This window comes from Onychomys torridus, chromosome 4, assembly GCF_903995425.1.
Source record: "Onychomys torridus chromosome 4, mOncTor1.1, whole genome shotgun sequence".
Taxonomy (NCBI): domain Eukaryota; kingdom Metazoa; phylum Chordata; class Mammalia; order Rodentia; family Cricetidae; genus Onychomys; species Onychomys torridus.
The window spans coordinates 54950579-55022667 of NC_050446.1; the positions used below are offsets into that span (position 1 = coordinate 54950579).

The window sequence follows — 72089 nt, forward strand, 5'->3', positions numbered from 1 at the left end:
TTTTTAAATGATTTCCTAATCCAATTACATACACATCAGTTCACCTTGACATAATGTTAAAGGTGGTAAGCACTAACTGCAGGCTGGAGGAGAGTGAACTAGGAATGTTCTGGGTCACTAGCAAGTGCATCTCTCAAGAGGAAGACGCACTCAGCTCCCAAAAATCACCCGCGAGAAACCTACAGGTGACACCTGGCAGAACCCTATTGTAAAAACTGGAAATGCTTTATTTATTTTGTCCTCTGGTTATATATACAGTCACAATAATTATGGTAATTTGACACATAGAAAAACATTTGGTTTTTTTTTAAATAATCAATGATTCAATGAGCATTTTTGTTCCTTTTATTCACAAAACCTAAGACTTACCCCTCTGTTGAGACCCTTTTCTTTATGATTTACAGAGGACCTTGAGATGTATCAATTATAAAACATGTCAAAAGGAAAACATCTTTAAAATTTACAGATACAAACAGGCACTTTATACAAGAGTTCTCTCTATAAAACCATCAATGTAAAAAAGACATCAGAAGTGAGTGTAAGGCATGTTCAGTTGTCATTAGAATTATTTTTGTCTTGTTGGAGACTTTTCTCTCCTCCGGTCCTGATTTCTTGATCCTCTCGAATGTTCCGAGGATCTGGTAGACTTTTCCCATCGTCTCTCAGCACCATTCTGATGCCTGTCATCATCACTTTTATGCCCTGAATGTCTTCTTCTCCTTTCCCTGGACTTAGAGCGATCTTTTCTTCTGACTCTTTCACTGTCCTGATTTCGGGTTCTTTGCTTCTCAGTTTCAGAAAAAGACTCTCTTCTCTCCCGCCGCTTCTTCCTTGGCTCACCATGCTTGTCTCCCAGCTCTCTGTGCAGGTCTTGGTCTCGGCCATTCCCAACTCTACTGTAACTATTTTCTTGGGGAGGAAGGCTTCTGTCAGCCATGGACTTTGCTAGGGGGTCTCTCCAGTCAGCGTTTCGTGAGTTTTGCGTTCTGTCTCTCTCAGTCCTTGCTCTCTCAGTCCTCTCTTCCTGGTGCCTTTGTCCCTCCCTCCCTCCCTCACGCCTCCTGTCACGTGCCTGCTGGCCCCTGGCTGCTTTCTCTGCTTCTTCACTTCTTGTTTTCCCTCGTCTCTTTCTTCTTGCATCTTTAGCTGCATGCAAAAAATTACAGTTAGTTTTTATGTTAATCTAAATCCGTAATTTAACAATAACATTTACCAAATTGTTGGAGAACACTTATTTGTGTAAACTAGATGCTAAGCCAAAGTGAAACGCCTGAGGAAAGACTATTTTAAAAGAGGAATCATTTTTAAAATAGGTCACTATTAGTTATTAAGTAACTAAAGTTTCAAGTTCTCATAAGAGCTTTCAAATAAACTATAGCAAATGTAAAAAAGTCCATCTAGTGACTAGAAATAGTACGTTGCCACTTACATACTCTAACCCCAAATAGAGCTTGTCAGATGAAACTTAGCTGAGGGCAGCCCTGGTGCATAGACAAGACACATGGCCACCCACCCCAAAACCACTTCCTACAGGCAGGTGAGGGGCAACTTGGCTCAATTACAGAGCGAGTGTGTCTCCACAGAAAAGTCTCCCTCTGTGAACTGCACAGCTCTCTGGTTCTCTCACAGCCACTGGCCATACCAGCAAAGGCAGGGGTATGACAGATAGAGGTTCTATGAGGCCACTGAAGCTTGGCCTCTGACAAAAACTTCTAAAGAGACTTTGAACAATTCAGTTTTGCTGATATAATCCCAAATATAAAATATAGGAAAATAGCTGGGCAATGGTGGCACATGCCTTTAATCCCAGCACTTGGGAAGCAGAGGCAGGTGGATCTCTGAGTTTGAGGCTAGCCTGCTCTACAGAGTGAGATCCAGGACAGGCACCAAAACTACCCAGAGAAACCCTGTCTCAGAAAACAAAAACAAACAAATACACACCCCCACACACACCCCCACACACCCACACACACACACATCCACACACACACACACACACACACACACACACACACACACACACACATATGTAAATAACCATTTTAAGTTGAGTCTAGTCGCTTGTTAATTTGAGTTCATGAATCAAAAATACTGAGATGATGAAAGTTTCACAAATAATTATAACTACAGAAAGAAAACACAACAGGAAATCATTTCTTGCCCTGACTCTACCCAAGTGTCCATGTACCAACCCCTTTCTGCTAAGTTACTACCACTGGCACACACTGTACAAACCAGTCTGCCAGTGAGAACTTCCTTCTCGGGCTGCAGCTGCCCAAGCACCAGCCATCTGGCTCAGTGCTAAGCTCATGTCTCTGGCTCACTCAAAACACTGTCAGGGCTCTGCGAACATAACACCTCAGCCATGCAACAACATGCAAAGCCCCTTCGGCCATATCTGCTTCTCAGTTTTCTAATTTGGAGGCAGCAGTTCATACTGCTTGTATGCTATCTAATACTTTAATAATGAAACTGTTCTCTGCTGAAATTGTATGGTAAGGCAAATGAATTTTGAATCAGCAAACTTTCTTACTGCAAACTTCATGCTGAGCTATCCTGTCCTCAGAACGGACACAATGAAATGTCCTTTGTAACATTCCCAGCTGTTAAATGACTAGTGCTTGCACCATTTCAACCCAGGAATGAAGTTCCTGTGAGGAAGTGCACTACTGCCCTAAGAATACAGAACACGAAGAACCCCACAATTCTGGTTGTCCCACAGTACGTGAAATACTTTAAATGTAACAAGACAGGGAAACACAGCATAAATATCTGCTGTCCAACCTAAGACTGAAGAGAGGGCTGCTACCACTGAAATAGGCATTACAATAGAACACATTCGGACATGCACACAGTCTGCTACCCAGGTAGACCAAGACGCTCCAGTGCAGAAAAAGCAGAGCAGATCTTGGGTTAAACCGCACAGACCTTTTCAGAAAACAAGGACCAGGAGAAAACTGAAAAAGGATTTCAGTAAAGCATCTTCTTTTCCTAGTAGGATAAGGTACACACTGAGAGGGGCTGGAGATGCCTATTTGGAGGCACCGAAGATCTGCAACATTTGTGATGCTGTAATGAAAGAAGTACTCCAGGATAGGATGGAAAGAAAAGGTCCATAGTTACACTAATAATTATATTGTCTATATGAGAAGCTAACACTGGGGGAAGGTGGTGGAGGGTATATGTGGATTTTAGCTCCGAAGTTTGTAATTTTCCTGTAAGTATGAAATTAGTTCAAGATAAAACATCTGAGCATTGCAAACATGAAGAACTTGTTAAAAACCAAGAATCAAAAGAGCCCGGAATTCAAGGGAAGGTAGACACGCAGAGAAGTAAGCTATGTTGTACTGCCGCATCCTTCCTGGGAGGGTCTGCTGATCCAGGGTGGCCACTGAGGGACAAAACAAGACAGCAGAGCTCTGGCAGCCTTACAGGGCTAGCGACACAAGCGTGAATACTTGTTTGCAATATACATATACACATATTGCAACACATTAAACATAAACTATGTAGGGAGCAAGACAGCAGAGAGAGAATAAATACAGGGCAAAAAAAAAAAAAAAAAAAAAATCCTAAAAATAGGAATGTCAACTTAAAAGGGGGAAGAACAAAAATTGAGGAAGAGAGGTAATATCCAAATGGCCAATAATAAGGTTATGCTCAGCTTAATTAGGGATCAAGGAAATGCAAATTAAAATGAAAGATATAAGGCAATATTATCACATATTAACCAGGGTTAAAATTAAAAATACGGGCAATATGCACCTGGTAGGAGTGTAACTTGGAATAATGACTTCCAAAACTGGTGGTATTTACTAAAACCAAATATATACACATCCTACAGCAGTGATGCCATCTGTAGCTACATAACTGAAAAGAAATGTACATATAGGTGCTCTCAGGATGATGTTATGTCCCAACTGACATGTGACAAAATGCTTTTAATAACTAACCCCCCCCCCCATCACAAAAACCACAGGTCAGCACAGCATGCTCAGAATCCCTACATTAATCTGCATGTGGCCATCACAGAAGAATTACACATAGTAGCTCAGAAGAGAGAAAAATTCAAACTTCTAAGTACCATTTCTATTGACTCTATACAGCTTTTGTATCACTGTAAAAGCTGAAAAACCAAAAACACAGTGATGATCAGCCAGAGACTATCTGCATATGTGTGTGTGTGTGTGTGTGCAAATACACACACACAGTTACTAAGATATGTATCTAGGACATCAAAGACATGTATGAGCATGTACTGCAAACACTGTAGATGAACTATAAATGCAATATGGATAAATTCTGTGAATATAACAATGAAAGTATTAGATAAAGGAGTCCATAATTAATACCTATAAAGTTAAAGCTGGTACTGTGGCACAGGCCTCTTGGGAAGTGGAGGCAGAGGACCAGGTTCAAGGCTAGCCCGTCAGACAGTGAATTAACAGAATAAACTACATATGAGATTCCAAAAAGCAAACAAAGCAAAACATCCAACAGCAAACAAGGCAGGCAAAGGCTGGCCATGATGATGGATGGCTGAAAAACAGGCATGAGAGGCAAGGGCGGGGGGGGGGGGACGGGGGGACTGCAGTTCCAGGCCAGCCTGGGCTATGTAGTGAGGAGACCAAGTTTAGCTATGTTGTGAACTCTTGTTTCAACAAAAGATCAAGACTAATGATGCAATCACAAGTCAGAACAGCAGCTGCCATGAGGGGAGGAAGCTGGCAAGCACCAGAGGAACAAAGGAATTCTAAAGTGCCAGTACTTCTTGATCTGGGTAAGAGCTCTGGAGAGCAAAGCCCCAGATGAGCCAGACAATAAGATGATGTCAAGTAGTCACATAAAGCTTGACTACAACAAGAAACCTAAACACCTTGAAAATGAAGCATCAGGATGGCCCCTCTAAACTAAACATAGACATGAATGGCACTTCAGGCATCACTTGAATCACAGCTGTGTCTATGAAGAGACTTCTAAAACAGATGTAACAAACTGCAGACTACGTCATTTCCATTTGATCATCTCTATTAATGTGTTTTAAATAGATGGCCAAAATAAATAAGTAGCAATTGAGACTAGCCCTTATGAATGAACACGATGAGCTGCACTTATCCGACACGGGCAGAATGAATTCTGAGTGCGCCCCGCTACCTGAGGCAGAGCTCTGACTGCTGGACGATGAGGAGTCGCTGCCTTCACTGGAAGAGTCTGAGCTGCTCTCGCGGCTCTCAGAACCCGAGTCAGAGGACTCGGGCCCCGAGGAGGACGCTGAGGACGAAGAGGTCAGGGAGGGTTTCTTTTGCTCAGCTTCTGGTTTCTGAGCTACGATGACCTTGGGTGTATTTTTTAGATGCTCCCGAAGTTCATCCCTAACAGAAATACAAGGTGTTACACTGTGCCTCTAAAGTACTCGTCAGATAATTTTGTCAGGTGACGATAAAATTCTGCAAGTGATACTTACGTTAAACCTCCGAGACCTATAGACGTGAAAAAGTTGATGGCAAACCGGGTATTCCGTGGATTGTCTCGAGGTAATAGTCCTTCAAAGAATGGCTGCAGAGTTCTGAAAAGAAGAAAGGAATGGGGGAAAAAACAAGAAAAATGAAAAGTCCTATACCCACTTACCATATTTTCTATATATTAGATTAGGAAGGTTGTAAGAAGTGGTTCACACATTTACAGGTTAGGCTACCTAATATAGTCATTAACAATGAACAATTCATTGAAGTTCATTTCTTTATAAAAAATTCCTTTACAGTTTTGTGTGTGTGTGTGCGCACATGCACAGGTAAGAGAACACAGTATGTGGGAGTTGGTTCTCTCCTTCCACCATGTGGGTGTCAAGGATCCAACTCATTTCAGACTTGGTGTCCTTTACCCACTGAGTCATTTCATTGGCCCTAAGGCCTGATTTCTGTCATTACACAATATAGATTTAGAAGCATTTTATACAGACACTAGCATACACACAGAGGATACAGATGACATATACACAATTTTGTGTACATGGATATATGCATAAGTACATTTTGTGCACATGCACCAAAAAAAGTAAAGGCCTTAGCATAAGTATGCACATCTAACTTGTATAAAAGCTGAGAAAGAGTAGGAAGTAGGCAGTGAGTGTTTCCTAGAAAAGGGTAAATTACAGATAGACTCATTAAGCATTTGTTGGATCAACAAGAGGGTCACTGCTTCTGTAGTCACAGTGGTTAACGAAGTATGAAAAGCGAGACACTATTCCAAATTTGGTGACACTGAGGGGGCTAGTGCAGCTTCCTAAGGAGAGTGAGCCTGATAAAGTACATGTGTTTGAAACAGTGAAGAAGGCCTAGGTCAGAGAAGCCTGGAGACCCCAATTCCGGTCAGTGTTTAAGAGAGGCAGAGAAATGAAACACTGGAATAACATGCCATTAGTAGAATGGAATAGAAGCCAATCGTCCCGAGAACTAGAACCTGACTAAACAGGTACTAACTAAGAAAGGTGAAGCAGGGGTTATGCAACGGTCCTGGAACCAAAACCTGAAAGGTGCATGCTGTCCCCTTTCTTGAAACATTCAGCATTCTGGTGCTACCCCAAGTCCCAGAGGGTTTTCCACTGAGGACATTACCATGGGGGTACTCCCACAGACAGGAAGACTAAAGTTAAACTGTTAATAGTCAACTTACTCGTCTTTTAACCTCGCATTCAGTTTAGGAAGACCCATGTATTCACATAGTTCCTGGAAAAATATTTTAACAAAAATTCTACTAGATGATGTAGTGGTCTCTTCACTAAGTTTTATGCATTCAAGAACCTAGAAATTAAAAGACAGAATAAAAATTATTTTTGTTTTAAAAGACAAGGACGAGTGACTGACCAGTTTAAGCTCTCTCAAAATGACTAGGACTTTTCATCCTCCAGCAGCGTCTCTGAGTACCTTCCCTATCGACATGTACTGTTTCTTGGCCAAGGGTAAGACTGCTTCTCTACATTAACTTTCCAATGTGAAGATAGTACAGAAATAGTTGTGTGCTTTTTCTTGAGGAAGGTGCTTTTTATAGCAGAGAAGATACCCTGTCTTAGCATATAGCACCAAAGTAAAACTGCTCACAAACTTCCCTCAGTAGAACATGGTGTATACAAGAAAATAGGCAAATCTACTAAGAACATTAAGCTATAGTTTTGTTTAGCACAATACACTAGAACAAAGATGAAAAAATGATGGATGACATATCCTGAAAACTATGACAGCTTTTACAAACTAACTTGTAAATATAGATTTAAGAGATAAACAGAAAAAACAACCCTCTAGCTTTTATAGGTTATGTTCTGCAAGCCTATTTTGCCAAATGTTTAAAACTTGGCCTCTTTTTTAGAACAGGGAAAATGAAGCAAAGGGTTCTGTTTAGCTGCTTGGTTGGCTTAAATGTGCCCATTGAGTGTAGTCGGATAAACTTAGGACTTAAGTACTACAAACTTATCCAATACTCCTAAGGGGGAGCTTGTTCTAATATGAGTTTGTGGTATTTTACATGTCATCCTCTTCTTTCTTGGATGTGACTGTGTATTACAATAACTCTAGCAACCTTGCTTCACTTAGCATGTGAGACTCTTTATGGTGTATGGACAGTAGTTCTGAGGCACAAGTGCCACCAGAAAAGGGGATACATGTCTCTCCTTGATTACGTGAGTATGGGCAAATATGCATAAAGATGTCAAACATGAAAATACATAAAATTTTCCCTGAAAATATTGCTAGTCATCACTACTAAAAAGCAGCATGGTTTGGGCACGTATGATCCACAATAGTATTTCTTACACTTGTACATTAACTGACTTAGTCTTTTAATTCCATGCTACATGAACACTTTTCAAAGATAACAGCTGCAGTAATGTGCACTATATATTTCCTTTTAATTCCTATCTGCTGATAGGATGAGTGTAGCCATGTCATAATTAATGCATATTTGAAAATAACAGGGGACTAAGAATGAAGAGCAAATATTGATCCAATTACTTACACTCCATGGAAGTGAATCAGTATATAAAAGATGGGCAAACATCTTAGCCACGTTTCTTAATTTATTAGTTTCTAGACGATGGATGGTGTCATACTGTTCTTTAAATATACTTTCAAACGACTCCATATATTCTTTCTTCAGGATACAAAACCGCTACAGATAAGAAACCTGAAAGTCAATACCAGTGGAAACCGAACGCCCATACAATTAAACTGACTATCCTAAATTTACTAATCATTTATAAACACCTTCCAAAATCATCTATCACCCAATCTTTCTGCGCTAAATGATGTTCAAAAAGTTACAGCTGTAGTTTTTATTTGGATTTATAGACTAAAATAAAATTATACATTTAGTTGATCCTAAACACATATACTCTGTATTATATAAATCTGCCTTGTGAATAGTTTAGAAATATTTTAGAGACTGGAAAGACAGATTAGTGTGTTCTTGCAGAGGACCCAAGTTAAGTTCCCAGTTTCAGAGATCCATCACCTCTGGCCTCTGCAGGTACCTGCTCTCATGTGCACACACCTCAACATGTACACATACAGACACATAATTAAAAATGATGAAAGTAAACCTTTAAAAATTTTTACAACATGATTATTCTGTGCTAACTAAACAGGTTCCTGACTTTAGTAACAGCTTTGAGTTTTTGAAGACATTTAGTTGTTTTTTATTGGGAAATTGTTACAAAATATTTTTAATTTTAAAAAGTTGCAGAAAAATGATAGCAAATGTAATGTGTTAGGGAATGAAGTGAGAAAGCAAGCTGACAGGCTTGAGTAATCTGAAGGAAGAACACTGTGCTCTCAGGAAAAAAAAGTGTATTGTTTCAGTTAAGGGTAGACCAGGCCACAAAGCACAATCATTAATTCACTATATTATTGCTGGGAATTTTGGGGGGACTTTTATTAAATCCTGACATGAAAAGCAAGGCTGTAACTCACCCCAGCTAGCAATCCAAAAAATTTTTCATATGTCCTTTGCTGAGCACAGCAATCAAGAATCATGTTGCAGAGTTCTTTCTGTTTGGAAAGAAAAATTGTATTAATGACTCAGAACACAATGGAGCTGTTTTATAACAACTTATGACCACAACGGTGACTATATTTTCAAGCTAGAATTTTAAAAATCTTGAAAACTTCAAAATTATTTTTAAAACTCAATGTCAAGCTCATCTTTTTTTTTTTCCTCCAGAGCTGAGGACCAAACCCAGGGCCTTGTGCTTGCTAGGCAAGCACTCTACCACTGAGCTAAATCCCCAACCTTATCTTTTTTTAAAAGCCTTTAGTCTTACTGATATCATCTAAGCTATTTATGGTAATTTCATTACATATACAATTCTAAATTCATGAGTATGAATCATTTCAAAACAATCTAGTGCATAAAGGAGGTCACAAGGTTTGACTGGATATTGCGTCTTTAAAGACTTCTGTGTGGAATTCTTTTAAATTTAGATTCACCAACACAAATATCTAACAATTTAGCTATAAACTAAATTATTAAAGGAGATATTTAGATAGTATGGAAAAAGCTGAACAGGAGTGTCTGCAGAAGCATAAATGGACACTTCAGTTTCAACTTGGAAGGACCCTATGTAGACTGACCTACAGAGAGATGGACGCTCTATGTACTTCCTAATAGAAAAAAAAGAAAAAGAAAAAAAAGGCATGGACATACTGTTTGGCTCTCAGCAAACTCCATCTTCAGTAATTTGTGTGCACATTCTTCAAAATCTAAACTGAGGAGACAAGATGGTGACAATATGTTAAAAGCCTGCAGCAATAAATGACAGTGTTCTTTACAGTCCAAACATTACTGTTACTGTCTGAATGTAAATATGCAGAACAGCCCAGCACACAGAACAGCTCTGAACCTACAATGACAAAGCAGAGCAGACAACAGCACCAGAAACCTTCCACCACGCTATGTAGAAACCAGACACAGGCCACACACAACAGAATCTTAGCTTCTCAACAGGCAAATTCATCCAGACAAGGAACAAGGAAGGGACCAGAAGGATGGCTAGTGGAAAGGGAATTTTCATTCTGGAGGGTCGAAAATTGTTTGAAAATGTTTGGACAACTTTGCAAGTACTATAAAACAACTAATTACAGATAAAGGATGAATTTTATAGTAATCTCACACATGCACGTGCGCGCGCGCGCACACACACACACACACACACACACACACACACACACACACCCCTCAACTTTAAAGAAGCCATATACTAATAAATAAAAAGAATTACTGTGCCTTGATCTTTATCACTCTCTCCAACAATCAACCTGAAGTTAGTCAGATATTATTACATACAGTAATAATACAGGCCTCCCACTCACGAAATTGGATTGTGCTTCTAAATGTTTCTCACTGAAGCACAATAGTTGTAAATTCTCAAGTGTTAGCATCAACATTTCCTTTAAATTCGGGAAGAGAGTTGGGCGCGGTGGCTAATTCCTATAATCCCAGCACTCCTAATGGGAGGCAAGAAGGACTGCTATTGAGTTTGGGGCCAACCTAGGCTGGAATGAGATCCCGTCTCAAAGCAAACAAACAAGAACACCGTTGGAGGAGAAGTACCATGTGAGGAATTCATGAACTGTTCTGAACTGAGGCTCCATCAGTAAAGGACAGATGAACTCTAAAGAGAGGGAACCTGGTCCCAGGAACCAAAGAGTAACTGCCCATGCTCAAGATCATGAATGTCAGCCATTTCGTCTGAAGTCCAAAAACGAAAAGTATTAGAAATTTTATTCAAAAGTTTAGCTAAAATAATAGGTAGAATGTTACCAATGAAGAACATATTAAAGTTGAAAATGTTACCAGGTATTTGATTGTTTTCTTGTTTGCTTCAGAAAAGGCTGCATGTAGCCCAGGCTATAGAGGAAGACCTGAACTCCTGACTTGCCTGTCTTCACCCTCCAAATACTGGGAGTGCAGGTGTCTCCACATAGTATTTATAATCAACTAATTTTTTGTTTTGTTTTTCAAGACAGGGTTTCTCTGTGTAGTTTTGATGCCTGTCCTGGATCTCACCCTGTAGACCAGGCCTGCCTCTGCCTCCTGAGTGTTGGGATTAAAGGTGTGTGCTGCCGCCACCACCCAGCCCAACTTATCTTTTTAAGAAATGTATTTCAGTTGCCAGTCCACACTAAGTAAGTAAACTCTGTTTTTGGTAGGGTATTGTTATTGTGACTTGGATTCCTACATTTTAAGATTTGCAACATCTGATGCAATCCTCTTGTTTTGCAGAGGAGAAAAACAAGACTCTGAGACATACTCCTGGATAATATCCCAGTAATTAGGAATTAAACACAGAAACACTTAAGCTTTCTAGCTCAATGGGAAAGCTACAAAATAAACACTGCATTTAAAAAGCTTCTTGAAATGTGTATTCTGTATTTAAAGAAGCCAGGGGAAAAAATCCTAATTAAAACAGGTCAAATTTCTTCTGCTTCCAGTAAAGGACATTCTCCCACTGGAACTCCACCGACTTTTCCAGACACTACAAACCTGAACACATCTCTACAACATTATCCTTCTCTCACCAGTGCTGAGCTAGGATAAGGCAAAAGCTGCTGCAAAAGCCAACTCAATACACTTTACAAGTTATCTTACTTTATACCCAAACACAGGGTTCCCTGTTTATAAAAAATAAGTATAAAAGCAGTAAATGATGCAAAGTAACTTATAAGAAGCAAAAGCACATTTTACACTGTTTAAACAGATGAATTTATAATATCCTTAATATATGAGAACTAGAACTAGCAAATTCAACAAGAGGTTGATTCAGGACTAATGCTAATATATTTGAACCTTAGTAGATGGTCCAAACCTTCCCTAATAACCACCCAATGCAATGTAATAATTCTGAATGAGTGTTGCAATTCATCTGTATTTCTAGTTTCTATTACTTATTAGGGTCTCATAAGCACAACTGGACAACCATCCAACATAGTACAAGGCAAGAAAGATAGAAAAAAGCAAAATAAAAAAAGAAATCTTCAGCTTGGCAGTGGTGGCACAACGCCTTTAATCCCAGCACTCAGGAGGCAGAGGCAGTCGGATCTCTGTGAGTTTGAGGCCAGGCTGGACTACAGAGTGAGTTCCAGGGAAGGCTCAAAGCTACACAGAGAAACTCTGTCTCAAAAAAAAAAAAAAAAAAAAAAAAAAAAGTGAAAGAAAGAAATCTTCTAGATAGCAGGTAACAGGCTATAAATACTACTACACAGTGAGTGCCTAGAATGGGCACATTTCAGTAGTACAGCAATACCAATGAGTATTAATAAACATATGATGTGTGTTATTAAATTAATAAGGAAATACTTGGCAGAGATGGGGAGAACTTGATAATTAAATGCATGTCAAATAAGCAATAAGGAAATTTTACTATTTTTATTTGAGTATCAGGGAAAAGTTGTCTGAGTTTCTTTTGTTTGCATTCTTTTTAAGTATATGGTGATTTTGAAGTTGTGTTAGTTATAAATATTACATGAACTAACACTGCTCAGTATTTTAGGTATCTTAGGTGGCTAAATACAATTATTTCCAGTTTTAAAACAATAATAATTGAAGTAGGGTTATAAAAATGCATTACTAAATTACTGTCTTCTTGACATGATGCCAGGTTTTAAGTAGTATTTAAAAATGATTACATCGATGTGTCCAATTTAAGAAACTATATTGTCAGGGACACTGCAGTCCATACTGCAACTTTGAAATGCAAAATCTGACCATCATTGAGAACCAAGAACAAGGAGGGAGCTTCAGCCTTGACAGCAAAGCCAACTGCTTAATGTGATGTTTTGTATAATGAAAGAGCATTCTCAGAGCCACAGAGCAGGAAAATGGGAATACCAGCAAACTAGTCAAAGAAAATAAAAACACCAATTCCTACATAGTTCAGTGGCCAAACTGACTTTTGTTTGTCTAAGATTACCTGAAGGAAAGTCCTGAGACACAACTCAGTGATAGAGTGCTGGGCACATTAGGTTCAACTCTCACTTCTGTCAAATAAGTGCTCTCCCACCACCTGACTCAGTCACTTCATCCCATCTAGCCTGGATGCTACAGACCTTAGAAACAGAAAACACTGGGGATGGACACACACACACACACACACACACACACACATACACTGGATGCTACAGACCTTAGAAACAGAAAACACTGGGGATGGACACACACACACAGACACACACACACACACACACACACACACACACACACACACACACACACCCCTTTAAGGTATCATTTCTTCAGCTGGTTTGCTATTTTCAACGAAGACTCCATAAGCATAGCTCTGCATGGTCTACTTATCTTCTCCAAGGTGAAATGTTATGTGAGCATTTCCTACATTCTTAACAAGTCACAATCAACTCAACTTCCAAGGGAGACAGAAACCAGACATTTGACCATGTATTTTAGGTAGTGATCGCCCATTTGTTTCCTTTGTTGTTTTGCAATAAACAATTCTGTGTAATTACAATAATGAAAAAGGAGGACCAGATGCATGGATGGAAAGCCCTTGACTTAAGCTTCCCAAGAGTTTACCTATAATAATGTTTTTGTGAATCTAATAAAATTCAAGACTTAGTACCATCGTTTCAAAAAAAAAAAAAAAAAATTAAGCTACTTCTGCTTTTGATGAGCAATGACAGCATTTCTTTGTCTAAATATTTGATGACTAACATTTTTATGAGATTTTATCACCAATAAGTCTCATTCTTAAGTCCTCCAATGTGTCTACTGAACACTTGTGCTTTTCTTCTAACATCTGTGTGAGTTTTTATAAGTCTAGTAACCACTTTCATATATAATTGGGAAACATTAACTTGGCATGGATAGGCTTGTATTCTTTTAACACTATTATGTAAGGGGCCATTGTTTAAGAGTGAGTGGCTGCCTATGCCAGGTGGTGGTGGCGGCGCACACCTTTAATTCCAGCACTTAGGAGGCAAAAGCAGGTGGACCTCTGCGAGTTCAAAACCAGCCTGGACTATAAAACGAGTTCCAGGACAGCTAAGGTTACACAGAGAAACCCTATCTCGAAAAACCAAAAGAGAAAAAGAGAAAAGAAAAGAAAAAGAAAAAAGAAAAGTGGTTGCCTTCTGTCTCAGTGCTTTGGTTTTTTGGTAATTGCTCTGATTTAGAGATTAGCAAAGTCAAGGCAACTTAGACAAGGGGTCCTTCTCCACCATTACTCAGCTGCACTGCAACTCTTCCTTCCCAGTCACAGTGTTGACAGCAGCATTAAAGTGACCCATTTCTGTCCCGATTAACACTAATTTCTAAAAATGACAGCAGAGACTCAAACTCTAAAAAACTCTCATCTTCTAGTTGCATGGAAGCAGTTTTTCCATGTGAAAGAAAAAAACATAGGTCAAGATAAACAACAACAAATCCTTATTGGTGTTCTGCTGTTTAATGTTCCTCTATCTGAAGTCTTCAGACAATGAACACAAGACGACTCCTACTTATAAATCATCATATTCAATGGAAACACACAGAACTTAGCAACAACCCAACAGGGAAAACATCCCTCCTTCTTTGTGAAATGCAATCAATAAGCTGATTCTCATCAAAGTAACAGATGGGCTAAGCACTCATCATTCCTAGGTATGTCTCTTCAAGTCAAACGGACAGGTTTCCAAGGAAAGAGCCTTCAAAGGGTCTTCAAAGCCTTCCAAAGTGTAATTCGCAATTCCATTTCTATCCACCTGCATCTGCCTAGCAATTATGTTCCCAACTAAGAGTGAGGACTAAAAACCACATCAGAAAATGAGACATTAAATTCTCATTAACAATATGGAGATGGTCTTTCAACAGAGTTGGCTCTTTGAGGTGTCATTCCTAACATTTAGCTACAAGATATGACACACCGAAATGACAGCAGCCTCTATGCAGATAACACAACTAGGACTTGGGGACAAGCTACCTCCAAGGACAGAACAGATGTGCAGGGACCGCTGAGCTGGGTACAGGACGGGTTGAGGCTGGTGTTAGGACAATGACGCAAAGATGTCGGACTGTCTGTCATCAGGCCCTGAACTGTATCACTGATCTTGTTACCCATCTCTTACCCAAAATAAAAATAAAAGAATAATTAAGCCATAGAGTCTTACCTTGACTGAATAGCAAGATATATTGTACGCCGAAATGAGACTAGATTGATTTCTGTTTTGTCATGAATAGTTATTTTTTGTCCTGAAATAAATTAGACTAACAATTATAAAAATATTTGCTCTATGATCAAATTCAATAACAAAAACACTGTCTTCCTTTTGTAAATTAGTATCTGTATAATTAATGGAGCAACTATAAGTCTTCTGACTTACCATTTTGTTAGATCAGAGTCCACAACCATGCCAAAAAATTTTTGTCTCTGTGTTACAAACTCATTTAGACACCATAGGAGGCTTTATTCTAGACTGAAGCTTCACTAAATGTTATTTCTGGAGTCATACACAATTTTGACTAGGTAGATGAGTACGGGCTGAAATTCATGTTAAGAGAACACTGGGTTGTGGCAGGTTGACTCTGTCTAAACGTGTATTTGTCAACATCTCTTCACTTATGTAAGAAAACATTTCTTATACATAATAATTTGTATTTCAACAGTACTTCCATATAAAACAAAAAATTTCTAAAGGAAAATATAATATAGCTATTTAGATGACTTAAAGACAACAGTGGAAAAATACAACCTATTTTTTTTTATAAAATGTTACAGAACAATTTCACCGTAAAACATATTACCCTAAAAAAGAAAAACATACTTTCAATATTTCCAGATGTGTAATTCATGTAAAAAACATCCAACTTATATATGCTGCTGTACTACTAATATTCAACCAAAGGAAAGATCTGAGCTTGTTTTTCTGCAAATGACGCAGAGGTAAAGAGGAAGAACACCAAGCCTGTTCTGTACATAGTTGCTGGCCTCCCTACCCATATTTTGCCAAAATGAACAGCAAATATCTACTGATTCACATCTGTCACACTCTTGCCAAGGTTACATAAATCACACACCCTCACCATGAATGTACCTTTAGAACTGAAGGTCTAAAATACCAAGTTAAAATTATGTTGTTAGGAAATCCTTCTGAGGACAGAAAACTTCTGAGGACAGAAAAAAGGGGCAGTTTTCTGTCCTAAAGGATATTGAACAGTAACCCTGTCTTCACCCACTAACCGCCAATGGCATTCTTCGCAATCTTTCTCAGTGAATGGAGAAGGGATTTTAAGAGGTACTGCAGAATTCACTAAATCCTAAAGTGTTGACAGCATACTTGAAAAGCCACACTTTACCTCCTTCCTCTTCTTCTCCTTCTTCCTCCTCTTCCTCTTCCTCGTCTTCACTACTTCCAGCTTCTTGGTCTGTGTTGGAATCACTGTCTCCTTCATCAAGAATATCTACAAAGTAAGTTTAAGAAGAAAAAAAAGGAATGCACTAGATACATGTACCTCATCCTGAGAAGTTCATTCTTATTTCACCGAATCTAATTTTAACTGTTTACCTGCCAACAGTGATAGCAAGAAAGCAATTAGAATGATTTGATGTTAGGAAATTGGATGTATCGTTCTCTGTCAGATAAAATGTGCTCATGAAACTAGGGAATGAAAAGAAGAAAAGAAAGGCACATGATGGTTTTCTGAGAGGGTAAGAGCACTGGAGTCCAAAGCTAGCATTTCAAAGTTCAAAAGCTATCCTAATAAAGAAGGCAGTCTATGATGAAAGCTAAGGCTGTATACTGGACACAAGAATGTAGAGTTAGGAATATATGGAATGATGGCTGGGCGGTGGTGGCACACACCTTTAATCCCAGCACTCAGGAGGCAGAGGCAGGCAGATCTCTGTGAGTTCAAGGCCAGCCTGGGCTACAGAGTGAATTCCAGGAAAGGTGCAAAGCTACACAGAGAAACCATCTTGGAGGGAAAAAAAAGAACATACAGAATGATATGGGAGGGGAATCATTCCAAAACTTATGTATCCACTTTAAATAATAAATAGACTGAAAATTTTAAATTAAAACATACAGTTGTTAAATTAAATATTAACATCTAAAGGTTTTTCATGAGTAAAACTAAAATTTAGCAAAATTGGTAAGACCATCACTATTCTCAAAATACAACTTACATTCACATCTGAATGAATGTACATGAAAGGTCACATAGAACATCTACCACATCAACAGTGCAAATGGCACAGATCACAACTGTACCTCACACAGCTGCATTTTTATTTATTATGATAATCACTGAGGTTTTAACACAGAGTTTTAGTTCACTTTTAGAAGATACTAATTTCTTTATATTTTGCATAGCAGCGTAAGTCGGGAGCCCTATATTTAATGTTAGCAAAGAATTTCATACTGCAAAGAACTAATCATTTTATAACTGTAGAGCTGTCATTTAGCCCTTACCTTACATACAAATCTTAGAAACATTTTTAGCAAATGCAACTCTAAGAAACAATCCAGGGTCTAGTTGATTATACAATAGAACAGACTTTGAAAAGAAGAAACTATTTAGTATCCCAAAGTAGGAAGAAAGGCACTCCTGCTGTTTTCCCAAATGCTGTGAAACCCAATACACAAGTACACCTGGGTCACTTGAAGTGCTAATTACCAGAGCTGTGCTCACTTCCTGCTGTGGTCATTTTTATGCAAGTTCCAGAGAAATATTTTACTAAAGATGAAGGTCAAATAAACTGACTCTCTCTCCTTTAGAATTAGCTTCCCAAAATTCTGTAAGCACTGGCAATTGGATTTCATTAGGTGAATAGGACAAGGTTTCAACAAATGGTCTATGATTCTCTGGGGAACTTGAGAACTGTCAGATGATCTATGAGGTCCACATGCTCTCCTAATAATTCTAAGGTATTATCTGCCCTCTCACTGCATTGATATCTACAGTAACAGACAAGAGCAATGGGGGTTAAGAATGCTGCAATCTAAGCAATGAACCAGGAGTCAATGCTGCTTTCGGCCACACTTGCAGCAGGGGAAGCCTATTTTGATTGTAGCTGTCCTTGATGAAGATGTACAACACTAATTGTATTACAGCTCCATATTTGAACAACACTGTACAACTTGTATTATAGGCTGATGAACAGTGCAGTGGTAACCTCAAGAACAAGGCTGGGCTAACTGCCTGGGTCAGAGGATAAATTTTTCATTTTTACTTAGGAAAAAAATGGCCAATGCTGTCAACAGATGTTGTTAGATATTTGGCAAACAAATTTCCTGCAACAAAGTAACACTTTCATTTTAAAAACAGTATCTGCTACCATGATACAATTTAAGTTTGTAAGAGAAAATCTAATGTTTGCAAAATTTTGTATTTATCCCCCTGATCTCAATAGCTTCCCAATAATGGAACAAACTTCTGAGACGAGTAGCAACATTAAGACATGTGAGCTTTGATACTGTCCTAACATGTTTACTTAATTTTGATGATGTTCATGTGCTAACATTTAGAAGATACATGCATATAGCACAGTGAAGCAAGGTGTTCCAAATAACTGACATGTTGCAAAATGAGGTAAGGCACAATGAGCTATTAGAAGAGACACATATACCAAAGGTTTTTAACATTTAACTGAGTGTAAAAAATCACTAATACCACTTAAGATTTCAAATGGAAATCAACTTTTAAGAAACTACTAACAAGCTGGGCAGTGGTGGCGCATACCTTTAATCCCAGCACTTGGGAGGCAGAGGCAGGCGAATCTCTGTGAGTTCGAGGCCAGCCTGGTCTACAGAGGGAGTTCCAGAACAGCCACAGCTACATAGAGAAACCCTGTCTCAAAAAACTAAAAACAAAACAACAACAACAAAAAAAACCCCCAAACTACTAACAGTTAACTACTGTCATAGTATCAAGGAAGAATAGCACACTTCTCTGCAAAGGCTATCACAATATTCTTCCCTCTTCTAACTATATTGTAAATGAAACTAGAGTGAGCTGCAGTAGGCAGAAGGCAGAAGGTCAGAGTACACATTTCCTATTAGGTCAGGCACTACTCAGTCCATAAAATGTCATCTTCTCAATAAGCCCCATTATTTATTAAAATAATTTAATCATTTCATAAAAATGTTGCTTGTGTTTTTAAATATTCAAACACCAACAGATAAAACACATAAATCGAAGTGCTCTGAAGTCTAATTTTAAAAGAGTGTCAAGGGATCTCAAAACCATAGAACTTGAGAACCACTGTAATAAAAAAGTATAATCCATGTACTGGCTAACTGCCTAGACCCTAAAGGAATCCCAAGTTTAAAATAGAAAATCATATCAGAGATCCAGAAAAACTTGGCACCTTTTAGGGAAACTAGAGAAAGAAGTCCAAAAACGAGGACGGGAATGGGCTTACGGAACGAAAGCTCAGCGGCAAAGGAAGCAGTCCAGTGGCGAGGGGAGCCTGTAAGCATCTGCATCAACAAGAGAAACCCGTTTGGGGTACAAGAGTCTTAGCAGACTGCACAGGAACAGAAGACCTTCTGAACCCTCTAAATAAAACTAAAGAACAGATATACAGCTATCTGACAATACACATACAGATAATAATCAGCATATCAATCAATTAGACACTGATCCTGTAGTTAATGTCATTAGAAGAATGTCAATCCACCATCCAGAAAAGTATGACACTGTGTATTAGCTGTGTGGTACTGACTGTAGGTATAGAAAAAACCTAATAAAGGCCACTAGTAATCTATGAGTGTTTCTTAGACAGGAGAAACTTGAAAGAAGAGGGGCAAAGAAATGCAGAATTCAGAATGAATTTACACCAGGAGCAAACACTACCAAGAAAGTTAATTCATGAGGAAGCGAAGAGCAGGCTCCCTGGAGCTGAGCTTCAGTCGAGAAGAATCAGTGGGCTATTAATAAATGTTCCTGTCAGTATCATGGAACTGTCTATATTGTTTCTACTGATTCAAGCTATTTTTATCAAATTTTACATACCTTTTTTGATAGCTTTATATTTTTCTTCATTCTCCATGAAACTAGGATCCATCTTGAACACATCTTAAAAAAATAAACAAGAAGCGTTAGTTAATTTCCTGCATTGACATGCTGGTGTCCCACCTCCTGCTTTGCACACCCTAGGCTTACTGAGAACATCTTCTGGATTGTAGTCATCCTCCAAGGGGAGCATATGGGTAAACTGATCATCCTCTTCCACTAAATCAAGTCCGTCTGGAATAACAGGGTGGTCCTTGAATCCATCCTTGCGTACAGCGAACATCACTTCAATCATGTACTGAACTCTTTTGTCGATCTCAGACTCGTGCAGAATGTTTCTCAGGCGTTCAAAGATCGCTGAAGTTAAAAGCAAAGACAATAAAAAACAACACTCTTAACACTAGAGTAAGAATACATAAGAATATACAAACCGAGAATTGCAATTACCATTGATCCCCCTTGGTGACACCTGGGTTAATTTGAGTCCACACTCCTTGAGGAAGCCGATGGCTACCTCGACGCTGTCATCTGTTGGTCTCTCCAGCAGCAAAGTGAGCATCTCCAGGCATAGAACCTCATGTGCCTTAACAGAATCCAGACACATGACAGAGACAAAATAGTTTTACATCATTAAACTGTTACTGACAAGTGTTTTTTTTTTTTTTTTTTTTAAGTATTTTTCTAGGAAGGAGTGCTCTGTCTGCATGTATGCTTACATGCCAGAAGAGGGCACCAGATCTCATTACAGATGGTTGTGAGCCACCAAGTGGTTGCTGGGAATTGAACTCAGGACCTCTGGAAGAGCAGCCAGTTTCTTAACTGCTAAGCCATCTCTCCAGCCCTAATGACAAGCTTTTAAATATAACTTAGCATTCTATAATGATTATAATGCACATGATAGCTTTTCTATAAATTTTTATCATGTTATATATTAAAACTTTATAATCTAGTGAATTTAGAGACACCCTGGAGATAAGGAAGAAGGCCTAAACAAATCCATCTTGCTGATGGGACAATGGGTAAGGGATGATGAGCAGTGGCCCCTGAATAATGTGTCACATGCTGGTTTATGTGCTAGGCTGCGCAACAGTATTCACGGAGAAGCAGATACACTTTATAAAAGTGACAAAAACACTCAACAAGTGAAAGGCGTGACCACCGATAAACTGTTTCAAGCTGCTCACACCAAGCATCACCTATTTACTAGGTGGTCATGGGCATTAGGCAGGAGGAGGAGTGAGGGAAGAGATGCAGAAAAACGGAGTTAAACTCCACACAGAATAACTTGTAGCTCAGTAACCACAGTGTTTAATCACATCAGCCTGACTAAACACCTTACAACATTCAGATTTTCTCTATATTTAAGAATATTAGGTGCATTTCAAACACCTTTACAACTGAAAGGTTAACCAAGATGATCAAAGACTAGGATGCAGGGAAATGGCACCTAGACCACGGTCTTATGCCACTGAATTCGACCAGGTTTTAAAGACAATTACTTACCACATTTTGATTTATAAGATGTGCCACAAATTTTGAAGCTGTCAGGCAAAGTGGCTGAAAAATGAAAGCAAAGACAGTTAACTCACCAACTATAGTCAATTGTCCTTTATCAATAAAATCTACAGTGGATTACCATGCCCTTTATGGAACATACTGAGTAATTTTTATTCAGCAATAATATACACGAAGTAGCTATAAAAGCGGTTAAGTATGTAATCAGTCATCATCTTAGTGGCCAGAAGCCATGTAGGAGAATGAACAGTTCTCATGAAGCATATGTTAAATGCACTCCTGTATACAAACAGCATGCTTACTTTTATTGATGCTGGTTTACTGGACTAACCTCATGTGACAATCTACTTACAAGCCATTCATACCTTGTCATTTCTTCGATATCCTTTTCGGAAATTGAGAATTAGTCTCTTTAGAATTAATTCTCCAATTTGCGGGAATTTTGAATTGATGATGGCAACCAGCGCTGCATATACATGGGTAAAGATCGGAGAAGCACTCTGTGCCTGCAACACAGACCTGGCCAGCAGTCCTCTGTCCAAAACATAATAAAGATAGAGTTTAGGAAAAATATGCAAAATCAAAGAAAACTAAGTCCCTGGTCATGAATAATAAAAGAGCATTCACAACGAAATCTTTACTATTTTTCCTGGAAAAAGACTTCATCTTGGTAATCAGTTAAAAAAAAAAAGTGCTTTTTAATAGAAGAGGTGCTTAGTCTCACTGCAACTTGATACCATGGCTAGCTGATATCCATGGGAGGCCTGTTCAGATCTGAAGAGCAACAGAGGGAGAGAAGTGGATGGGGAGAAGGGACTGGGAGGAGAGTAAAGGAAGGAAAATGTTGGTTGGGGTGTAAAAACAAAAACATAAATAAACAACAACAAAATGCTTTTATGGCCGCTGTGGTGGCACATGCCTTTAATCCCAGCACTTGGAGCATCTCTATGAGATCTTTTCCTATTCACATTTCATCTAATCATGACTGTAAGGATTGGGGAAGGGGAAAAACATGATCAAAATATATTATAGGAAAAAATTTTTCAATAACCCAAACCTCAAAAACAGTGTAGTAAAAAAAAAAAAAACTTGCTTGATGAATGTAAAATTTAGACAATATAAAGCGAAATTTCGACAATATGGTGCCATGGGTCCATCATTTGTATAAAAGAACTCTGTATGGGACACGGACTGCGTGGTCTCCTTCTGTTGGTGCACTTCTGGAGGAAGGAAAGGAAGGCTACAGTGACAACACAGTGATGGAGTCTCACCTTCCAACAGTCTTGGGGTTGGTAAGGAAAGGAGATATGTACAGCACCCTCATTCTCATTATTCTGAGCAATACAGTGACAATTACTGGACTGCCAAAATCTAAGGGAAGGAAATGACTTCATACTTAGCAGCTTAGATACAACAGTGAGCCACTGAGGAGGAAAGAAGTGAACCCAGTTAGTTATACATAAGACAGGCTCTTGGCCAACCTTCTGCTCCCTGACAACACGCTCCACTTAGCTTAGTCCTATTTTAATTATTATAATCAGTGGAATGTGAAATCATAAGAGACAGCACTCAGATTTAAAAATAATAGATATGTGATACTTATTTCCATTTCTTTATTATTAAAAAAAAATCACCAACTGCTTGAATCCTAATAGAAAATGGTGATTCCCTTCACTTTTCTTCAAATGTAATGTTCATCTTTCCCAGTCTTACCTCATTCTCACTTTGCTTTAATTAGAATGTAAAAAGACATAATAACAAACCTAAAGTGAACATTATCTCAACAGTGAGAGGCCAGAAACGCCTCCTTTAGGTTCAGGAACAAGCTATGCTGCTTGTCATACTATCCAAATTCAAATGTAATAGCCATCAAAATTTGAGTAGCATTTTTCAGGGAAAAAGAAGCTCCCAAAAATTAATATTGAATACAAAAGAATCCAAGTAGCCAAGACATCTTCAGCAAAAAGAGCAAAGCAAGAGATGCCATATTACCCAATTTAAAGCCTACTATTGCTACATGAAGCTGCAGAAATCAAAACAGCATGGTACTGGCACTAAACTTTATAGACATCAACAGAAAACAGAACACATTTATATCTAATTGTTTTTTAACAAAAGCATCAAAACATAAGATATAAAGGTAGTTTGTTCAAGAGCAGTGGTAGGAAAACTAGACATTAGCATGTAGAAGAATAAAAGTATACCTTAATCTCATGCAACACAACAAATCAACTTAAAACTGATTAATAAACAGAAAAACAGAATCTGCAGAACTACTGGGGGATGCTCCATGATATTTGTCTGGATTGATACATTTTAAAACATAACTCGAAAATCACAAGTAACTCAAGAAAATTTAACAAATGAGACCTCAATCTAAAAGGCTTCCGGACAGTGAAAGAAACCTTGAAACAAAATACAGAAAGACGTATCTGCGAGTCAAGTCTGATAAGGAGCTAAAACCAAAATATACAAGGAAATCAGATAAGCCAACAGTAATAAACCATACAACCCAGTTTGAAAATGAACAAAACACCTAGCCAGTCATTTCTCAAGACAATCCATAGGTGATACCACGCAGCATCGCCTATCATCAGATGAAAAGAATAAAATCAAATGATACAATCATCTCATCCTTGGTAAAATGAATGTCATTAAAATGACAAAGGTGTTTCCAAGGATGCAAAGAACAGGGACACTCGTGGACTGTGAATAGGAATGCAGTTATGCAGATGGCAGGGAAAACCTGAGGCCAGGGAGCTACACACCCTATCCCTACAGCATATCCACAAGAGCCAGATGGAGCTCCATGCCACTGATGGAGTAGGAAAGACAATTCATATACAGACAATGGAATACTGCTCAGCTCTAAGGAAGAAATCCTGACACCTGTGACAACACAAGATGTATATACCAAAGCATCAGTTGTTAACACCAAATTTATAAAGATTTTATGACAACTAAAAAAAAATTAAAGTGGCTTGAAATAGCATATTTTAAAAATTATGCCTTACAGATTTAAATTATTGGACATTTAGAAAATGTTTGTGCAAAACTATGCTGTGATATCAAATCTCAAAAAGCACTGACTCTATAAACCTTGAACAATATGGTGTAAGTTATTTAATAGCCTACAATGTAAAAGAACTGCATTTTCAATAAACGTTCACAAGTACCTTTGAAATATAGTAGCATAACAAATGCTTATTGTTAATAGAGAAATTATGTTTCTTTGGAAACTTACTATGATATATACCAGGTAAATGACCAGTACTTACCTCCCTCTGACTATATTTTCCTGGAGTAGCTCCTGGATAATAATACTAATATTAGAAATGTTGACTTTGTTGATAAGACCATTAATTGACTTCTTCAGGGCTTCCCAGCTCATCCTCTGGTACGCTAAGCTAAAAAAATGACCAAAACAAAAGGGAAAGTCACAAACAAAGGACCTTGGAGCTGAGACATTGCCATAGCATTCAAAAGACCTCCTTTTATGTAGCAGCTTTCCTGGAGCTGCATTCCAGTGAAGGCTAAAATGGCTATACTGTTTTTAACTTACATTTGAGCATTTAAGCCTCACTTGTTTTTTCTTTTCTACATTGAGCTTGATAATGCCCAAGTTCTTTTAAAGCTCTAAGAATCTTATGATTTTTATAATTACTTCTCTTGGAATTTAATGTTGGATGAAATAAGCCATGATTTCCCCATATACTTCTCTTAAAGTCTAATGAAACCAGTAGGCTTCCTGAAATGCATATATTACAAAAGATTACAACAGATACTGAAAGAATCCTCAAAACATGAAAAGAACATGCTTGATACAGTATGCTCTGAGTGTCTTCAGACATGCAGTAGCAAGAAGTGGTAGGAGGCTAAGTATTGATTTTAATTTCAAGTAGTATGGCCATATACAGTTATTTCACAGTATCTGTAACTAACGGATTGAGACTACACATTATAGAGTTACAATTCCAATAGAAAGAAATGCTAAACTTTAGTTGGAGATTAATAAAAATAAAATGCATTTTCCCCAATCCAGATTCATGGTCAGACTACCTAAATTCTCTCCAGAAACCTACAGTACCTTTGAAAGTACAGCAGTGAGAACAGTGCTTGGAGGGTTGTTAGGTCCCTGACATTGTTTAAAACTGTCAGTACACATGAGGAGAAGAGGCAGATTTACAGACGCATTTGCAATTAATATTTTGTTGTTGCTTCAAAATTCTCTATCAGTCAAACTCTTAACTGCTTATTGCACTCAGCTTTGGCAGAGGAGATCCACTGTCCCACTCTGCACGCCTTGTATATGTCACTTTCTCAAGAGAAACATGTCTGTGACTCAGTAAGATATTGCTAGCATGTATGCACAAGCTCCTCAGAAACTGGAAACATCAAGCATAGTCACTTTCACTAATTCAGGCATGGTCACTTCACCCTATCTGGGATCAATTCAAAGTAAAATCTACAGACTCCTCCTTCATTCCTACTTGCACCTTCTGACCATGGACAGACCTCCACTAATGTGAATTATCTCCCAGAACTGCTTAAAGCTGTGTATGTTGCTAACTCTTGCCCTGCCTATTGTACCTGCCATGATGCAAGAATTCAATCAATAACATTTTTCTTTCATGACTAAATGCTTTGGACTGGATTGGGAAAAGTGAATACTTTTCACTAATTCTTCCAACACTGCCTTTGTAAAAACCAAATGCCTAGATGATAAGGAAGTATGCACTAAGGAAGTCATCGCTAAAACCCTCCCCAATATTACATTTCAAAGATCACTGTCAAGCCCTATGACACACAAACACAAACACAAGGACCTCAGTTCAATCTCTAAGTCCATGTAAAAAATGCCTGGCTCAGTGGTACACAATACTTGTAATAGGTACAGTAATACAGAGACAGGTGCATCCCTGGGGCTTGTTGGCCCGCCAGCATAACCTACTTGGCAAGTTTCAAGGCACTGAGAAAACCAGCCTCCAAAAAAACAAACAAATAAATGACAGTGCCTGAGGACTAACACTCAACACTCAAAAAGCCATACACACACACACACACACACACAAACATAAAAAAAGTTATGAGTTAATATCAGAGCAAGTAGTATACAATGCTCCAAAGGAGTTTCTGAAGTAAAAAAGACAAGAGGCTGTACTTTGTGGTCTCTATCAGGGTAAACTAAGTATATTCTTAACAGTGAAGGCTAATTAGACTACTCCTTGTTCAATAAAGCTATTTCTGCTTTGGGGATGCAGTATCTCAACATACCTGTTCTTATCTGTAATCTGTTCCTGCATCATTCTGAGCTTTGCAGGAGGAATATACGCTCCCCCAGTCCGGGTAAGCAGTGGATCCTGCTCATCCTTCCTCTTCTTCATGGCATGTTCTTCCTGAGTAGAACTCTGAGTGATGGCTTGTTCTGGGCTTCTTCTTCCAGGAGATGGGGATTTCCGGGACCTTTTCCTTTCTCTGTGTTTTTCTTGGTCCCTACTTCTGAAAAATGGGGTGGAAGGATGAATAAAACATAAATCAATAAAACAATGAACTACACATAGAATGAGTGAGACCACAGGAGATGAAGGTGGTTCAGGATGTGGGGGAGGCCAGTTCCCACCTTTTCAAGGGTTCCGATGAGGAGGAGAGAAGGATAAGAAACTTTAGATAGAAAGATAGCAAAGAGGAGAAAGACAGAAACACAGGACAGCTTCAGGAGGAACTGGATCAAAATCCACCAGCCCCTTCTGGCTCTTCGAAAGGGCTTTTTATAACAATGCCAAGGGGTGGGGCAAAAGACTTCCCCCTTACTAGATCAAAGCACACCACACAGCCAAGTGTAGACCCTTCCAAACACCTGGTAAACAGGCCCGTGGCCAAATCATCCCTTTATACAGTCCTGCTGGGTAAAGCAAGCTCAGATTCTCAGACCCTGAGTAAGTTCTAACTAGGAAACCTGTCTCTACAAGGATGGTAAAAGTAATGCCTCACAGAGAAAAAGACCCCTTATTCCACGGCTCAAGGCTCAAAATAAGTTTTAGCCTGGAAGCAAGCAAATTAGAGGGAGGATGACAGCCGGGCACACGCCTTTAATTCCAGCACTTGGGGGGCAGAGGCAGGTGGATCTCTGAGTTCGAGCCCAGCCTGGTCTACAGAGTGAGTTCTAAGACAGCCAGGGTAGGGTTGGGGATTTAGCTCAGTGGTAGAGCTCTTGCCTGGCAAGCACAAGACCCTGGGTTCAATCCTCAGCTCAAAAAAAAAAAAAAAAAAAAAACCACTAAGACAGCCAGGGTTACACAGAGAAACCATCAAAAAAAAAAAAAACCAGAAGAGGATGACATTCTTCAACTGAAAAATATTGAAAAACTGAGCAAGACCAGGATGACACTGTCATGAAATAGTGAAGAATCCAGCACTGCTGGATTTGATTAGTTGAATCAAAATGAGTTTAAATCTGATTGAACTCTTTAAAAAGCCAACCAATATACTTTAAATTTTTTATACTGGAGATGAACTTATGCTTCTAAGTCGGAAAAGGTGGCATGAAAATTAAGATGAATTGTGATGTATTTGGTAAATTGTGCAAAGAAGAAATAAGAGTTTATTTTCATAATGTTAAATTGAAGTCCAAATGTATTGTAAAAACCTAAGAGTTGAAATTGTCACCTGAAGAGCTGCTGTTTTTATGATGATGTTTAAGATGATGCAGAAAGGACCATTTTCTATCTGCAGTTGCTTTCCTTCAATGCATGTGTTTCAGTCTGTTCACTTCACTTTGAAAAACTATACTGTCTTCAAAGTATTTCGGATATAACCCCCAACTAGCAGCAAAGAGGACGTTGCAAACGATCCCTGTGATCTGCATGTGGCATGCTCCCAGACAGCAGCTGGAGCAGGAAGTGCTCAGCACCGCTGAGCGCAGCTGTGTGCACTGGCCGATGCAGTCACTTCCCTACAGTGACCTAGCTTGTTCTCACTGGGCAGCTGCTACCCACACAGAAACTTTAACAAAATGTTTTTCAACTATTAACTTCTATTTTTAAAGCAACACCTAGTCTGCATGCCTCACTTACGGCAGAGGGCCACCTGAGACTTGATACTCCTACACTGGACCAAACATAAGCATTCTGAATTGCAAAAGCTTCCATCGTGGGCACAGTAAAACAACTCCTGGAATTAACTTAGCCAAATTTTCTCATCCGTCTTCACACTGCCCTCAGTGAAGGACTCAATCTGGAAATTACACGTGATGGGCAGCAAGAGGCTATTCTACAAATACCTCCTCACAGCAACACTGAACGATGAATGAAACCAGGATCAATCCCTGCTTGTTCTAGTGAACTCTTGCTTGTTCTAGTGAACTCTACTCTAAGCACTATAACCACTGGATGGTTTTCTGGAACCTGCAGTGCTGGGAACACTGAACAAATGAACAAGGTGGATCCCAGTAAACCCACTGTTTGCTCTTAAAACTCAATAAAGCCAGAGAACACTAGGGAAGTTAAGTATATAACCTATATGGCAATATAATTTGTGTTTTATATACATATCTACAATTACCTTACACTGTATGTCTGAGTGTTGACAGAGACAGGTGACTGGGAAGGGACTAAGTGATCACAAACCAAGATCCTAAAGCAAAGGTCCTGGGAGATATTTGGCAGAGTAGAGTAGGAATATAGCGCTTCTCCTTCAGGAATTATGTTAATGGTCCTCACTGAGTAAGTGACACAGCTGTGGTACTAATAAAAATAAATGATACACATTACTAGTACTATTTCTAGATTGTTTATCTTATAATTATGCTGATATCAATAAAAATCTAACTATAAAAAGCTGTGTGAATATATAAGCATGTCCTAACAGCAAAATAGCATTTCAATGTCCACCTTAATCAAGGAACTAAATTGATGAAGAATGAAATTCACACTTGGCACACACAGAGCAGTTACCTGTCTTCCGGGGAGGAGTTCCGGTGGTATGCACTGTGGCTCTCCCTTCTGTCGTGACCAGAGTGCTTCCAAAGAGAAAAGGAAGAAGTGCTTCAACTGGTTATGTTAGAAATACATACATGTGTTTCCACAAATTAGCAGTACTTTAGAAATTATTTAAAACTTTCATCTCTCTTAAATATCATGTTAATGTATATCTATGATGTATGTGTGAGAGACTGTGGACACACATGTTCCATGGCACACATGTGGAAGTAAACAGACAAATTTGGGAGGATTGCTTTCCAGGTTCCAGGGACTGAACCCAGGCTGTCAGGCTTACATGGTATAGTAAGGCTAGCTGGCCCGCAAAACATTGTTTAATCATTCAGACTAACTTATGTCACCTAAAATCTGGGCTTTGTGACCCAGCCAATTAAAATTACAGGCCTGCCCAGCCAATTATAGGCCCACTTAAGTTACATCAGGCCCTGCCTTAACGGATTATTTAGTTAAGAGTTTTGCCAAGAAACACAATAGAGGCTGAGGAGATGGGCAGGGCATAGAAATACTAAGTGTGTAAGCCTTATAGCCCAAGTTCAATTGTTAGGATCCACATTAAACAACCACTGCATGTAGTGGGTGGCACACATCTGTAATTCCAGCACTCCTCTGGTGTTTGGGAGGGGAGACTTCAGAGGTGGCCAGAGGCAGCACAGTGGCAGAATCAACAAGAATCCCCGCCTCCTCAAAACATGAGGCATACCCCTCCCCTCTCTCAAACAGAACCAATAAATCTTAAAAAATAAACACAAGGAAGCAAAATTGTTCAATATGTACGACATAGGTTTTATAAAACTTTATACCAAAACCCTAAGCCCAGGGCTGAAATTGTAGCCCACTGCTGAACAGACCTGAGGGCCCTGCACCCCAGAAACTCTCCATACACCAAAAGATCCTTAAGCTAAATACACACCACAAGAGCCACCAAATTCAACAGTAACATAAAATATGGTGTTTATTAATTATTTATTATGAGCCACTTATTTCCTCTCAGCCCGTAACATTTCCTGTGTCATTCAGAAGGACACAAAATACAGGAAAGCCTCGAGGACCTGAAGATCTTCATACTCAGGAGTTAGTGCTGTCTATTCCCGGAGTCTATACAGATTTGTCTTTTAAACGTATTAGATCACATATGTGAGAGAGAAAAAGACAGGTCAAGGAGACACAGGAGGAGACAGATAATGCAACTGTCCTAGCCCCATTTTCTAGTACAAGTGAGGCAATTATTTTGACTACATTAGCAAGACAGCCTCAATTCTGTGCTAATGATTTTTAACACATCTCCGCAACAGCTGTTGTGAACAAGAGAGAGAAGCCAAAACCACAGAAGTGGTGAATCAGAAGGATTCTGTAACTACAGTCAAGTAACAATGACTGGCACATTATAGTAATGTTGACATAAGATCTTCAGTAGCGAACAATCACTGTAACATACAATTCACTCATTTGTTGAATAAACAAATGTCTAAAATAAAGTACAACATAGAAGTCCATTTCCACATATGGAAAAACTGGACAGTCATGAAGGAATCTAGACTCACTGAAGGAAGGAACTACTTGCCTTGCACTCAGGAAAGCATGCTCCTTGAGAATGAGGTTATCATTGTTAGCATTATTTGTTATTCCTTTTGACACATGCACACATTCAAATGATTTATGTAGAACTTGATGTAATTACATGTCTGTACATGTATTGTGTATAATAGCGAGAGTGCGCGCATACACACACACACACACACACACACACACACACAAAGAGAAAGATAGAAAGACAGAAAGAGAAAGAGGGGAAGAGAGAGAGAGAGGATATCCAGCATGCTTTCTCAACTGCCCCTCTGCTCAATACTAGTCCTACTTGGTCCACATAAACTGTGTGGTGTCAGAGTATATACACAATACCATCCTACTATGTGACTGTTTTAATTCTATAAAAGCATTTTTGGTTAAAGGACAGACATGAACTGACTATCAGCTTACATCTTTAGCTTAAGTTTCAAACACTTACTTTCATGTTGACCAGATAAAACCTCAAGTTGGTTCAAAAAACAAGTACTCAATGGTTTGAGTTCCCTGACAGTTTTCTTCTGTCTCTACACGTCACCTGAAAAACAATAACACAAGCTTGTTAACAATGATTAACTGTGCAATGAATGGCATGTTCTCACATTCCATGTATCAGGCCCACGACCACTTCATTTTCCTTTAGTAGTAAAAAACACATACAAAAATTGAATTTTTAAAGTTAACCTTTAAATAGTTGCACAAAAGGATGTGTCAGTACGAGTGTCCAAAACCAAGAACAAATAGAAAGTAAAGTCAATTTAAAAACAGAGGTGTTTGTAACACTGAAATGCTTCAGCAAGGAAAACTTACGCTTACATAATCAAGTATTGTATATACAAAAATCAAGGAAACAATACCCAATGTCTACATATCAATTATAAATGAAAGAGCCAATGTTTGTGCAGAAACAATCATTTGAAATGTACTCCACATGGAAATGTAACTTGATAGACTGAGATGTCTTAGCCTGCTTGACTAAAGGTCCAGATATACATGCACATTTAAAGACAAAGAATTTGGTTCTGAATTAACCTATATCTGCACTAAGTGTCTTCTGTGTGCATACGTGCCTGTGGAGGCCACAAAAAAACCTCAGGTATCTTTCCTCAGGCATCAGCCATTCTTCTTGAGACATCATCTTTCTTTCATTGCCTAAGAATTGCCAAAGAGGTAAGGCTGGCTTGCCCGTCAATGCCAGAGATCTGAGTGTCTCTGCCTCCTCCGTGCTGGGATTACAAGCAGGAAGCACCATGTCTGGCTTTTCTACAAAGCATTCTGGGGGTGCCGGGCGGGGGGATTAAACACAGGTCCTCACACTTGCAGGGCAAGGGCTTTACTAATGAGTTATCTCCCCAGCTGTTAACAAGTCTTCTAATATCCTTCTGCTGAATATATTTTAGTAATTTCTATAACGTGAAGAATTGGTAGTTATATTCATGTAGACCTACCACTCAAAAATTTTATTGTAATTACATAGTTTATGATGTAACAATCACAAAAATAAAATAAAATATAGGAAAATGAAAGAATTAAGATGCAGGGAGTACAAAGAACTGTAGTCAGTATTAAAATAACTTCATACAACTGGAAAAAGCTGTGCTAGAAATATTAAAGATTATCTGGTCTCTCTTTTACACGAGAGCACTCAAAGGGAGCTCATTCCAGTCCCCTTAACTACAACATTAGCCATCAGTATTCCAAGCAGAAACCTGGCCTAAATGGTCACAGCCAGGAAACGGCATTTCACAGTCTGTCCACCCATGTTCCAGCTCTTCCATTCTTTCTACGTCCTCTTTCTTGACCCTTGCCCCCACCACAGCCTTAGAGAGGATGTATAAATGCTTTATTTAGGGCTCAGCACTCAAGAATCACTCACTCGAAGCACGTTTAGAAGCCATAAAGCTCTGCTTTTGCCTCCTATTCACTGTACAGTCTTTTCATTAAAACCAAAAGTAGGTGCCTGGCTAGTTTTATGTCAGCTTAACACAAACTAGCGTCATCTGAGAAGGGAACCTCAAATGAGAAAAGTCCTCCATAAGATCAGGGTATAGGCAAGGAATGAAAAGCATCTCTTAACTAGTGATTGATGAGGGAGGGTGCAGCTCACTGTGGATGGGGTCATCCCTGGGCTGGGAGTCCTTGGTTTTATAAGAAATCAGGTCAAGTGTTACAGGATATTTGATCACACTATGAAACAAGATTGCATTATTTACTGGAACAATCTATTTCTAGCTGTGGTGTGGCTCAGCCCTAGCACACACCTATAAGCCAAGGGCTTTCTGTTTGAATATTGTAAGCAAGATTAAATAAAGTCAACTATAGATCAAGAGGCTGGACAAGCAACCCATTGACAGGAAGTGAACATAGGATTATTAAGAAAAAAAACCATGGAGAGTAAGAAAGAGGGAGTCAGAAAGATGGATAAAGAAACACACAAGAAGCAGAAGGCAGGCACATTCAATTTGAGGAGAGTTTTTTGAGATGGCGTAGAAGGGAGATTTCTGGGATGATGTTGGTGGAGGAGGAAGATCACCTGGGTGCTTTCTCTGTCCCTCTGAGCTAGCAGGTTTTCACCCCAGCATCTGGCAGGAAGTTTTCAGCTTACTTCCAACTTGTTTTATTCTGTATTTTGCAATCAAGATATATGGCATTTTTAGCAACAGGATCTCAGCTAATTCGATGGGCAACCAGGAGAGATGGTAAACTTGTTTATTTTTTTAACTTAGTTTAACAGAACTAAATTTAAGCTACAATGTTGAAAAAAATATTCCTTAACTTTAAAACTAGATTTACTTGATCCCCAAATCATCTAAGTGCACCTCAAAGAAAATGCATGCCAGCATTGGTAAACTGATATCAAATTGACAAATTGTAACATGGAAAATTCAGAAAATGTCCTTATCCCAAAGCTGGTCCACTCTTTTGAAGTGGCAGATTTAAAAACTATGTTAATAATAATAACACTTCTTTCTGAACCTCGATAAAGCATTTGTCCTTACTCAGCACACCTAGAATGCACTGTGCAGACACAGTATAAGCAAATGAATCACGTGCCTCCACTGTGCCAGGGCTAGCTCCTGCCCCTGCAGTCCACTGACTTCTTAAACAGGGCTTTTCTCCTTGCCTACCTATAGTATATAGTAACAGCAATTTTCTATGTACTTCCCTTCAAAGGGGGAATAAAGTTCCCTTATTTTAGTGAGCTTTCTAGTTAGTGTTATCCTTGTTTGTACTTTCCGACACCCCCGAGCCAATTCTAGACACTCACATACAACCATTTACATTCCATGTCTCAAAATGAAAAGACCAAAACTGTAACAATGTATATGGCAGCTGCAGTTGAGAATGGCACAGAAACACCTCTCACTGCCCATGTGTGTATAGAATACGCCTGAAGGAAGGTTGAGAGCTTCACACTTTAACTGGAAATTCCTGCAATAAGAGCAATTTACCTAGAATTTAAAGCTCTCACTGCTCTTCCCAGCACCACCACACTAACTTTGAGATGAATTATTAAATTCCTTGTCTTGTCACAAGTAAGCAATGCAGCAAAAGCACACCTGCTTCGCTAGCAGAGGGTATTTTACAATAGAAGATGCAGCACTCCTGGGAACAGTACTTTACAACGACGGCAATTTTCCTGCGTTCCAGCAAGCACCAGAAAGCAAATATGTAGTAGCATTTGTAAGACACACTTCAAACTGTGAACCAGAACCTCTGAAATGAGATATTTAGCCAATTGCATCAAACTTTCAAAACTCAAGGAAATACCCCGAGGGCAGGACTGCAGTGGCCTCTAGACTCTCCATCAGCACACCATTTCTACCACGTTACTTGGGTGTGTTCAATCCATGTTAGTTCAGTCTCTCAACTGGGAGACTGAAATAGCTGATATAAAACCTGCTAATAGTCTGTGCTTCTGCATTCTACCAACGAACAACAATGCTTAAAAAAAAAAAAAAATCCAGGTTGCCTGATGGGGAAATGGTAACATTAAACAATATTCAAAATTTAAGAACAATCTTAAGCTGGGTCTAAATGTCTAAAGGGAAGGGGGTATGACAGGATGCTCAGAGATATTCCAAGTAGAAAATGAGGGGAAGATTGGCCACAATCAATCAATCAATCTCTCTCTCTCTCTCTCTCTCTCTCTCTCTCTCTCTCTCTCTCTCTCAAGAAAGGGTGAACATTAGCAAGGGATTTACCCCATGGCAAGCCCAAAAGGAAATGGATTTGAAATTACTTCATCACAGAATCACAATTTTAGGGGCTCACCATATACTTCTGGTGCTTTTTAGAAGACGACTCATCAGGTGTAGGTACAGATTGATAATGCTTTACCTGTGATCTTACATTTCAAACTCCCGGAAGACACCAAGATCTGTTACACATGTGACAAACCATCTAACACCAAAACCTGGTGTGCACCATCTCGAGTCAGTGTGCTTCCTGAAATACTAACGTGCCTCGTTAGAAAACGCTGACCTGGACCCCAGAGGGAAAACACTTAAAACAGTCCATGGACTCTCTATCCTTCCTAAAATAGGAAGGATCACAAACGTCAAAACAGGTCTGATGCAAGAAGCATTTGTAATAAAGACATGCAGACCTATGCTTGATGCTTCCAAGTCACTCACGAATCAGGTGCTCTCTCTGTGCCCATACAAGGGGAAGCTGTACAGATAGATAGTGGAGGACATTGCCGGATTCTTAGAGATATTAACATTTGATCAGTCTTCTGGTCTCTGACTCTATGTGCAAAAAAGAGCTTCGAGTTTAAAATTCTGAGACACCTTATGATAAACAGTAATATGTAGATGATTTACAAAAACAAACAAACAAACAAACGAACGAACAAAAAACTAAAGAAAATTAATGAGCCCGGTGAGCACTATACATTATCAACTGGGAGGAAATATCTACGCTCATTTCTTGCAACATGAAGCTAGTACACACTTAATAAAAGAAGTTAAGGAATGAATGATACAATCACTGTCCACTTGTTAAAAACATTTTTTAATTGGTCTACAAGATCTATGAATGTGTTCCAAAGCATATTATCTACAAGAAGTGTAATCTGACCATTTTGTTTCAATACACTAGCCATCTACCTCTAGACTTCCATTTTAGTTTTAAATAATAAAAAAATCTACATGTTGAACTTATTTACAGGTCCACTTAAAAATAAATTATGACCCATTCCTTTGATCCTATCCTCTGGTCCTACTGTTTCCCTAGACAGCTGAGATGGTTTTAATAGGTCTGCACTTGATGCCCTTTATTCTTAACCCCATTAAATCCCACTTCCCACATTCCTCCGTGGCTTTCTGTCCCTTCTTTCTCAGTATTGAGCAGGTTGTACAATGACCTGGTGTGAAATCCAGAAGAAGGAACTCCCTACTTGGACCAGACATTGCTACATATGTGGTACTGCTGAGCCATTTCCCTTCCCTCCCCAGTCTCAGCTTACACATCACCCCCATCTCTTCCTCTGCCTCCTGCTCGGCCTCTAAGTTGTACTTTTACTTTTGCTCGGGGATTCTTTGATACTATAATCTTAACCTGGAAGCTTTTGATGAGTGTGCTGTAAGAACAAATGACTACCCTTAACCTTTCATCTCCCTGTATTCTCTCTGAAGAGCACCTCCACCCCATGATTAGCTGACATTTCAGTCTAGCCCAGCCTTCTCTATGGCGCTCAGGTCAGCAAGAGGAAACCTCTACATGGATGTCCCAACACTCTTCCAAAAGAAGGCAGTGCAAACTGGAACTCGTTTCTTTCTCTCCATCTCATACCTGGCAGTTCACTCCCAGTCAGTCAAAGCCAGGCTTTATTCACTCCCTTACAGAAGCCAATATGCTGTTCCCCACCCTCTGCCTCTGTGGTCAGGAGGTTTTCCATTTCAAGAAGACCCCTCATGAGACCACTCCACTTGCATTTCAGAGGCAGACTGAGTTTGACTGGCTGAAAACATTTCTGAAGTTTAAGTTCCGCATGTACACTAAACTTTGCCTTCCATTTATGGAGGGCAAGATTATCCTTTAACGCCTCTGTAAAGCTGCCTGCCTTTTAAATGCACATTCCATTAGGACATGTTCTGGAGTTTCACATACTTTCCGAAAGTCCTTAAACATTTTGCAAACAGACACCTTTGTCTGTTTCCACAATGTTTCACTTTACATTATTTTTTTTAAACAAATTTATTTCTCAGTAGCAGCCCTTCTGCTATCGAACAGAACAAAGCCTAAGGGGCATCCTCCTTGCTACCATCCCCTGAATCACTGGAACTTGGGATTCATTCTGCTACCCTGCCTCTTCTGGGCTTACTATATCCTTGGCTCATTGCTGTTCTTTCATTAATTGTTGCTGCCTTTTAAGCCACAACTGTCCAAATCAGCACCTGCAGCTCCGCTGCTGACATCGGTTAGGTTGCAAGGGCCGTACGGAGCTGGAGGGAATTCTGTTCCTCAGGCTCCGACTCTTGCAAAGCTACGAAGGGAACTTAACTAAACCTCTGTCCATCTAAAGAACTCAAGATTCAAAGGTTAAGGTGGAACTCCGCTCTTCAGAGGCTGAATAGAAAGTAGCTCACCTCCTCTCCTTGCTGGTGTCCTCCAAAAAGTTCTTGTGCGGCTCCTCCTTCCTTATCAATCCTTTCTCGACTGGCTCCTCCCTACCACTTCCTGTCAGCTAACTGCTCAGGCAGGCTCCTGATAGCAGGTGAATTTTATTTAATCAAACACATCTTTCTATTGTTAAACCAATGTTCCAGAGCATAGACAAAGTAACACACCTTAAAGTGATATTCTACAACAGCTCACACCTTAGGTGCCTGGGAATAAGCTTAATTTTATTCTGTAGCCTGGCATCTCATTCATGAACAAAGGGTATCATTACAGTTTCTCTTGATCTACTCATTAAACTTGGGTTTCTACCCATTTTCATAACAAAACCAAAGACCTTAAATTTAAAAAAATCATCATCCTCACCATACTCAATAATACATGCCTTGTAATAAGACACTTTAGTGCTTCTAATCATGTACTAAATGTTTTCATTTTTTCAAGCTTGTATTTGTGCAGTCTCTGAGGTTATATTATAACAACTGAAAAATACACAATACAGAACCCCCAAAATGATGATGCTACAGCATAGTTATAGTCTTTCTGGTAAAACAGTGGCCATGCATAGGGAGGTAGTACTTAAATTATACAACACACAAGATATCAAAAAGCGAATGTCTTATCCTTAAGGTAGAGAAGAAATGTCTAGATGTTGTAGCTATGCCACAAACATATTGCTGGAAAAGGAAGTCGGAGGGATACAGATAGCAGGAGGTACTGAGGTCAAGTCCTGAGAACAAGCAGAAATTATTCATAAAGCAAGAAGAAAAAGGCATTCTGGATAGGGGACCACATGCATCCAGGCTCAGAGACATTAAAAAAAGATGATGTCAAGTCATTTGCATAAGTGGATCATATAGAAACTGAACATAAATGAGATGGACTATAAGACACCCATGAGGCTAAACCATGGAAGGCTTCTTCTCAATCATGGGCAGTACCAGACACTTATCAGTTTTCAATTCAAAATTAAGTTTGAAAAGAGGAGGGTGGTTTTTTCCATTACCTTAGATCCACAAAGGACTCAAGTTATTTTGACAACATATAAACCCTTGTTTTTCCTGGAACAACCGAGGTGTCTGTCATACTCTCTACATCAAGGCAGCACGAGTCGGTGCTGCGCCCTTTCAGTCATTACAGGAGGAAAACGGCCCTGATGGTACAGACACAGGAGTGCAGCACAGCTCTTCATCTTACCTTCACACTGCTTTGTGTCCTCCCCTCCCCCCAGATCTGGTCCTCAACATCGCTAATTAAGCCTAGGGCTGAATATATTCTACTAACTCTCATAGAATGAACTGAAATGACCTTTCTGATCATTAGAGGTTTGCTTTTTTTTTTTTTTTTCCTGAGCATATTCTGCTTAAAGGAAATCCCTCCACAGAGAAATTCACAATGTAGCCTCTAGACACACAGCACTACCACCCACCACAGCAGCTCTGATCCAGAAGGAAACTACTCTAATAAACTGATTCAGAGAACTCGCGGGATTTCTGAATTTTGTTTAGCTTAAGCCACTTATGAGTTAGGTTCAAAGACAGATTAAACATCAGTTAATTCTGTGTCTCTCACACTACCTAATTAAGTCTTTAATCACTGAAGCTTTATCTAAAAAAAAAGGAAGCGCCATACTTGCTTTCTGTTCACTGATATGACACAAAAGGCAAAGTCCTGTGTGAATCCACTCCTCTACCCATGTGCTAAGTTTTAAGAAAAGCCTTTCAAAGTTTGTGCTGTAGTAAGCCTTCAAATGTCTTTCCTCATGTTCACCTGGGAGATGTAAGAAAAAGTGTAATGAACCTGGGGGGTTGCTGAAATCCATCAGAGGCCTTGGTGCTCCATCAACCTCCCATGTTAGTAATCACAGACTTAACAAACAAGGGAAATTGGACAGACCAGCCCTCAAAGACACTAGTTTTGATCAGCTGTATTGCTAATAGCCACTTCTTTTTGGAAGTAGTGTATGCCCTGAGTCTGACTAGGCCAGCCATGAACAAGTTAGAGATGTTAGGGGTGGTTAAAAACAAAAAAATGCAGTCTATTAAATAGAGAGCACAATTCATAGAAAATGTAGCTCATTTTTACACGTAAGGATGTTTTGCCTTTATGTACTTTAAGTGCATAATCCGAGTGGCTGGTGCCAGGAGAGGTCAGCAAGAGGCTATCTGGTCCTCTGAAACTAGTATTACAAATGGTTGTGAGCCACCATGTGGGTGCTTGGAACCGAACCCAAGTCCTCTGCAAGTGCAGCAAGCGCTCTTAACCTCTTGTCCATCTCTCCAGCGGCTTACCAAGTTTTAAATAACTCAATTCATGCATGCTTCCCCAAATCATTCTCCGCTTACCTCCAATAAACGTTAGCGGGAATAATGGATAAAACTGTCTTATAGCAAGCGAAAATAGCTGGCACATTGCCGTTAAAAGTGTACTACAGGGCCTACGGCTTGCCAGGGGCAGTGGCTGCAGACCTATGTTTGGGACTTAGGCATAGTTACGGGTGTTTAGAGTTAGGAGAGATAAACACACACCAGGAGAAACCCGCCAAGGCACAAGACAAAGGTTCAGTCAAGTCAATAAGAACCGTAAATGAAAACGTAACAAGAGTTGGCCAGTGGGAATGAGGCAAGAGCCTTACTACAGTTTATTAATGCCAGCCCTGGGTCCTGGGTAGCCGACTGAGAAAGTTCCACGGTTTTGAGAGCCCATAGAGATGCGTGCCTGAAGCAACGCACCCGGAGGAGCAGAGGACTTCAGCAACCGGGATTGGTAAGACACGGCCCAGGGAGCTCCCGAACAGGTGACCATCCGGGAGAACCTAGACCAAAGCCCAACAATCGCGCACTCCCCGCCACCAGCGCCAGGCCCAGCCCGCTCACGCCGCACCGCGCGGGCCGCCGGTGGAGACACCGCAGCCACGCGAGGGGAGCGAGGGCCACCCGGCCAGCACCCACTCGCACGCCCCTGCCCTCTACACGCGACCTGGCAACCCGCCGCCCCGACTCTGGCTCCTGGTCTATCCGGAGTCTCCAGAGTTCGGTAATTACCTAAAGCTCCACCGCGTCGCCATAACGCCGGAAGTGCGTCACTTCCCCTTCCCGGGTGAAGGCAGAGCGAGAAATTCGTGAAAACCTGATAGTAAATTGACTCTAGTATGTTATACATTAATGATAATACCGTATAGCAATACCAGAGTCAAAGCAATCCAGCTAGCTACACTGATCCTCCTCACCAAGACCGTGCGAAAATAGAAGCCAGTGTGAACTACAAAGTCCAGAATCCTCTGGTAGCGAGGACGGAAATGAGATGTATTACTCCGGCAAAGAAAACCGCGGTGCATCATGGGAATTATAGTTCGTAAGTGGGTAGGCATTCACAATAGAGAAACTTGATTGTGAACTAGGTTTCAAGGCCTGTATCTTGTTCTAACACTAATAATCTATTACTGTAAAAAGTAGCTCTAGGTAGTTACTTTCCGTTAGCGTTTTTTCCCTTCATCTTAACGTTAAGATACATAGTATGACCGCGTACATCTTTAATCCCAGTACTCCGGAGGCAGGCGGATCTCTGTGAGTTCGAGGCCAGCCTGGTCTGTAGAGCAAGTTCCAGGACAGACTCCAAAACTACGCAGAGAGACTCTGTCTCAAAGGAAAAAAAAAAAAAAAAAAAAAGAAAAAAGAAAAAAGAAGAAAGAAACAAAGGTACATACTAAGCAAGAACTCTACCACAGAGACTTATGAAGATCTTAAAAAGAGTAGAGATCCCTTTCAGACTTTTGACAGAAGCTTTACCAAAAGTATATTTGGCGACAAAAGAAAGTGACAAAATGTTAGCATCCATTAAGTTCCAAGATTTTAAAATCAAGTGAATGGAAGTGAATGGAAGATAATCTGATCATAAATGGCATGATGTAATGACAAGCAAATTAAAGGCCCAACATGGTGGTGCTTACTCCCAGCCCTTGGGAGGCCAAGGCTGGCAGATCTCTGTGAGTTCCAAGACAGCCAGAGCTACAGAGCTACATAGTGAGCCCCTGTCTATATATATACTTCTGTTTTAGGTGAAGGTACCAACTGCCAAGATTAGGAGAGTTCACATCGCTGGCATCAATTATACTGCTTCCTTAATCTTTGATTTTTCAGTGTTACCAAAGATCTAAGCTGTATAGTACTTGCTAATGTGATTGGAAGTCTCTTCCTAAAACAACAACATCTTTATATCTCCAAATGTTTATAGGCTTGGCTTTGTAGCGTGACCTAATTGGTCTTACAATAAAAACCTGGAGCCTAATATCGGAGTACATGCAGAGAGATCAGAGAGACAAAGGAACAAGCCACCAGAGAAACTTACCACTGCTGTATTCTCAAGCAGAAAAGGAGTGATCCTGTCTCTAAGAACCCTCAGACTGAATGGCTCCGAGAGCCTGTCTCTTCCTGCCTTATATTCCTATCTCCACCCAGCCACATCACTTCCTGTCTCAACCTCCCTAGTGCTGGGATTAAAGGCGTGTGTGCCTCCCTCCCAAGCACTGTGATCAAAAGCATGGGATCCCAAGTGCTGGGATTAAAGGTGTGAGCCACCATTGCCTGGCCTCTATGGCTAACTTGGCTGGCTTTGCCCTTTCATCTTCAGGCAAGCTTTATTTGTTAGAGCTTCTCTAAGAATTCTGTGGGGTTTTTTGTTTTGTTTTAGGGTTTTTTTTGTTTGTTTGTTTGTTTTTTGTTTTTTGTTTTTTTAGATAAGGTTTCTCTGTGTAGCTTTGCACCTTCCTGGAACTCACTTGGTAGACCAGGCTGGCCTCAAACTCACAGAGATCCGCCTGCCTCTGCCTCCCGAGTGCTGGGATTAAAGGCGTGCGCCACCACCGCCGCCTGGCCTATTGCACTTCCAATTTCAATTTGTGTATGACTTTTTAATTGCTTCCATCTGTTGATTAAATTTCTCTGTTAGCGTGTTGAATCATTTCTCTTTGTCTTCTTGAAGGTCAAGTTTCCTACTGGTTGCTATTTGGTTGGGTTTTGGCACATGCTATGACCATGAGGCAAGGTTAAACTTCCTAAAGCTTGTTGCATGAGACTTCATACAGGATTTGAAGAATTAGGTATTTGTTCCAGTTCTTGTAATATGGCGTTTCTCGGTGCCTCCCTTTCCAGAGATCTTAGCAGCTTGCTTATTTTGTGTATGTGTGAACTTTTGCTGACTTCCACTCTTTCAGCACTAGACTGGATTTATCCTAAGCCTACTGTTTGTGCGTTGTCACTGTTTCAGCATGAGATCTATCTAAGGCTAGGTTTGTCTCATATTTGTAGATGGTGTGTAGTCAGACTTTTCTTTGGCCTGCCAGCTCACAAATAATGACATGGAGACTTATTATTAATTTTGAAATCCCAGCCTTAGCTTAGGCTTGTCCCACTAGCTCCTCTAACTTAAATTAGCCTGCTTTTTATTAATCTACATTTTACCATGTGGCTTTTTACCTTTCTTTTATTCTGTATGTCTGACTTTCTGCTTCTTATGGCATCTCTGGCATGCCTCAATTCATCTCCTCTTCTTTTCTCTCCCAGGGAAGTCCAGCCTATACCCCTAGCTATTGGCTGTTGTTTTAGACAGGTTCCCAGAAAGAGAAGTCCCTCTCCACCAGCCTGTCCCTAGGGGTCAGAATAGGCTCAGTGCATCATCCATAATCATTGAACTTTGTAAGGCATGGGGGGATTCTGCCAGTTCTGAATGTGTAATGTTTAATTTTTAGTATCAACTTGATTGTAATTAGACTCGTCTAAGAGGCACACCTGTGTGTGTGTCTTGAGGGAGTTTCCAAACTGAGGTGGCAAGCCCTACCCTGAATGTGAGTGTCATTCTCTCACGGGCTGGGGTCCCAGACTGAAATTAAAAAAGAGAAAAAGAAAAAAGCAAGATGAGCATTGGGATTCCCCTTTTCTAAATTACTGTCTGGTACCACAGACCAAGCCTCTCATTGCCATACTTTTTCTATCATGATGAAATGTGAGCCAAAATGAATGCTTTTTCCCTTAAAGCTCTTAGTCAGGTGTGGTGATATTGTGTTCCCCAATATATCATACACCCCAATAAATTTATCTGGGGTGAGAGAACAGAACAGCCACTGGACAGACATAGAGGCCAGAAAATGGTGGCATCTCTGTGAGTTCAAAGCCACACTGGAAAGAACCAGGCATGGTTACGCGTGCCTTTAATCCTAGGAAGTGATGGCAAAAAGCAGAAAGGTATATAAGGCATGAAAACCAGAAACAAGTGGTGGTTAAACTTTTAGGTTTTTGAGCAGCAGTTCAGCTGAGACCCATTTAGATGAGGACACAGAGGCTTTCAGTCTGAAGAAACAGGATCAGCTGAGGAATTGGCAAGATGAGGTAGCTGTGGCTTGTTCTGCTTTTCTGATCTTCCAGTGTTCACCCCAATACCTGGCTCTGAGTTTGTTTTTATTAATAAGACCTTTTTAAGATTCACCCTACAGTCAGGGATTATAGCCTATAACTGATGCAGGCTATAATCATTCTGTGTATGGACTAAGCCCAGGCTAATGAACCAGGTCTCTACCCACCAATGCAATCAAGATGCATCACACATCAGAGTCCACACACCACCCAGACCAGTGCAGTGCTGGGGCAGGTCCAAGGCCTGCACTGGTATCTGCTGCCTACTGCTGGACACGTGGACAAAGACTTCTACAATCAACCATAGGTGAGGCTGACTAGAATAGAGATCCAATAGATTGAGACCACCTCTCTTTGCCCAGGATTGGAGCTGTCGAAAGGCTCTGTCTGTAGGTGGGCAATGGAAGGGGGAACTGTAACTGCTACCTATTGTTCTGTTTCACCATCCCAGCACTAAGTACCAGGGCAGGTTCTGTGATCACTTCCCTTCTCTACATCTAGTGCAGTGTCTTGTTGCCTGTTGTTTTGCTATCCTGCTAAAAGAAGTCCTGTGGCTGTTATGAGTGACTCTAACTTGGGTCACACATGGATCTCATCATTTGAACGAACTTCACCCTTCACAGTCTCAAGGTACACCCACACCCCTGCCATTACTGGCAGTAATGCATGCCAAAACATGAGTCAAGTCTGTCCCACCAGGATGCAGGTCCCGGAGCAGGTATAAGAAACCACGAATGTGAGAACTAACCTGGGGACAGCTTTACTGCAGAAGTTTGGGGAATGAATGATGGAGATTACCCTTTTGTCACTGAGGCTGGCACCAAATTAGGCCACCTGAGTGTCTTAGGCCCATTCTAAAGTCAAAGTGATGGAGGCCAAAACTTGATTCTGTCCCACTGGGTACAAGTCTATGTCTGGTGCTAGGGCAGTTCTAGAGCCTCTGTCTGAAAGTTCTTGCATGGTACTAGATCTTTGGTTTTTCTATGGTGGAGCCTGGCACTGGGTTCCAAGTAGTGCTACTTACTAATCATACACTGCTCCCCAGTTGGGGGGAGTCTTGCTAGTCTCTCTACTGCCCCATGTTGGAAGCAGTCTCATTAGTTGGCTTATGCAGTTCCAGTAACTGAACCTGTAGGTCTTGGATTAGGTCATGGGGTCTGTGCCACACTAGGGTAGACTGTGGTCTGTGCCACAGCTGTGCCACACTGGGGTAGACTGTGGTCTGTGCCACACTGGGGTAGACTGTGCTGTACTTGGTTTGGGGGTAGGGGTTGTGAGGTATGTCATACTCTTGGTTTTAATATGATGGGTCTTGGGCTGAAGGTCTGAACTTAACTCCCTTTCCCCTTGGCAAGCGAAAAGACTCTGTAAGGTGCTTTTGAGGGCTAGGTAACACTGGCAGTGCCCTTCTTCCTGCTTCCTTCTGTGGATTTCTTCCTTTGCTTTTCTTTCCTTCTGTCACACTAAAAGCAGTCACTGTGGTATCTCACCTGGTCTCTTGGTTAACTTTCTGTTGCTGTGAAAAGACACCATGACCAAGGCCACTTATAGAAGAAAGAGTTCCAGAGGGTTAGAATCGATGACCATTATGGCAGGGATCATGGCAGCAGGTGGGCATGCATAGTGCTGTAGCAGTAGCTGAGAGCTTACATTCTTGTCTGCAAGTAGGAAGATGAGAGAGCTAACTAGGAATGGGGTATATTTTTGTAAACCCAAAGTCCAGTGACACATCTCTTCCAACAAAGCCACACCTCTTAATCCTTCTCAAACAGTTCCACTTGGGACTAAGTATTCAAATAGATGAGCCTATGGGGGGCATTCAAACCACCAAATCTGTTTTTTTGTTTTTTAGCTTTAATGACTAAGTAATTTTAGCATTAATGACTAAGTAGCATTAAGTAATATGCACAACTAGCTGTCCAACCTCATGTGTCTGTGGGGAGATGTCCAACAGAGAATCATTATCTTCCATTATGTTATGCTTATCTGCCATTTCGTTTTACTTTCCAAAGCACATTTCATATCACCTAGTGTCCCATGGTTAGGATCCCCTCCCCCTTTTTTTTGAGACAAGTTTTTTTTGTTTTTTTTGTTTTTTTGTATAACAGCCCTGACTATCTTGGAACTCACTCTGTAGACCAGCTTGGCCTTGAACTCCTAGAGATCCACCTGTCTGCCTCCTGAGAGCTGGGTTAAAGCAGTGTGCCACTATGTCCAGCTAGGATTCCTTCTTTAGAATAACATGATGAAGCCATCCAAATGACTTTAGCTCTTGATCCAGAGTCTCAGGCACCTGAGATTCTCCCTCTGAGAGTCTATAAGTGACTTTTTTTTTTCTATTGCTGACATTGTTGACACCATAGGCTCTGCCAGATCACATAGTCTAGATGTCTAGGATCTTATAACACAGCTCAGATTTACTTCAGGGCCCTTTCCTGTACTACATGGCAGAGCCGGAAACTTAGGTCCCAGATATATCCCTAGTCAAATGCAGTGTTTATAGAACTCCAAGCATGGTGCTGTGCTCTCTCCCTTCTTGCTGGGATGAGAAGCACAGCAATTTTCCTTTTACTTTGAAGGGGACCTCTTAGCCCTTCTGTGAATACTGGGTCCATAAATCATTTAATGAAGGGACAAGTTCCTGTTTTTCCACATGCTTCATTTCTTTCTCTGGAGCATAATGGTTTCAGTTCATTGCCCAGCTTTTGCTCAGTCTGTTTGGACAGCCTGATAAAATTGATCAATAGAACATTCTTCATGATTGCCATTGTACTGAAGGGAAAGAAGAAAGGGGAGGAGGAAGAGGGGAAGGAAGGGGAGAGAAGAGGGAGGGAGAGACAGACAGTCTGATAGATTAAGCTGAACAACATTATGACTTTTAATGGCATAACCTTCTATCTTAGTTTGCTTTCTATTGCATTGATAACCACCATGACCAAAAGCAACTTGGAGAGGAACAGGTTTGTTTGGCTTGTGCATTCACATACAGTGCATTATCAACAAAGTGAGAGCACAAACCTGGAGGCAGGATCCAAAACAGAAACAATGACAGATATTTATTTTACTATATGTATAATATATAGTAAAGATATTTATTCATATATAAATGTATTTATTAACCATATTCATAACTTTCTTTAGGTTAGCACTCTGGAATTGCTGGCCATATTGTCATTGTGATTCTCTGACTTTGGAGATTAAATGTTGACTAAGTCTCTCTTGCCCCAGGGCCCCATGATCATCACTGTTACCAAAGAGTCAAGTTCCATAAACATCCCCCAACCTGTAGCAAGAAGCCAGCATTGGATCCTTAAAGATGTTGGTGTGCCAATATCTTCCCGATGGTCTTGCCAAACAGTGTATTCTGGCCCTTCTTAAACAACAACATTGTAGTTTTTCTGTCCTTATACCTACTCCAGCATGGCCACTTTCCCAGGCTTTTCTAGTCTTTCTTTCATGGTCAGCTAGGACAGTTTGGACATTTCAGTTTCCCCATAGACCATCACTTTCTCCAGGAGCCTTATCACCTTAGTAACAAATCCTTCCACCTCTTAGAATCCTTTCCAAAATGCTTAGTTCTGTTTCTAAGGAGTGTGGGCAGTGTCAGCAAACTCCCTTAATAAGTATATGTTCTGGTGAAAAGTTTTAGCATTGAGTTACTATATTGTATCAGGGAGTAATTGTGTCCTTATACAACCTAGAGTGGGCTCTGCTATGCACTTCAGGTAATAAGGAACCAGTATCAATCCAAGTTATCACCTGGGACAGATATTATTGGATGTCAACTTGACTACATCTGGAATGAACTAAAATCCAGAAATGGAGGGCACACTTGTGAGAGATTCTTTTGCTTGGTTTGGAGTAGGTGAATCCACTTCCATTCTAGACCTCGGAGGTAGGAAGACACACATCTTTGATCTGGATTTTGAGGCAGGAAGACACGCCTTTAATTTAGGCCATACCTTCTGCTGGAAGCCTATATGAAGACATAGAAGAAGGAAACTTTTGCTCTTTGACTGCTTGCCCTCACCTTGCTAACACATCCATTCCTTCACTGGCATTAATGCCTACTTCTTTGGGATTCTAGCATATACTGAAGATCAGCTGAGACATTCAGCCTTGTGGACTAAGCAACTATTGGATCTTGGATTTTTCTGTTCACAGCTAGCCATTGTTGGATTAGCTGAACCACAGCCTCTAAATCATTCCAATAAATCCTCTCTCTTTCTCAGAGAGAGAGAGAGTATATATATATATATATATATATATATATATATATATATATATATATTCTGACTAATACACCACTTACTCTTTGGCATAATTTTTAATATCACAATATCATGTGGGCCCTCTCAGGAATTAAATAGATGTCTGAGGCAAAGACATCAGTGATAGGAAAAAGCAAGAAGCAGACTGATCAGGAAACATCACCATACAACAATGCAGAATGGACAGATTCGCTGAACCTGCAACAGAGAAGTCAGAGCAAGGAGTGTCCATTAGAAGAGCCTTGATTGAATGAAAGCGTGGCTCTTGTACTATGTCTTGGTTGGCCGATAGCTGGGTTATCACAGGGAAAAATAGGGTCTCTATTCTGAGGCATGCTTGAAGCTGTTAAATATAGACACTAAAGGGTCTGAACATTGGAAGTAACTGTTCCTACATCTTCTGCGAAGTGGCGGAGAGATGACGGAGGCAATCAGGTTTGTTTGGTATGAGCCAAACTTCTTAGTGCAACATAGTCTCCAGGCTAGCAAGGGAAAACCTGTCATGTCAGAAGAGATACTTAACCTGTGTGGAATAATCTTCTTGTACACTATGAAGATGTGTCTTTGCCAAGACACCTTTGGATTGGTTTAGTAAAGAGCTAAATGCCCAATAGCTAGGCAAGGAAAGGTTAGGCAGACTTCTGAGCAGAGAAGAAAGAGATGAATCTGGGGTGTGAGGGGGGAGAGAAACACCAGAGACAGAGATGAAGCAGGACATGTAGGAGGAGAGGTAAAAGCCACAAGCCACACGGCATCACTTAGATGAACAGAAATGGGTTAATTTAAGTTATAAGAGCTAGTTAGAAACAAGCCTAAGTCAAAGCCAAACTTTAATAATTAATAATAAGTCTCTGCATCGTGATTTGGGGGCTGGTGGTCCAAGAAATCCTGCTACAACCTTCCCTAGGCAAAGTCAAATAAAACATTCAGAAACTAAAGATTTTATGGGATGGCCATGGAGATTTGTCACTGTCTTCAATGTCCATATTAGTTCTTAAAAATTTATAATATAATGTGAATATAAATTATCTTAGCAATTTCATAAGGGTTTTTATCAATGTTTCCCATGAAGTAAGACCTTATTATAGCTAGTTATCCTTCCCCATACTCCCTCCTCCACCATGGCTTAGTATTTTATTGTAAGTTTCATACAATATCATGAACATCAATTCTACACCCATCCCTTCACCTCCAATTTTTTTCCACTCACCCCAAATAATAAAAAGAAATTAAAAGGAAAGGAAATGACTACTCCTAGGTATGGTGGGGGAGGGGAGTTTATTATATGTACATGGGAGAGCATAGCCAGAGGCAGGGACATAGTCTCAAGGGGTTCAGAGTGGACATAGCCTTAGCCATGTGAGGAGAGGCTCAGTGGGGGAATGAGGTGCAGCAGCCAGGAGGCCCAAAAGAGAGTTGACAAGACCAACAAAACAAAACAAAATAAAACAAAAAACCAAAACCAAACAAAAACCAAAAACTACAACAACAAAGAAAACCAAAACAACAACAAAGAAAGAAAGAAAGAAAGAAAAGAAAGAAAGAAAGAAAGAAAGAAAGAAAGAAAGAAAGAAAAACCCAGGTAACCAAAATGGTTGGGTTATATAGAGAAGGGCAGCTGGGAGAAGGCAGCCAGCCCCTGGGCAGGAGATTTTAGGGTAGGAGGCAGGGTATCCAAGCCAGGAGGACCCTGAAACAGGTAAGGGCTGGGGTTGTTGGATGATGTTTGCTTTGATATGTTAGACAGGCATCTCAGCTGTTTGTCCCAGGTTTTGAAACCTAATAGCCCCACTTTTCCCTCCCAGCTTTCTGTGTTCTCTGTCTCTCCCCTTTTTTTTTGAAACCTACACTTTGCATTACCTGTATATGCCTCACTTTCTTACACACTCCAGGATCACCTGCTAGGGTGTCACTGCCTCCCCCCATCTCACATCAATTATCACTCCAGAAATGTCCCCACAGGCTTGTCTGTAAGTCACTCTGGTGGGACGTTTTGATTGAGCATCCCTCTTTTCAGATGACTCTAGCTTGTGTCAAGTAACAATAAACTAAGCAACACAACATGCATATGCATATATTTTAAGATAGGTCTGCAATTGTACGTTTCCATATGGCGTTTCCAAAAATTTAACATTATCCCAGTTAGAGCAGCTAAGATCCAAAAAACAAAAAAACAAAACAAAACAAAACCAAAAAATGCCAACAAATGCTGGTGTGGATGTGGGGAAATAGACCACTTATTCATTGCTGGTGGGAGTGCAAACTGGTACAGCCACTATGGAAATCAGTGTGGAGTTTCCTCAGGAAGCTGGGAATAGATCTACTATGTGACCTAGTTATACCACTTCTGGGCATATAGCCAGAGGCTCTACATCCTACCTCAGAGATACTTGCTCATACATGTAATTGCTGCTGTATGCACAGAAACCTGGAAATGGAAACAACCTTGATGTCGATCAGCTGATGGATGGGTAATAAAAATGCAGAATACACAGTGGACTATTATTCATCTGTAAAGAAAAATGAAATTTACAGGTAAATGGATGGAGCTGGACACCATCATTCAGAGTAAGGTAACACAGACCCAGAAGACAAATATCGCATATTCCCTCTCACATATTAATGCTAGATTTGAAACTTTAAATATGTGTGTTAAATTGGGGGTACCCATAGAAGTCAGGAAACTATTAATGGACCATAGGAGGTGCTTCTAAGGAAGGGGGACAGACCATGTGGTATGAAGGGAGAAAGGGGAATAATGGAGCAGGAAGGGTTAAATGGAGTCAGGGATGGGAGAGTAGGTGGAGGGAGTCTTATAGGAAAGGATAACTAACCATAATAAGGTCTTAGTTCATGGGCAGCATTGATAAAACCCTTACAAAATAACTAAGAGAATCTTACTTTCCTTCATTCTGATATTATTAGTAGTGTAACAAATTGGCCACAGCCATTTGGTTTTATTTCTGAATAAATTTCCGTTTCATTCTAAGGTGTAAAGGAGAACTCTTGTTTGGGCAGCAGGGAAATGTTTGTGTCCCTTCTCTAGACTTGGTCTCAGAGCCCAGCAAGAACTCTGCTTGGTGCTCTGGACTAAGAATGTGCTGTGGGCACAGTCTCCTGTGATAGGCTTGCTTTAAAAACTTCAGTTTGTACCAAAGAAACAATTCAGGACTTCCGGGGCTATTTTCTGCCCTGAAGTGGATGAAAGATTTAAGCAAATCCAACTGTATGAACCAATGTTCCATGAAAGAAAAGAATAATTGTAATAGACTTAAACAAACAAGGATATTTTCAATGTGATTATTTACCCAGAGAACTTTCAGTTTTAATCTTCTGTTTTTCTTTGAAGATACATGATAGCTCATTTCTCCTTTCTTCTGAAGTTATTTCAAATCCTTAATTTAGTACAGCATGTCTTAGGAATTGAGTTCTCTCTAACACAAGAATCAAGAAAATGCTATTTTTATCGTTCTCTTACTTTTCACAGGGATATAATCTTCGCATAAATTTATATGAATAATTTCTCCTTTTTAGACAGCATATAATTTGACAAGTCAATAATGCAATGAAATTATATGTGAAGGGTTGCCTTTGCAAATGATATTATGTAAACATATATCAACAAGGGTTGACTTATATGTGGAGAAGAGTGGTGGGTGACGTCAGTGACCGTCATTAACTGTGATGGTCAGACACATGAGGAATGATCATTACCTTGAAATGCTAAACTGATATGAAGATCTTTGGTATTCTCTTTTCGAAGGCTGGATTCCAGCTTGTAGAGAATATAAAAGGCAGACAATAGAAGGTAGACATCGATTTTGTGGTTGTTACAGAGGGAAGGCAGAGTTGACACACAGATGGGGGTCTGGAAATGTGTAAGGGTAGTTGTTATGCCAATTATGTTATTCCTCATCTGTTGGCCTTCACAGTTAATGTCGGTTACTGAAGTCACCGACCACTGCTCTCCACATATAAGTCAACCCTTGTTTATAGACGTGTATATAATACCTAAAGGTTGTTGTTATGCCAAGAGGCTGTTTTTGGCATTTTGGAGGAGATAGGCAATAGGGAGTGGGCAGAGAGTGCTCACTGTGTACAGGGTTCAAGGAAGAGCTTTCCCACCTAAATGCCCCTGGAGTACCATGAGAAATGTAAATTATACTATCATTTTGGTTTAGAGGGATGGATTTCTACTCCCCCACCCCACTCTACTCAAGCCTGGCGGGGGGGGGGGGCTCTTGAAAAAGATAAGTTTAAGCAAATAAAGGATTACCCTTGCTTCCCAAATCCACTTTGTAATATGTCTGGTCCCATTACAATTACACCTAAGAACACATTTAATCTAAGTACAAAATAGATATAACCCTGTTTTTAAAAGCTAAGAGTACAGATTCCTGGAAGTGAATAGTCTTCTATTGATTTTTAATAATACTTCTTTTCCAGGCTGCCTAAATCTCAAATGACCACATTAGTCACACTGCAAAGCTAAAGCTTCGACTCACTGTTGAGTGAGTCAATTCATCTCACATGTTGGATGTTTTAACAAGTGCTCAGTGCTTATGTAACCCACATGTAATAACTTAAGAGTGCTCCTGGAACTATTTTTGACAGCTTCCATAAAAACACTTTAATTGGGGTAGCCAGCAGCTTTTAACTGCCACAGGGGATGTTTTGATATGGGAAGTGGGTGGAAACAAAACAAAAGCTTCACTGAAGAGGGTTCTGATCTCTCCCTCAGACATACCCCCACTTATGTTTTTCTTTCTGATGTTATTTCCAGAAAGCTGTTCTTTGCAGACAAATGTGAATGTTTCCAGAAAGTAAATAATGCTGGTTTTGTTTTTTTTTTTTTTTTTTTTTTTTTTTTTTTTTTTTTTATGAAAGCAGAAGCAGGAGAAAAGTTTGAAGGAGGCAAAATGGAGGTGAAGAGGAAAATGGAATCCAAGAGCAGAGAGCAAAGGTGAACTCAAAGGAACTGAGGAAGTGTGAGTAGAGAAATGAGAGAAATGGTGGCTGTGGAGCTAGCTCTGAGTTGGAAGCCGGTTGGAGTGATCGCCATAGCCTTATGGTGCAAGGACAAAAGGAATCTTCCTGGGGCACAAAGGGGTTGATCGGATAAACGTTGTACACCATCTCTCAGCAGTGACTGGGAAACAGGAGAAAACATACTAACCAAGCCTGTCTGCAAATGTTGGCCTCTGTACAGGAAGAGCAGGAAAACAATTCCAGGCTCTAGGGGGTGGTGGAGCATGGTGGTAAATACATGATGGTTACAGCCAGAATGTCTAAATTCAAAGTTATTACTTGTTCATTATCACATAACACATGAAAAGATCACTTATTGTAGTTTCCGTGGACACTTAGCTGGATCCTCTGAGTCTTCATCCCGTAGACCACAAGGTTGCTTCTGGCTGTTGCTTGAATCTTTGCCTCTACAAAATTCATCTGCTGAAATCCTGCACTCCAGAAGGCGACGACATTAGAAAATGGATGGGAGCTATTAGGAAATGACTATGTCATGGAGTAGAGCCTGCAGGAATGGGGTTAGTACCTTATATAAGAGGCCCAAGGTGTCTGGTTTGCCCTTCCATCATCTGAGGACACAGCTAGAATGTGCCATCTATGAGAACAGCCCTCGCTGGCTACAAAGTTGGCTAGTTCTTTGATGTCAGACTGGCAGGCCTCCAGAATTGGGAGAAACAAGCTTTTGTTGTCCTTTGGTTTTGCTCTTCATTTGTTTGTTATTTATAAATCACCCAGTTTACAGTATTTTTGTTTTGGCAGACCAAACAGACTAATAAGGCACATCCCTGGGTTTACTCCTGTGGTCACTGGCAGCTCTCAGGTCCTCCCTGGCTGTTATTCAAGGACTCTCTTTTTTGCTAATTTGGAACTCTTACTAGATAGCTCCAGAGATGCTTCATTGGAATGAGCCAGTAGAAAAGGACAAGAGGACATTACTACTTAATTTCAACAGAGATATCCTGCCATCCATTTTTACAATGCTCTTTGTTAGGATTGTGGTGGTGGTGGTGGTGAGGGGCTGTGGGGGTTGAAAGGAATCCCCTCACTGTCATTGAAATGAGTCAACAGCAGGAGGGGAAACTTGAATAGGGAAAATCCACAGCATGGGAAAGATCTTCAAATAAGATCCGAGGGGAGGTGGAGGTGGAGACATCTTTTCCAGCTTCAGAAAGTTAGACACTTGGGAGAGGTGGGTTACAGTACTTCACAGGGTGCTGCTTACCAGCTATGAGAGAGCTGTAGCCGGGAATTCATGGTGGAATAAAGGCTATGCTCTTCAGTATGATTCTTCTCTAACGTTTCACTCTTTTCTGGGTTTTGATGAGATTTTTGGGAGGAAGAAAACTGCCTTCCTTTTGTTTTTAAAATTTATTATTATTGCTGCTGCCCTGCCTCTGTCTTTTTTTTTTTTTTCCCAGAAGAACCCCTTCTCTGTCAGATATAGGAGCATCTCACCTAGTGCTTGAGTGGAGGAGACAAGACCAAAAGGACCTTCACTGAAGGCAGCAGCTCCAAGAAGAGTCTTGGCATGCCCACGTGCCAGTGCTGAGTCCTGATATTAAGTGAATGACATCGAAAGTTGCTCTTGTTTTGGCCTGGGCGCCCCCAGAAAGCATCGGCAGACTTGATGAAACTGTACAAATGAAGTCACTCATGCTGAGGAGGCACTAAACCAAACCAAACCAAAGTCAATCTGTCAATGACCAACCTTTAAAGAAAAGAAACATTCAGATCTCCCAAATGGGCTTATTTCATGGAACCTGAAACAACCTGATGTTACCAGTCAGTTACTTTGAAAGACCCCAGACCCCTGGGATACTTTTGTCTGCGAGAGGGCTCCCCCAGAAACCAAGATTCCAAACCAGCAGATGCAACACACAAGAGGAATGTATTCAGCACTGGTGCAAGTGGGCTCTCTGTCCTGGTCAGTCAGGGAGCCCTGAGCAGTGGTTACAAGCATTTTTAAAGGCAGAAACTACAAAATTAGCATAAGATACCAGGTGCCCCGGGTTTGGCCCAATTTAAAAATCATCATATATTTCAGCAATCATTTTGTTACACGGGAAATTTTGTAACATTAGTGGAAAACTGGTTGGCTCAGGGGAGGTCTAGGGGGAGCGGTTACTCTGGAGGGGAGTTCGCATAGTTACATGCTTGTGATTAGCTGACATTTGACCTAGTTTGCTGGACTCTCCAGATGGTCCTTATCTTGGGTCCCATTTGAGGAATTTTTTTTAAACAGAGACTTATTATTATTTTAATCTATAATTGCAGACCTTGTCCCAAGGCCGACGGCTGGGCTCTGAAACTTTTTACTTATTTCCAGGGAGAGGATGGGTCAGTGTCTAATGCAAGCAAGTTTACAGAAGCAAAGTCAGCAATTTGCAATTGTAAAATGTATCTCTAATTTTTTCTTCATTCCCTCCTTTTTCTTTGGACTAATTTTAATCTTAAAATTTAGGGTGTCTGTATATTATCTTGTGGAGTGTCAGTCGTTCTTAATGCTTGGTATTGTTGGGTTAATACCATAGCCTGTGTAATGGACAGTCTTTCTCAGATAAACTGTAGCAGCCTATGAAGAATGTAGGGGCCAAAAGTGAAAAGCAAAAGTAGGATGATGATGGGCCCTGCTAACGCAGACAACAATGTGGTGAGCCAGGGGGATTTGGACCACCAATTTTCAATTCAACTGGCTCCGGCGGCCTTTTCCCATTTTCGCTCCTGTAGTCGCTTACGAAGCTTGGCCATGGAGTCACGTACTGCCCCGGTGTGGTCAGCATAGAAGCAACATTCTTCTTTTAGGGTCGCAAATAATCCTCTATCTCTAATGAAAACCAAGTCTAGGCCTCTTCGATTTTGGAGAACAACCTCTGACAGGGAGGTGAGGGAGGTTTCTAATGCAGAGATGGAAGCCTCTAGCCCCCTCAAATCCTCTGCTATAGCGGCCTTAAGCTGTTCCATGTGCTGATACCCTTGCACATAAGCAGCACTCCCCATTCCCACCCCCACTATGCCCGCTACTGCTCCCAGTCCCATGAGGACGGCTAAGGTCATGGTGATGGGTTCTCTTTTGTATTGGTGGGTCAGGCCTTCCATCTGTTCTTCAAAAGATGGGGAGTCATGGTATATAACCCGAGGGTACAGATGCACTAGAACGCAGAAACCAGTCTGGTTTATCAGTGTTGGTGAGATACAAGGGGTTAAACCGGTGTTACAAGCCCACCATCCCCCCGTCTGAGGGTGCTAAGTATTTGCCTGTAATAGCTGTAACCTTTTCTGTGTGGGCACAGAGCTGACTCTTTTCAGGGGGTGGTGCACCAAGACATAGTCCCTGTCCTGATACCTCAGATAAAGTTAGTTTGCTGGCACCTTGCCTTCCCCAGGAGCATGAGTCAGTGTTGTTGTAGGTACCGTTGTAGGCTGTTCCCTCATAATAAGGGGGTCCCTCAGAAAGGCAGAGCCAACAGGACCAAGTGAGGTCGCTTTTGGTGGAGTTAAGGGCACAGAAGGCTCCCTTAATCAGGTTGTATAAGGGGGGCATCAGGGACATCTGTATGGTTGTTGATGGAGGGGGAGGGTGGTTTTTTGAAGTCACAGGGGTGTGGGTTGTGGTTATAATCTTGGGTGGCAGGGCTTGGGGTACCCGAGAGCGGGGACGAAGGACAGGGTTTGGTCCTATCATCATTGGATGAGACAGGGGTTTTTGGCCGAGGGTAATCTTAAACCAGAGGCCATTGTCATTTCCCTCCTTGTAGAGGCATAACCCCCAAGTCTGACCTTTTTGCCACTGGGCTAGATTTTCAACTCGTTTCCCTGGTTCTGTAAAGATGATGGACAAGGGGTTACAAAGAGCCTGTTTTGAGCAGTCTGCCGCAGTGCCCTTTTTGACCTGAATCCAATCATGACTGGAAGATGGTCCCCAGTAGGCATCCCCGGTAGTCTCACATCCCCATTTGGCACAGTATAGGGACTCAGGCCCTCCACATTTTAGAACTTGTTTTCTACTTCTCCTAGCTCTAGGACAGACATAGAACTCCAGACCATGGAGTTCGGCATGAGCCTGTGGATTTGAGCACCCATACCAAGGGGGAGGGACTATTTTTACTCTCCATTGTAAATTGTTTGGGTTTTCTTGTTCTGGGATATCCCAGGTGTCCAGCCCCATGAATAGTTGGCACAGGTCAGGTGTTAGGGTGGGCCACCAGGTTCCGGGGGTGTGGTCGCCTTCAGTTACCCAAACGACCTGTCCAGTAGCAGTGCTGACTTCCCAAACCAGATGTTGGGGGGAGTGTGGATTAGCTGCCGAGCTAGCTCCTAGGTTACAGGGTAAAAGTACCAGTAGGAGAAACAATACCAGCTCGGCGGACTCGAAGTTTAAAGGGATTACTAGTCTTTTCCAATTTCCAGTCGGGTCCCGGCTGGGGTGCTGGCTTAAGATGGGAGGCATGGATCCAGGCAGTGATGCCATCGACCTTTACTGCCATTGGGGTGGTCAGCAGCACAGTGTATGGGCCCTTCCAATGAGGCTTGAGGGTCCTGGATTGGTGTCTTCTCACGTACACTTCGTCGCCGATCTGGAAGGGGTGTGGGACTGTGGAGCTCCCAGCTGTATAGACGGCGGCCAAGAGCTTCCACACCAGTCTCTGGATGAATTGTAGGGCTCGCAGCTGCACCTGAAAACTTTGGGTATTTGCAAAGGAATCAATGGCAGGGTCAAGGAAATCTGCTATAGGAGGGGGTCCCCCATATAGGATTTTGTAGGGAGTCAGTCCATGGCTCGCTGGAGTGTTTCGAGCTCTAAACAGGGCCATGGGAAGGAGTTGGACCCAGTCTTTAGTGCCAGTTTCTAGGGCTAATTTAGTTAGGGTCTCTTTAATCATTCTGTTCATTCGCTCTATCTGTCCTGAACTTTGGGGTCTGTAAGTGCAATGTAATTTCCAATTTATCCCCAAAAGCTTGGCCATCATCTGACTTACCTGAGAGACAAAGCAGGGCCATTATCTGACCCTATTACCTTAGGGAGCCCAAATTGAGGAAAGATCTCTTCTAAAATCTTCTTGACCACCACTTGTGCTGTTTCTTGTTTGGTGGGGAAGGCTTATGTCCAGCCGGAGAAAGTATCTACAAAGACTAGGAGATATTTAACTCCGTATTTGCCAGGCCTGATCTCGGTGAAATCGATCTCCCAGTTGGTGCCGGGTCATTCTCCTCTCATCCTGACTCCAGCGGGTGCCAGGAACTGGCCTGCATTGACCTTGGCATAGGGAATACAAGAGTCTACAACTTGTTTAATTATGCCCGATAAATCTGGAATGTAATGAAACTGTTCCTCTCTCTGTAAAAGAGTCTCTAGCTTTTTATAACCCAAGTGAGTCCACCTGTGCAGGTAAGTGACCAGTCTCCTTGCATCCTTTTGGGGCAGTATAGTTTTATTTTTGTATTCCCAAGTTCTGGTCGAGTCATTAAATGTTGCCTTTAACTTTTTGGCCATCTCTATGTCCTGATCTGAATACTGGAAGAGGCTGTTTGTTTGGCTGCCCTTCCTGGGATGTGGTTAAGGCAAGGGTTTGGTTTTATAAGGCTGTCATCCTAGCAGTTTCATCCGCCAACCTGTTTCCCACCGCTACAGGGTCCCTCCCCACCTGGTGACCCAGACAACGGATGATGCTCACCTTCTTAGGTAGGAAGAGGGCCTGTAGGAGGTCTAGGATTTCTTTTTTGTTTTTAATATCTTTTCCTGCTGAGGTTAACAGGCCCCGCCTTCGATAAATCTCTCCATGGACATGTGCGGTAGCAAAAGCATACCTGCTGTCTGTGTAAATGTTGACCTTTTTTCCCTGGGCCTTTGTCAATGCCTGCATCAGGGTGATGAGTTCGGCCCTCTGTGCTGAGGTTCCGGGCTCCAGGGCTGACGCCCAGATGACTGTGGTCCCATCTACTACTGCTGCTCCCGCCTTTCGCTCACCGTTATGCAGGAAACTGCTCCCATCCGTGTACCAGGTGTGTTCAGCATCTGGCAGAGGTTGGTCAGTCAAGTCCTCATGGGTCCCGTGTACTTCTGCCAGAATTTGATGACAATCATGTTCGATGGAGAGGTGAGAGTCCGAGTCCAGAAGTAGAGTCGCTGGGTTGAGAGAGACTGCAGCCCCGAACCGAATCCAGTCGGGATTTAATAGCATTGTCTGGTAATGGGTGATCCGGGCATTTGAAAGCCATCGGTCAGGGGGCTGGCGAATAACTGTCTCTATGGCATGGGGGGCCGTCACTGTTAAGGGCTGTCCCAAGGTTAGTTTATCAGAGTCTTTTACCAACACGGCCACAGCTGCAATGATACGGAGACATGGGGGCCATCCGGCCGCCACATTGTCCAGTTTCTTTGAAAAGTAGGCCACCGGTCTTTTCCAGGGCCCTAATTTTTGGGTCAAAACTCCTTTTGCAATTCCCTGTCGTTCATCCACATATAAAGTGAATGGCCTGGTCACATCTGGGAGGCCCAAAGCCGGAGCTGATAATAAAGCCTTTTTAATTCGATCAAAGGCCTGTTGTTGTTCTTTTTCCCACCGGAATGGGGCATTGGCCTTGGTAAGGGGATACAGAGGGGCTGTCAGCTCAGCAAATCCTGGTATCCATAAGCGACAAAATCCAGCGCTTCCCAAGAACTCCCTCAGGGCCCGTGCACTTGTGGGCGGCGGGATCTGGGTGATGGCTTGTTTATGACCCTCTGTTAGCCACCTCTGTCCTCCTTCCAGCTTATAGCCCAGGTAGGTCACTTGTCTGACACAAATTTGGGCCTTTTTAGCTGAGGCCCTATACCCTAATTCCCCTAGCCTTTTTAAAAGGGCCCCGGTACCTTTTTGACAGTCATCTCGAGTCTCGGCTGCTAGGAGCAGGTCGTCTACATACTGCAGAAGAGCGAACTGAGGATGGCTGACTCTGAAATCGGCCAGGTCCTGATGTAGAGCCTCGTCAAACAGGGTCGGGGAGTTTTTGAATCCTTGCGGTAATCTCGTCCATGTGAGCTGTCCTGAAAAACCTGATTCTGGATCTCTCCATTCAAAAGCAAAGATTGGCTGACTCTGAGGGCTTAGTCTCATGCAGAAGAAAGCATCTTTTAAATCTAGCACTGTATACCATGTGTGCCTTGGGGGCAGCATACTTAGCAAGTTGTAGGGATTGGGCACTGTAGGATGTATGTCCTCTGTCCTCTTGTTTACTTCTCTTAAGTCCTGTACCGGACGATAGTCCCCCGTCCCAGGCTTTTTGACTGGCAATAAGGGGGTGTTCCATGGGGATTGGCATGGTTTTAGGATGCCCAATTGTAGCAGTCTTTATATATGTGGCCTAATTCCATTTTTGGCTTCCCTGCTTAGTGGATACTGATGTATCACCACCGGGGTAGACGAGGGCTTAAGTCTAATGATCACAGGGGAGGGGGGCTGGTTTGCAGCCAGTCCCATTCCTGCAGTCTCCGCCCAAGCCTGGGGAAAATCTGATAACCATTGAGGGTTGATCTGGGCTGAGTGAGGGCTTTCATGTAATTGATGTTCATCCTCTTGGCGCAGAGTTAGGACTTGGAGGGGCTGCCCTTGGGATCCCCTAACGGAGGCCCCTTTTTCTTGGAAGTAAATCTGGGCTCCTACTTTTGAGAGGAGGTCTCTCCCCAACAATGGATAGGGGCAGTCTGGAACTAGGAGGAATGAGTGAGTGACTAACCCTATCCCAAGGTGTACTTTTTGCTCAGTCGTCCATCAGTACAGCTTTCCTCTCATGGCACCCTGTACCCAGGACGTCTTAGAACTCAAGGGACCTCTTGATTGAGTTAGGACCGAATGTTGGGCACCGGTGTCTACCAGGAAGGTTACTGTTTGGCCCCCCACTCGAAGGGTTATCCGGGGCTCGGGGGGGGGGGCTCCTGGCCCTGACTGTCCTAGTCTTCATCATCCTGTAGGGACAATATTTCTGTCGGCTTCCGGGGTCCTCTTGTCTGTCTTTTATTTTTAGGGCAGTCCTTGGCCCAGTGTCCTATTTCCTTACAATATGCATACTAGTCACAGCTCACTTGAGGTCTCTTTTCGTCTCCCAGGCCCCTACCTAACCTAGCCCCTCTCTCTTCTGGCTGTCGCACTACGGTGGCCAAGATTTTACTTAGCTCCCTAGTACGCCTCTTGTCTCTCTTGTCCTCTCTGTCCTCCTGCTCCCTACGCAGTCTTTCTTCCTTTTCTTCTTGTGTCTCTCTTTTATTAAAAATCTTTTCTGCTTCCTTGACTAAATCCTGCCAGGTGTACCCCTGAAGCCCCTCCAACCACTGTAGCTTAGTCTGTATGTCTGGGGCTGATTGCCCAATAAAGGACATGATGACATCGGATTGCCTATCTGCAGCAGAGGGGTCAAAGGGCGTATACATACGATATCCTTCCATCAACCTCTCTAGGAATCCTGTGGGTGTTTCCTCAGCCCCCTGTATTATTGCACGTACCTTGGCCAAATTGGTGGGGCGCCTTCCAGCCCCTTTGAGACCCGCCAACAGAACCTGGCGATAAAGATGGAGCCGCTCCCTACCAGCTGCAGTGTTGAAGTCCCAATCAGGGCGGGTTAACGGGAACATTTCATCGATCTCATTAGGCAACTGCGTCGGTCTGCCATCTTCTCCTGGAACATTTTTGCAAGCCTCTAGGAACACCCGCTGCCGTTCCTCCATGGTGAGGAGAGTCTGTAAGAGCTGCTGACCATCGTCCCACGTGGCCTGGTAGGTGAACAGAATGGATTCAATCAAGCCTGTCAGGGCCTGAGGGTCTTGTGAAAAGGATGGGTTGTGAGTTTTCCTGTTATATAAGTCTGAAGCAGAAAAAGGCCAATACTGAAATTGGCTGGCCACTGTCCGGAGGGGAAGAGCATGGGCTGTCCAGACCCCCTCACTGTCCCCTCCTCAATCACGGCGGAGGTACATACGACTGCTGGGAGGTGCTGAGGGAACCAGAGGCTGTGGTAGCACCTGGGGACCCACCTCCGGTTCAGTGGAGTCTGGGGAGGGAGCAGGTGGGGAAAGGGAGCCCTCTAGGGGGGCCCTTTGTTCTCTTCTTATAGAGCGAGCGGGTTGGGCATAAGGTGGTGGGGGGGTCTAACATCGATGGGGGATCTAACAGTAGCGAATCTGTCTGATCATCAGATAAAACAGGGGGAGGTGAGGAGGAAGAGTCCTTAGCTTTAAACCCAGACAATTCTTTTAGGAGATAGAGGGAAGATGAGGGTGGAGGGAAGAGAACAAGGGGTGTGGACAGAGGCTGGGGAACAAGGGGTGTGGACGGAGGCTGGGGAACAAGGAGTGTGGATGGAGGCTGGGGAACAAGGGGTGTGGATGGAGGCTGGGGAACAAGGGGTGTGGACGGAGGCTGGGGGACAAGGGGTGTGGATGGAGGCTGGGGAACAAGGGGTGTGGATGGAGGCTGGGGAACAAGGGGTGTGGACGGAGGCTGGGGGACAAGGGGTGTGGACGGAGGCTGGGGGACAAGGGGAGTGGATGGAGGCTGGGGAAGGAAGGGCTTGATCCACTTTGGGGAGTCTTGGGCAAGATCCTCCCAAATGACTATGTAGGGGACCTGATCAGGGTGTCCATGAGGCTGAAAAACTAGAGCCTTCACCTGTAAGAGAACATTGAGATTAAAAGAGCCATCCTTTGGCCACCCTACATTAAAAGCAGGCCATTCTGAAGAACAGAAAGTGATCCATTTCTTTTTCCGGACCTCCAGTGACAAGTTGTGGGCCCTGGGTCGTAACATCTTTCCAGTGATCTAAAGTGAGGCTTAAGGGGGTTGTTAGTCATTGTCCCATTTTTCTAGAGGCCACAAGACAGACAATAAAGACAATCAACACTAAACAGAAACAAACAAGACTAGACAAACGCTGCGCGGTGCCGAGTGAGTACAAATGAGGAAGGAAACTTCAAATGGGAGGGGCCGGCCGTGCCTTAACTCCCTAGAACAAAGAGACAGGATCTCTTCCTCCCTCCAAACGACCCTAGAGTGGGACTCCAGGGTGGGACCAGGGGTCTGGGCACGTCTGCCTTCCCCACTGGCCCAAATACAAATTCAGATACAAGTCCTATACAGGCACTTTTGGATCCCAAAACGTAGAACAAAAAAAATGACAAACATTAAAGACATGAAACGTTAGAGCTCTGTCTTACCTCCAACTGGCCTTGGAATTTGGGTCTGGGAGCGCCCAAATCCCGGACGAGCCCCCAAATGAAAGACCCCAGACCCCTGGGATACTTTTGTCTGTGAGAGGGCTCCCCCAGAAACCAAGATTCCAAACCAGCAGATGCAACACACAAGAGGAATGTATTCAGCACTGGTGCAAGTGGGCTCTCTGTCCTGGTCAGTCAGAGAGCCCTGAGCAGTGGTTACAAGCATTTTTAAAGGCAGAAACTACAAAATTAGCATAAGATACCAGGTGCCCCGGGTTTGGCCCAATTTAAAAATCATCATATATTTCAGCAATCATTTTGTTACACGGGAAATTTTGTAACATTAGTCAAAAACTGGTTGGCTCAGGGGAGGTCTAGGGGGAGCGGTTACTCTGGAGGGGAGTTCGAATAGTTACAGGCTTGTGATTGGCTGACATTTGACCTAGTTTGCTGGACTCTCCAGATGGTCCTTATCTTGGGTCCCATTTGAGGAATTTTTTTTAAACAGAGACTTATTATTATTTTAATCTATAATTGCAGACCTTGTCCCAAGGCCGACGGCTGGGCTCTGAAACTTTTTACTTATTTCCAGGGAGAGGATGGGTCAGTGTCTAATGCAAGCAAGTTTATAGAAGCAAAGTCAGCAATTTGCAATTGTAAAATGTATCTCTAACTTTTTCCCTCGACTTTTCTGTCCTGTTTCCTGTCTGAGCCTTACAGGAATGTAACTTTGAAAGAACTGATCCATTTCTCCCCTTGATTCTGTTTTCTGACTCTGGTGAGATGCCCTTTACTGCTCAGCTCAACATTATACTCATTCTAATTTATGGGATAATGTGTTCCCTGATACTAGAATTGTAAGTAAAGCCAATTAATGTCATTGTCATTGTCGTCATCTTCCTCCTCCTCCTCCTCCTCCTCCTCCTCCTCCTCCTCCTCCTCTCTCTCTTCTTCTTTCTTGTCCTCTTCCTCCTCCTGCTCCTCCTCCTCCTCCTGCTTCTTCTTCTCTTTAAGTCCCTTGGGCCATCCTGTGCACAGGAGAGGAAAGATAAACTCAAGGGCCTGTCAGGAGTCTCCTTTACCACAAATACAAGGAAACATGTTGTGGAATAGAATATTTGTTTAACTAAGTAAAGATGTGTTACATTTGTTTGTGTTGCAGAATAATTACTATGTAAAGATGTATTACATTTGTTTAAGCTACATTTGTTTAACTATGTAAAGGTGTGTTGCATTTATTTTACCTGGCCTGCCTAAGGCACCTGATTGGTCTAATAAAAAGCTGAATGGCCAATAGCAAGGTAGTAGAGGGATAGGTAGGGCTGGCAGGTAGGGAGGATAAGTAGGAGGAGAAATCTAGGCTCAAGAATGAACAAGGGAGAAAAAGAGGGGGACGCCCGGCCAAGCCAGCCAGCCATGGAAGAAGCAGGAAGGTAGAACATACAGAATGAAAGAAAGGTAAAAAGGCCCAAGGCAAAATGCAGATGAAGAGAAACAGGTTAAATTAAATTATAAGAGCTAGTTGGACAAGCATAAGATAAGTTCGAGTATTCATAATTAATAAGTCTCTGTGTTACAATTTTGGGGCTGGTGGTCCAAGAAAGCTGGCTACAAACATACCAAGCTTTCATTTCCTTTATTCCAGGACAAAGTAAATAATATCTTCTACAACATTAAATGGCACAATAAACAATATTAGAGCCAAGATAATGCATGCAAAATAATGAGTATGGACCTTGCATAACCTATTTTAAAATACTTACCATTTTTTCCTCCTAGAGATTTTCTTTCCCATTCCTTCATGCAACTGGTTTCTTTTGATCACTGCTTTGGGGGAAAAATAGAGCAGAATGAGGAGCTGAAGGTTCCTGTTCCCACTTGACTCCCATTCCCCAGATCCACATGGAAATGGAAGGTGGGGGAAAAGTCAAATATTTGGGGGAAACTGTATAGGATTAGTCCCTAGAAAGAAGAATTGGGTGAACATGAAATTCTCCCGGCTCAAATCATACCAGGTACAGCATGTCTTGGTTTCTATTGCTTTGTTTCTATTACTATGACCATGGCAACTCTTATAAAGGAAAATGTTCAATTGGATGGCTTATAGTTCAGAGGTTTAGTCCGTTATTACCATGGTGAGACAGGGTGCTGGAGAAGTAGCTGAGAGTTCTACATCTTGACTTGCAGGCAATCAGAAGTGGTTTAGGACACTGGGCATGGCTTGAACATATATGAGACCTCAAAGTCCACCTCTACAGTAACACACTTCCTCAACAAGGCCACACCTACTCCAACAAGGTCACACCTCCTAATAGTGTCATTCCCTATGTGCTTATGGGGGTCAATTACATTTAAACTACCACAGCATACAAAAGAGATGTGTGTGTGTGTGTGTGTGTGTGTGTGTGTGTGTGTGTGTGTGTTTTAATTAGCTATTTAGTAGAAATTAGAATTAGGGCCATGTAAGAAAATGATCAGACTATATCACAGAGAGAAGGTATTTACAATCTCCCTTGATCCTGCAGTATGTGCTCTGTAAGCCTTGGATTAAGTCTCATGAATTTGCCCAGCAAAAGCAATAATGGGGATTTTGCTACTTGGTTTAGGCTTAGATTGAGTCAAAATTTAATATCATTTGGTAGTGTGTTTTAAGTCCTGCATCCATAGTCAGCAAGCTCATTAATTCTATATTAGAAGATGACAAAATTTTGTCAGACTACTTTAGGAAAACTCTCTTCTAAGAATTACTGTTCTGTATATCAGGAAATTTCAGAATTAAAAAAAGTGTTATGGCTTTGATCTATAAATAGAAATTATCAGGCACAGGGCAGAGAGGCACTATATGGAATATGAAACTTAGGAAACTGAATTATTTTTCCCTTTCACATTTTCTGTATAGTCGGTAGCTTTTGTGATAGGAATGACCCAAGACTGAGATAATGAATCTTTGATCAGTTCCCCTCATGGTTCTGAAATCCTTAATGTCATAAAAATCTGCAGGGTTAGATAGTGGCTAAGGCTACTGGCCCGAGGCAAAGCTGTCAGAATTCATCCTTTGCCTCTGCCACTTACAATTTGATTTTAATTAGTCAAAGCGGCTTGGTATCACTATGAACTAGTTACTTCTTACATTCAAACAATAACAAGCATACTACCCTATAGAGCAAGGATAATAACATAACTTCAGTTATATAGTTATTGTGAGGAGCAAATGAGATAATTTGTGAAAGTTCTGAGAACTAATTAGTATACATGACTGGCCTGATACACAGAAGCAAATTGTTAGTACCTGCCTTTTGCTCTCTGGTCAACTTTTCCTGCCCAGTTCCTTTTGCCATCTTGCAGACCTTTCATTGGATTTTTTTTTCTTCTTCCTGCTTCAGTATGCCCCAAAGAGCAACAGGAAACTGAACCTCAACTCCTGCAGCCCCACTGTAGAACTTCTTGTAGAAGATAGTAGAGGAACATGTGAGACTGATACCAACCTGAAACACAGCATCAACTGCCACAAACTGTTCATGCCCTTCCGAGAGGCTGCCCAGCAGACCATCTGTGCCCTTTACTCTGCCTTGTTCTCCATAGTCGGAGCTCATTCATTTCCTTCCTTGGCTCTGCTCTCTTGGGGTCCAACATCTAAACTCCAGGCAGTAGCTCAATCTCTTTAGAACCAATGTCTTGTTCCCTGGGAACACAGTAACATTTCTTTTTCATCATCTCAGACATCTCTAGTCTCAATCTCTTCTTTATTTTAGATATCCCAATGGCTCATAAAAACCCACTTTCACTAAATGTGTTGTCTTTCACTAAATGTTAATTTTCTCCCCCTTCTAAAACTGTCACAGATTTCAATCTGAGTTTGACTATACCAAACTTCATTTAAAAAGAAGCTGGAGAGAGATGGCTTAGCAGTTAAGAGCAGTGGATGCTCTTCTAGAGGAACAGGCTTTGATTCCCAGTACCCATAGGGTGGCTCTCAACCATCTATAACTCCAGTTCCAGGGAATAAAATACCTCTTTTTGGCCTCCATGGGCACTGGGTATACACATAGTGCATAGACATACATACAAGCAAAACATCCATATACATAAAATACAAATAAAATAAATAAAAGTCCTATTTATAGCCCTATTACAATTCACAATTATTGTTCCTGGAGCAGAGAAAGGTAGGGAAGACAGTAAATCAAAATCACCCCAATAACTTTCATCCTGTATCAAGTCCAAGATTTCTTTCATAAGCCATGGCTCTTTTGATTCAAAGATTACTAGTTATCACATCTTCCTGTAGGAGGCCCTGTTCCTGATTAAACTTAACATCTTGTAATGCATTGAGACTAAGGAAGCCACTCTTTAGGTCTACTAACTAGTGAGGCCTGGGTGAGTTAGAATTTATTATTTGATCTGAAATAAAGGACCAGTTGGATATTTTCTTGGATGCTCCATTTGTGTGTGTGTGTGTGTGTGTGTGTGTGTGTGTGTGTGTGTGAGTGAGAGAGAGAGAGAGAGAGAGAGAGAGAGAGAGAGAGGGAAAGAGAGAGAGGGAAATGGCACATTCATACATTCATTCTAAAAGAGAACCATTCTGTGTGTATACAATTGGCAGCTTCCATTCAGGATGACTAAATAATGATGAGGCATCCAGCTGTGCTAGAATCATACAATATCATTGAAGTAAAGCATGGATCACACACCACTGTGGCTAAGCTAACTGTGCAATGGATTTTGTAGACAGGTAGCCCTGATGAGGTGGAAAGGCATTTGAACTAACTTCTTCAGTTTGATGGGCTATACTACCTTGCTCCTGAGTAGAGAGTTGATAGCTACTATGTGAGCCTAAGAGACAGCCTTCCTTATACAACTTGTACCCAGAGGGGTCAGCATTGGAGCCTGTGCAATCTGGACCTCTAGAGCAAGAAGAGATAAATATCTCTATTCTGTTTATTGCCAAAGAACAAGAAGCAAGAGGCAGTTTAAGTACCTGAAAGAGAACGGTTTCTACATATTAGTGTTGACAGATTTGACAAGCAAAACTATATGACATCTAGTTATGTTTCGGTTTCAGATAATTAGGGAGAACATTTTATATAAGTGTGTCTCATGCAATATTTGAAACATGCTTGTACTAAAAATTAGGCATTTTCATTTAACTTGTATCCTATAATGAACCTGGCAAGTCTACTTTAGTGGGAACTAGGAGATTTACCCCCAAACTAGGTTTAACCATACTAACTTAAAAATATTTAGAGTGGATGCCTTCCCTATGATTAGAAGCCAAATGCTATGAGAGTAATTTTTGGCGTCTTACTACTTGCTTACCAACAGCACAGTGATAGTGGTCATACACTGGTGCCTTGTATACAAATAATCAGGAGGGGAGAGTGTGGAAAGACAGATTGTATCTTTTTGGTTGTGGGTCAAGGTGACCTGGTTTCTGTAATAACTATATTCTTCATGGCTTCCATATTTGTGTTGCAGATCTGTAGTAGTTAGGGCAATAGTCTGAGAGATCGATAGAGGTTCCAGATCCAAGTGTAGAAACCACTTCCAATTGGGCAGAGAAAAAGTTGTTAGGCTTGGAGAAACGCACTAACCTGTGAATTAGGGGATAGGCTCTTTCTCATTCATGCTCCCTTCTCCCTGCCTTTCTCTTCCCTTTCCCTCTCCCTCCCTGTCACGGTTCCTTCCCTTCAATCACACAGTACCTGCTTGCTCTGACATGCCATCCCCATTATGATCAACTGAAACCTCTGAAATGAAATAAGTAATTTTTTCCTCCCTCAAGGGTGTGTGTGGAATATTTTGTTAAGATGAAAATCTGACTAATAGAAGGGGAATGAGGGCATACAGGAAGAAGAGAGAGAGGGATGCATAGAGGCACTAAGGTGAATTGGTGGGATAGAAGCCACATTTATTGGTAATATCTTTAGGTGTGTGTGGCAGGTGAGTGGCAAACAGGCTCCCAGGCAGTAACTGAAAAGTGACATGCACATTTTAAGAACATTGAATGAATATTTAACTAGAAATAGCTAGGGGTTGTAGCACAAATCTTTAAACTTAGCACCCAGGAGGAAGAGGCAGACAGATCTCTGAGTTCAATGCCAGCCTGGTCTACAGAGTTCCAAATCAGCCAAGCCTACACAGAAAAAAAAATCCTGTCTCTAAAAATGACTCCCCCCCCCCCAAAAAAAAAAGAAAGAAAGAAAAAGATATCCTTATTATGGCTGCTTTTTTTTTTTAAATTGTGAGTTTAATGTTTTGAGTTCTATTTATTTTTCATTTATTTATTTATTTATTATATATATATTTTTTGGTAACTGTTTTGGGTAACTGTTGCCTTGCTTGCAGACCTTGAACTTGATATCCTCCCAATGCTAATTCCCTGTGAGATTCCACCCTCCTGAATGCTTAAGGGAAGCTCCTTGTCTGTGAATCCAGCATATTGGGCATTAACTGCTTAGATGCAAGATTGTAAAACATCAGGAGCAGGGGTGGGGATTTAACTCAGTGGTAGAGCGCTTGCATAGCAAGCACAAGGCCCAGGTTCGATCCTCAGCTCAAAAAAAAAAAAATCAGAAGAAGAAGAAGAAGAAGAAGAAGAAGAAGAAGAAGAAGAAGAAGAAGAAGAGGGGGTCAAGATCATGATGGGGAAACCCACACAGACAGCTGACTGGTGTTAGTTGGAGCTCACTGACTCTGGACTGACAGCCCAGGAACCTGCATGGGACCGAACTAGACCCGCTGAATGTGGGTGACAGTCATGTGGCTTGATCTGTCTGTGGGGTCCCTGGCAGCAGGACCAGGACTTATCCCAGGTGCATGAACTGGCTTTTTGGAGCCCATTCCCTGTGGTGGGATACCTTGCTCAGCCTTGATACAATGGGGAGGGGCTAGGCTCTCCTTCAACTTGGTAAGCCAGACTTTGTTGACTACCATGGGAGGTCTTACCCACTCTGAGGAGTGGATGGGGGTAGAGTGGGAGGGAGGTGAGGAGGCGGGAGAAGGGGAGGGAGTGGGAACTGGGGTTGGTATGTAAAATGAAAAAAAATTTAATAAATAAATATATTTAAAAAATTATCTTTCCTTTTAAGTTAAAAAAAAGATTTATTTATTTATTATGTAAACAGCATGTTTGACTGCAGGCCAAAAGAGGGCGCCAAATCTCATTACAGATGGTTGTGAGCCACCATGTGGTTGCTGGAAATTGAACTCAGGACTTCTGGAAGAACAGTCAGTGCTCTTAACCTCTGAGCCATCTCTTCAGCCCTACTATGGCTGTTTTTTAAAGACTCTGAAAAAAAATTTTTTTTTTCGAGACAGAGTTTCTCTCTATAGCTTTGGAGCCTGTCTTGGAACTCACTCTGTAGACCAGGCTGGCCTTGAACTCACAGAGATCCACCTGTCTCTGCCTCCTGAGTGCTGGGATTAAAGGTATGTGCCACTACCACATGGCTAAAGACTCTGAAATTATTCATTAATTTTAAATAAATGCACTTTCAGGCTTATAGAAAAGGTATAAGACAGATACAACAAAGCCTTGCATAGCCCTAAGCAAGAATTTTCAGATTTCACATTGGTTTTATCATTCTCCATCAGTCCCCCTGTTTTCTATCTTCTTCTTGTCTCTACTCCCACTCCAACTATTTGAGAGGAGGAGCTAAAAAGGAAACCAGTTTACACTTAAGCACTTGCAAATAGATTTTCTAAGACAAAGATTGACTCTTAACAAAATCATACTAAAACAAACAAAACCATGACATCGACACAGACAGAAAAACTGTTGCTCAACAGACCTTTTGACAGTTTCACTGCTTCTCTCAATAATGCTGTTTGTCAGGAAAGGAAATTTTGGACCTCAGGTTGCTCCCAGGTGCCCTATCCTGCCAGACTCCTTTAATCCCAAACAGTGAGTGTCTCAGGTTGGCATGGTCTTTTGACTTTCATAATGTTAAATACCAAAGAGGATCATCAGAGGCTTTGTAGAATGAATGCCCTGTAGTTTGGATTTGTCAAGATCACATGATTTAGGTTATTCGCGTTTTGTAAGGAATATCACCAAAGGGGTGTGCATCTCCTTAGTGTATCAAATGAGAGGGTGTAGGCTGTTGATTTCATTGAGACAATTTTAAGTCTCAGCTAAGCAGTCTATCCAGTAATAGAGTCAATTTACATACCACTGCAAGTCTTTTCTTATTTTCATCTTCCTGGATCCTATCAAACAACCCATGGACTAGCCTTCTGAACATTCATAGTGTACTTTATTAGATACAATTTCATTGCATGTGTCAACCTGTCTTCTTCACAATAGCCTTTAATTTTCATTTGGAAAATGCACCTTAGTCTGGGGGAATCAATTCCACACTTCACCTCGTCTAGACCTGTGAAAGTATTGTTATCTCCTTGGATACTTGATTCAATCAAGGAATGTGACCAATACAGCTCAGCTGCTGGGAATCGTAGGTCTTTAGATTGTAGTGCTGGTTTTCTTGTAGTGGTATGAGTGAACGTGAAG

The 72089-nt window shown here is 41.4% G+C and overlaps 1 protein-coding gene across 3 annotated transcripts; it reads right to left on the reverse strand.

The window, feature by feature from the left end:
• Positions 1-206: 206 nt before the first annotated feature.
• Positions 207-40910, reverse strand: Cwc22 (CWC22 spliceosome associated protein homolog). Of its 3 annotated transcripts, none has more exons than XM_036185372.1 (19): positions 40736-40910; positions 31510-31605; positions 29460-29524; positions 26782-27006; positions 24786-24914; positions 21873-22041; positions 21496-21549; positions 20440-20575; positions 20143-20349; positions 19993-20055; positions 16333-16437; positions 15147-15228; positions 9694-9754; positions 8961-9038; positions 8008-8160; positions 6673-6800; positions 5465-5566; positions 5155-5372; positions 207-1146 (listed from the first exon to the last, which is right to left on the reverse strand). In XM_036185372.1, exons 2-19 carry the CDS (start codon positions 31513-31515, stop codon positions 566-568), a joined length of 2562 nt encoding a protein of 853 aa, XP_036041265.1. In that variant the 5' UTR covers positions 31516-31605; positions 40736-40910; the 3' UTR covers positions 207-565. The 3 variants fall into 3 exon arrangements, with proteins under 3 accessions (XP_036041265.1, XP_036041266.1, XP_036041268.1); XM_036185373.1 differs by lacking the exon at positions 40736-40910 and adding an exon at positions 37661-37684; XM_036185375.1 differs by lacking the exons at positions 207-1146; positions 5155-5372; positions 5465-5566 and having other exon boundaries at positions 6669-6800.
• Between the last annotated feature and the right edge of the window lie 31179 nt (positions 40911-72089).

Coding starts and splice junctions, on each gene's coding strand:
- Cwc22 (XM_036185372.1), bottom strand. Junction 20,056..20,142: donor CAATCCAGAAGATGTTCTCA/GTAAGCCTAGGG, acceptor TATTTTTTTAAG/ATGTGTTCAAGATGGATCCT. Junction 9,039..9,693: donor AGTTTGCTGAGAGCCAAACA/GTATGTCCATGC, acceptor CTTTCCAAACAG/AAAGAACTCTGCAACATGAT.